This window comes from Conger conger, chromosome 3, assembly GCF_963514075.1.
Source record: "Conger conger chromosome 3, fConCon1.1, whole genome shotgun sequence".
Lineage (NCBI taxonomy): Eukaryota > Metazoa > Chordata > Actinopteri > Anguilliformes > Congridae > Conger > Conger conger.
The window spans coordinates 54,232,719-54,296,022 of NC_083762.1; the positions used below are offsets into that span (position 1 = coordinate 54,232,719).

The 63,304-nt window shown below is 39.7% G+C and overlaps 2 protein-coding genes across 4 annotated transcripts; one reads left to right on the plus strand and one right to left on the minus strand.

Moving 5' to 3' along the window:
- The first annotated feature begins 12,190 nt into the window (after positions 1 to 12,190).
- On the plus strand, positions 12,191 to 41,780 carry ube3a (ubiquitin protein ligase E3A). 3 transcript variants are annotated; one of them, XM_061234850.1, is made up of 11 exons: positions 12,191 to 12,492; positions 16,029 to 16,073; positions 26,465 to 26,778; positions 28,185 to 29,404; positions 31,383 to 31,527; positions 32,048 to 32,253; positions 35,215 to 35,379; positions 35,783 to 35,938; positions 36,040 to 36,113; positions 36,598 to 36,741; positions 39,762 to 41,780. In XM_061234850.1, the coding sequence occupies exons 1-11, from the start codon at positions 12,398 to 12,400 to the stop codon at positions 39,880 to 39,882; spliced, it is 2,685 nt and encodes an 894-aa protein (XP_061090834.1). In that variant the 5' UTR covers positions 12,191 to 12,397; the 3' UTR covers positions 39,883 to 41,780. The 3 variants fall into 3 exon arrangements, with proteins under 3 accessions (XP_061090834.1, XP_061090835.1, XP_061090836.1); XM_061234851.1 differs by having other exon boundaries at positions 12,191 to 12,474; XM_061234852.1 differs by lacking the exon at positions 12,191 to 12,492 and adding an exon at positions 14,354 to 14,453.
- A 5,724-nt stretch (positions 41,781 to 47,504) lies between these two features.
- Positions 47,505 to 58,840, minus strand: cnga3a (cyclic nucleotide gated channel subunit alpha 3a). Its single transcript, XM_061234854.1, has 8 exons — positions 58,752 to 58,840; positions 56,442 to 56,540; positions 53,606 to 53,773; positions 52,945 to 53,004; positions 51,755 to 51,946; positions 51,343 to 51,444; positions 49,446 to 49,552; positions 47,505 to 48,895 (listed from the first exon to the last, which is right to left on the minus strand). The coding sequence occupies exons 1-8, from the start codon at positions 58,838 to 58,840 to the stop codon at positions 47,505 to 47,507; spliced, it is 2,208 nt and encodes a 735-aa protein (XP_061090838.1).
- Between the last annotated feature and the right edge of the window lie 4,464 nt (positions 58,841 to 63,304).

Genomic DNA, 63,304 nt, shown 5'->3' on the forward strand with positions numbered 1-63,304 from the left:
TGAAATTAATTTCTAAAAGCAATATAAATATTAAAAGTATATAAGTATATTAAGTATATTTAAAGCATGTTGTGTGAATGCTTTATATGTACTGTAATTAAGCATAAAGTATGCAGACAATATGCTTTAAGTATATTTAAATGTATTGTCTGCATATTTTAGATATAATTAAGCATACAGACAATGAGCTTAAAACATATTTTAAGATTATTTAAGGCTTAGTGTCTGCATACTTTATATGCAAATATAATCTTAAGTTTATTTTAAATGTATTTTAACATGAAGTGCCAAATAAATATACTTAAATGTACTTTATCACAAGTTAATGGTGTCTTTGTGCCGGATAACTGTAAAATGTGGAACAGATCTTTTTGCTTCAGTCTACTTTATCCAGCTCAGTAACTCATTAACCCTGCTTTGTGGAACAGGCCCATGAACTATCAAATCTCAGTGTTACCAAAGCCTTACTGAAAAACGTTACAGCTTTTTTCACTGAGAAGCTCTCGTTGTTGCATTTGCACCTGATCACAGTTGACATCTGCAACTGTAGCCCCCGGGTACTCTCATTACGTTATCTGTATAGAAAAAACATTAAAGGGCGTTAGAGGAAAATGGGTGAAATAACCAACTCCACTTCCCTACAGAAATAGACTGGTGACTAACTACGCTTACATAAAAATGTAGAAATGGTGAATAAAGGGAATAATGGCCAAATTCGTTTTTTCACCAGTGAGGATACTCAGCACCTGGTGATGTCTATGGGTCATAGACTTCAACCAGCCATTGCATACATGACTATTTTAATTTACACTAATACACTAAAACACTAATAATACTGGGGCGGCCTGTAGCATAGTGGTTAAGGTGACTGGGACTGGGACACGCAAAGTCAGTGGTTCTAATCCAATAAGATTGGGCCGTTGGGCCCTTGAGCAAGGCCCTTAACCCTCATTGCTCCAGGGGAGGATTGTTTCCTGCTTAGTCTGTATGTCGCTCTGGATAAGAGTGTCTGCCAAATGCCAATAATATATAATACTAATAAGTCCCAGAAATTATGGCGCTCAGAAATGGGGAGAATATGCATAATATATACCCTTAATAATAAAAGCTGAATATGCAGTGTAACCGCATATGAATTACAAATGAAAAATTGTGGAGTACAGATTGAGCCAATTCAAAAGGCATAGGCCTTTGACATGGTGCTCACTGTATGAATTCAAATGAATTTATCTGAGGTTGATTCATGATAGAATTTTTTCTAGGGGAATAGTTTTCACTGCTACAGAGGTGCACATAATTATAAGGCCTGGTACATCAACTTTATAAATCTGGATTTATTTAATCCTACCCTCATGTAATATAGGTTATATTCCAAACCTCTCATCCTATGTTTAGAAAATACACAATTCACTGCAATGACCCACCTTGCTGGATATAAGGCATAGACTATGTCCAGTGTTAATTCAACAGTAACAGAGTGCATATGGTCTGGACAGTGTTGACTTAATATTCAACATTGTACTGTAAGTATGTCACAGAACATAATAGCTGCATCTAAAATGCATTACATTTATTTGAGGTCAAGTTCTGTCCAACAGGCCTAACTTGGCAACTCGCAAAAAAGATTTTAAGGAGACTGCAAAGACTTTATACCACTTTTAGCCAATACGTACCAACAATAGCATTGAGCTTCAAGGGGTCAAGCTGATCCTTGGGGGTGCCACTCTGGGAGCACTTCTCTGTCAGGCTGAAGGATACCAGCACTTCCTTCCCAAAGACAAGAACTGCCAGTTCCTGGGCAAAGATGGACATCCGTTTCCGTATACCGTTTTGGAACATTAACGTTGGCCAGGGAGATCTGTCAACAAATGGAAGTTTAAAGCAACAAAAGTCAGCCATTAGTAAAACCTTATTGTGACAGTTCTAGCTGTGTGTCTGTCTGTCTGGTTCTGTCTGGTCCTGTCCGGTCCTGTTTGGTTCTCTGGATGATCAGTTTTGACCCCCAGTTTTAGGGATGGATCAGGAACTGATCCAAAATGGAAGAAAGGAACAAATGCCCATGGTCCAAAGTACCCCCTTCATCTATGAGACAAGGTGTTATGTGTCATGGCTTGGGCATGTATGGCTGCTTATGGAACAGGCTGACTTGTCTTTATTGATGATGTAATGGAGGAGGGAAGCAGTAGGATTGCCAGCTCCTTGTCCTGCAGCAAGACAATGCCCAAACCCCAAACACACTGCCTGTACAACCAAAACATTAATCAGTGGGGAAAAAGTGGAAGGTTTTTTACTGACCAAGTCAGTCACTTGATTTAAACCCAATCGAGCATGCAATTCACTTGCTGAAGGGGAGACTGTAGACAGAAAACTCCTTAAAGACAGATCAACTGATGGCAGCTGCAGAGAAGGCCTGGAAAGGCATTTTGAAAGAAGATACCAAATGATTGTTGATGTCAATGGGTAGACTTGATGCAGTTATTGCATTTAAGGGCTCTGCTATTTTCATAGCTGAAAATGGGGGACTCACAAATAAGTATTTTGTCACATTTCATGTTTGTCATGTCATGTTTCATGTTTAGTCATTGTCTTAGTTATGTTTTTATCATGTCACGTATTATGTTAGTCTAGTCTCGCCATGTTGTTATGCTTTATATCTTAAGTTTCATGTCATGTTATGCTTCATGTTTAGTTGTTGTTAAGATTTTTTGTTAGTCTTGTCATGTCACATTATGTAGTTTATTCATGTCACAGTTGCAAACTTATGTCATGATTTATGTTTGTTTCATGTTATGTGGTTCCATTCATTGTTTAGCATACACTTTTTTATGTCTTTCTGCAAACCTTGCATTCCTGCTTTCTCTCTCTCCCTTTCTGTCACTCGCACCCTAATTGTTTCTATTTCCCTTGTCTTCTTACTAATTTACTAACTTTAGATCAGAATTGGGTAATACTAACATTCTAACCATGTGTTCATGTTACCTTACGTTTCTTGTGCATGTAATTTACTAATTTACTAACTCTTGGGTAGGATAGGTTTATTACTAACGATGACTAATTACCTCGACATGGGGGCGACATGGCTCAGGCAGTAAGAGCAGTCGTCTGGCAGTCGGAGGGTTGCCGGTTCGATCCCCGCCCGGGCTGTGTCGAAGTGTCCCTGAGCAAGACACCTAACCCCCAAATTCTCCTGATGAACTGGTCGGCGCCTTACATGGCAGCCAATCACTGTTGGTGTATGAGTGTGTGTACGAATGGGTGAATGAGAAACATCAATTGTACAGCGCTTTGGATAAAGGCACTATATAAATTCCAACCATTTACCATTTACCTTGTTAACTTGTCAATACTCCACACCTGATTTCCATTCTCATGCTGCTTTCAAGCTAATTGTCTACACCTGTCTACACCTGCATATAAAGCTCAGTTTCATGTCATGTCTTTGTGAAATTGTTGCCTCCTGTTTGTCAGTGCACCGCTTTAGCGGTTTTGTCAAGCCATTGTCTACCCGTTACGATCCACGCCTGTTTATTGACCAAAGATTATTGACTTCTGTTTTGTTTACCATTGCCTGCCTGTACCACGACTTTGCCTGCTGTATTTGTTGGCATTCGGCCTTGACTCTTGCACCGTCATCGACCCTGAGCCTGCCTACCATCCGCCTGGACTTCTGCCCCGCTGACACCTTTCTTGGCTAGGGCTATAGTTTTGTTGATTTCCACTGGGATTCAGCCAGACTGCTGTATCCCAGCTGCATCCCAGATATACCCACGGCAACAAAGCAGAACATCGTTTTCACATCTCAAAGCCAAAACAACAACACTCACTGCAAGATAAGTCATTGCTGACTGTGGTGCTGACAATAGTATTGAAGCAAAACAAAAAAAAAAAAAAAAAAAAACTAAAAACAAACCTAAAACAAAAAAAAATCCATCGCTACCAGTAATAACTGATGTTATGAGCAAAAGGTACATTTATACAGGTGTCCTTTAAAGTTGTATCCATTTTTAGTAAGAGTTTAGTTGACATTAAATCCCATGTAATATTCTCAACCTAAAAATGCACCCATAAACCTTGTTGCCCTGGGTAAAGTTTGTGTCGACAATGTAGAATTTGGTAAAATAGACAAACAGATAGTAGCTATTAGGGGGGAACCAAGTACTTGTATTAGACGAGTACCCGTAACGATTTTTTCAGATCCAGAGTGTTGTGCGAGTAATTGGATCATTATCCTTGATCAGAAAATTGACCTGCTTTATTTATTTATGTTTTGGCTACAGTAGCTGTACATCAGTGACAAACGTGTAACATAAAGTTAACACAAACACAAACATATTTTGCCGTGAACATTTGCTGTCTTGAACGCACCTCTGGTAGAAACTATAGTCACTGGGTGTTTCTGAACAGACCTTATCAGGTGTATGTTCTGGGTTGCTACCGATACATGTATGACATTGACACGCCCCAAACATGTCAAAGCATGAATGCCGGCACTTTGTATGGAGTGAGCTTTCTACCTGGGTCAGACTTACTGCATTCTCCGGGCGGGGTTGTTAAAGAAATCAATCGTACTTGTAAGTACAGTGTTTTAATGATCATGTCAATGAATACATTTTTAGTAGTTGTAGTAGTAGTTGAATTGAAGTAAGCCTGTTTATTGTAACCATAGGTGGTGGTTGGTAGCCTAGCCGGCTACTTTAGGCTGACTGTACTGTGGGTGACGGATAGGCGTCGCACAATAGCAAGGTATGGGGCAGTTCTGAAACGTACCGATAATCCATGCGAGCCCAGCGTATTGAATGAGGTGTATTGCCTCTGTCACAGATTGCTGTGAGAGTTAGTGGTCTGGAGATCTGGAAACAGAGTATGGTCGCTGGTCACACAATTGTTTGTGATTTGCAGTATGTTATTTGAGTGATTTTTATCTGCATTACTTTATTTATTTAACAAACTGTTACGGACGGGACCCAGTTTTGACGGGTGTGTGTGAAGTGTTCCTTGGTTTGAAGTCTTGGATTCTTCTCATTATGCATGCTGGGGTTCTGTCCCATGCTTCAGAATTACGTGAAGGGATATAGGTTATTTTCAGTCCAAGGCAAGGAGTTGAGAGGATGAGCAGGAGGAGCGTGGTGTGCATCCGTAACAGAAGTGACAGGGCCGTCCAGTTGATTTGAATTTGTGACTATGGTTGTGTGTTTGAGGTTGATTGAAGTGGGGCTCAGCTGTATCAGCTTAATAGAAGAACAGTCACGGCATCAGTTGTCGTAGAGTAAAAACAAGCACACCGATCTGCATGGTGTCTTGTCCATTTTATTCTGGTAGAACACATTGCATTCGTCACATGCACTTAAGTATGACGGTCATCACAGCTCTTGCATACACACCGCATGGCTGCAACAGTTGAAATGCAGTGAATGCTAGCTGCTTCTGTACCTACATACATAGTGAATAACTTGCCGTGAGTTCTACCAATACAAGCGAGACAATATACATACGCAATACATTTATCACAAAAACGTTAACCAGCATTTTAAACAAATGCCAACTCTGTTAACTAGTGACTGTCCCATGTGCTCATATGGGCGCCATTAGCGGGCTAGCAGCTATGGCCGTATGCACTTGACCATACACAACATGTGATCCTAAAATGCACATTTTATTACATTCCACTAACTATCCAACCATCACTATGACTGTGTGGAACACACTGGTACACAATTACACATCATTAATACACCACTGGTCATTATTATTAACAGTAACATACAATTTTAATACACAGGAGCGTATATACTTGTTTGATTCTGTTCCATAGTAAAAGGGAGGTTTGTAAGCCTGCATTGCCAATTAAAGCTGATGGACCAAACCACATAATGAAGTAAATGGGGGGGGGGGGGGGGGGGGGGGATCTATTGGCAGGTTTTTTAGTCTTGTACTGTAACTTGAAGAAAGCTTGAACATAAAATGATACACTCTTTGTAAAAGAATAATAAAACCATTTCCCGCATAAAAGTATACATTTTACACCAATACTTGACAGGGAATAAAAATAATATCCCCCTACTATGGTAACTATAGCTCCTCCTTATACACTGAATACAGGATAGCAATTGGAATAACACGTTTTAATATTACCATTGTTGCACAGGGACTAAGTAGACCCTCCTCCTAATTGTGTTCAGGGTTATGACCGTTACCACTGCTCAGAATACAAAAATGGTCTGGTCTTGGCAAAGCCATCAATTCAATGATCATGATCTTAATTTTTGCATTACTTCTTGTGAGTCTGTCTGTCTCATGGCCTCTTTAACTCACAAAGCTAGCAGACATAATGAAATCAAGAATTAACAGTTAAGTGATGTTATCCACATCTTTCCTGTCACATTTACATGGTGTCATGATGTTTCCTGCTTTTGAATTTTGAGCCGTTTTGTGTAGCCTATTAATTTGACTCACTACGGCAATGTGTAGCAGTTGCTATCAACCAGTGCCAAGTTACATGCATTAGCATTCCATTAGAAAGCCAGTATAGTGTATTCCATTGTCAATGTCAGTATTCCATTTAGTGTTCAGAAAAGACTAAAACCTCAATCATCCACGATCTTGCAAATTAGGAACTAAAAATTGGTTTGGGAAAATAACTTTGAAATCTAGCCATGGGAGAGACATTGCACAAAATGGTTTCTTGATGTGATGAAGGTCTGTGACCAGAATGTTCATTGTTCACCTTGAATTCCAAACATTTTTGTGTTTATAATGAATCTGTATTTTTGCTAAAGCCTCTCTCTGCAGGTCTACATTATTCTATTTCTAATTGCCAAGAGTGAATATGTGGCCTGACAACATTTTGTCAGCAGAGCATTGAAGTTGCATGGAAAGGACCAGTGTAACCATAACCTCTGTGATATTGTAACTTTATCTGACCAGAAATACCCAGTGTGTGAGAAGTTTCTCAGCAAGCCACATTCTGTTCTCAGGAGTGACTCCTGGGAGCCCGCAGTTTGCTGCCTCCAGCCAGATGTCTCCTTTAATTTCTGGCTCAGTTAGTTCATCACCCATGAGCTGATGGGAGAAAACATTGGAAAATGCAGCTTCAATTATCCAAATTTGACTTCAGTCTGAAACAAGTCATAAGGGGTTAAGTCATGTGTATCACACATGTATAGCACACAATGCCTGGATAATCAGATCTGTGCAAGCTGAAACAAATGGTCAATTGAAATGAACACAAACCAGTTTTATCATTGCTCTGACTGTGTCCAAGTTCAGGACAGTCTTGAGGGCAAACAGCCCTCACTATACCTGCAGATGACAGGGATGATGGCAAGGCTGAGGCCACAGAGCCGAGGTCCTTCATTGAGAAGGCAGTGACCCATGATGCAGCCTGCCACAAGCTATAGGCCACTGTCAGAAAAGGTCTTTGATGGTGATGGAAATAAGTGGTCCCTCTCTCCTTCAAGAAGAGTGGTCTTCCCACCCATGCAAGTAAGCAAAAAGGCTGCAACTGCAAAAGCTTGTAGAAACTATTTCTTAAATATTTCTTATTACAGTTCAGTCAGGACACTCATGTCTTCAGTTAACCATTTATTTCAAAGAAATGGTATTACATTATTTTGCAGTTAGAAGCTCTGCTCTTTAGGGTGTCTCCAGCCCAAGGGTTAAGCAATACACATGATATCCTTATACTATAAATGGCAGGGAGCTCTAAACATAGACATGTCCCCCACAGGGAAACATACAGAATCAGGCAGAGATTCTGGTGGCAGGTACAAAATATTCTCACCATATGTCCTATTAGTCTAGTGGAGATGTGATAGGAGCAGAAAATGGCTGTTGAATGTCTTGGAGCGGCCCTAATGCTTTGCTATGCCCAAACTGCATTGCACCATATCTATAAAAATGATTATTGGTACTAGAAATAAGTTACAGAATGCAGAGCTCTGCAAAGGAGATGAGGTTCAGCCTGCATGCAATACTATGCATATACTGCATAGTATTAAAAACACTGAAGTTTTTCACAAAGGACCTTCCTCAGAATGTGAAATGCAAAAAAAGGCTTCTTACCTCCATATAAAAACACATCCAGAGGTGCAGCCCACTCCTGTTTCTGTCCCCCTCTTCAGTGCTACACAGATGCATCATTCATGTGCTGAGCCCTGTTAGGGTTTGTAAATCTACAAGGAACAGAAAAGAAATATGAGCATGGACATCATACACTATCCCTTCAATGGCAGCTACTTTTACCAGCAGTCCACTCTTCATCAACATTGTCCATTTCAATTACATCCATCTGGGTGCGGGTCTGGGACCTGGTCTGTGGTCATGGCTGTGGCTCAACAATGTCTACTCTAGATGATGGAACAAGCACAAATATGGCGGAAGTGCTGTGCAAACTGGGCAATTTTCCAGGGTGCCAGACCACTAAGGGGCGCTGCAACATTTGCAAAAATTAAGATAATTGAATAATCGATGGCTTTGTCCAGGCCAGGAAATGTTATGAACATTTTCATACTCTGAGCAGTGGTAACAGTCATCACAACGAGAAATTGAAAGTCTAGTGGTGCTGAATATACAGGTGCATCTCAAAAACTGAATATTGTGGAAAAGTTTTTTTTTTTCTCCCCATAATTTAAAGGTACATTAGATTAGATTTTTGTGTTAAAACATTGTTAAAAGACCTTCCTATCATTGAAAAAGGCTCACTGACATGTTGACTCACCCTCTGCCTGTGTTTATAGTCCTTAAATTCGGGTTTCAAAGTGTACATTTGTAGGGCCGTCAAATGTATCAAAACATTGTACAGCTGTACAGCAATCAAAGCTCATTGGTTGAAAAATGGTTCCAACTGCCACAGCCAATGGCATTCTGGGGGCTTATTCTGATTGTTTGTGTCACTGCCCAAATTGCACTCCAGACAAGCAATCACTGAAACTCTTCTTTGTACTATTGCTTAGTATCCAAGCAAAGACTACATATCTTGTTATAAAACAATACCAGTTTGTTAACTATCAATGGCTAATTTGCTTGTTATAGCAAACTGGTATTTTCTAATTAGATAAGCAATAGTATAGAGAATTTCAGTGATCGCTGTCTGGAGTGCAATTTGGGCAGCTATACGTTCCTTGGTCTCTTTACCTGTAAACCTTTTCTCTCAAACTGTAAGTTGCAGTTGCATCGTTTGTGGTAGATTATCATATCTTAGTAATATAGCCAGCTAGTTACACAGCCAAATAACTTGCTTGCTCAGAATATAGTTGGTTAGCTAAAGTGAAAACTATAAATAGTGTTGTGTAGCAGACCAAAGTCAAGATCTGAAAAAGGCACATCTTTGGCAAACATTTTGTCACTAGAACACCACGAACAGACGGCAGGCTCTGTTGCATTTGTCACTGTCAGCTTCCCAAAACAGTGCACGAGAACACTGAACTGTATAATAACGATTTATATTTAGCGTTATATTCATAGACTGTGGGAAGCATAAACAGTGTTGTGGTTTGAGGTTGTCTGTTGTTCCAATTCCTCTCTTGACCGTCCGAAATGACCTATTATACCTTTAATTCAAAAAGTGAAACTTTCATGTATTCTAGATTCATTACACATTAAGTGAAATATTTCAAGCCTTTTTTTGTTGATTACGTTTTACAGCTCATGAAAATCCAGTATCTGAAAATATTAGAATATGACATAAGACCAATCAAAAAAAGGATTTATAATACAGAAATGTCGACCTGAAAAGGGCTACCCGTCTGGTAGTGAAATGGACTAAAATCTTAAGTAAACAATGGCCATTCTATCGATGTTTCTCCAAGTTAGCATGTTTTTGGAAACAATGTCAATTCTTCCCAAAAGTAACTATCTATTCAACATGATCCCTACCCAACCGCCCTCTAAGTGGTTTAAAACTTTGGACTCACTCTACTGGAAAAACAAAAAACCAAGAATAAAACTTGCTATCCTACAGAAACCAAAATCAACAGGTGGTCTAGAGGCACACAATTTCCACCAGTATCACTTAGCAACTCAGCTTACATACCTAGCACTGTACACCTCTCCATCAAACTTGGCTAGAACAAACAGAATGTAAACAGTTATTAATCAGTGACCTACCCCTTCTTAGCAAATCTATTTCAAAGCATAGCTGCTTCAAAAACCCAGCCATTGTCAACACTTTAAGAGCATGGTGGAAATCAAATCATATGATTAATTCACTCCACATTTACTCCATGCACACTAACTCCAATATGGCACAACCAGGATTTCTTCATTAATAACCATCCAATTAATGGCAAAAACATGGAGAGATAAGGACATCACCCACCTTAATCATCTCTTTTCAAACAACACAATACTTTCCTTTCAACAGTTGATGCTTAAATATAGGCAAATACCAATATCTGCAGTACATCCAAATAAAGAGCTCCATCAAAACCAAAAATTGAACTGATAAATAATCCCCTGTGTCCATCTCCACTAATAACTAACGTTGTTAAAATAGCAAATAATCCCAAACAACTCTCAAAACTCTATAAAGTCCTATCTACATCAGATTCTACGTAACATTACCAATAGAAAAATGGAAAAAATTTCAATTTCAACCCTGACAGCAACTTCTGGTCTGCCAATCCACCTTCAAATTCACCTTCAAAATATGAATCTACAATTTATCAAATACAAAGTATTACATCATACACATATCACAAAATGCATGGAATGGGATTTACTAATCTGGGTAGATTAGTCCACTAAATTATCACAATTTATGGCTGGCAATATATAATTTACCCCATCCGCATGCCTGCTTGGTGACCTGTGAGATCTCACCATAACAAGCAGTGAACCTATACTCATAGTCCTAAAAATCACCAAAAAAACTTTACGCAAGAAATCAAGAAACCAACTCTCTTTTATTTGAATAAAAATATAAATGTAGGCCCACCTTGTGTTAGGTGTTTTGTTTTGTGTGTTTCTGTGTTGTTCTTTTGTGTTATGTGTTTTAGTTTCTTAATTTGCTGGCTTATTGGCTGCTCTTTTCTTTACATAATTTTTTTCTTTTTTCTTTACATCACACATTTTACATTAATTGTGAATAATATGAAACTAACATAACTTAAACAGTGAATTACACTCAGTATTACAAATGCAAATTTGACAATAATAAACAATCAATACAAACCCTCCAAAAAAGAAAATGGATTAAAAGGTCCCGAAGGGACATAAAGATTTTAAAAAAGGGGTCCATTCGCTCTGGTGGGGGGTGGACTATATAGCGAATTCTGGACTAAATTCAATTTTTAATGGATATCCTCCATACACTAATCAATTTAGTCGAGGCCTAAACTTAATCTATGTCTGTGAAACTTTTTTACATTTATTTATTCATTTGTTTATTTATTTTTAACAAAGGAATACAGTTAGAATTCAATATACAGGGGATAGTATACAAACAGAACAAACCAGGGATATATCCAAGTAGACAAAAATATTATAAAGTATTCACATATTAAGTGTTTTGATAGCCTTTTTGTTAGTCCAATTAGAAAGTAGTTTGACATATTGTTCAACATCTTTCAAGAAAACATCAAAGTAAGGTTTTTTGTTACTAAATTTACATTACTGAATGAAAGATTTTGCGAGAATCAATATCAAATGTATAAAAAACATTTGTCTTCTTTTCTTGAGTTATTGAAAAAAAACAAACACCACATTTTCCCAAAATAAATGAAATTATTTCAAGATATTATCAAAGACAAATCTGCAATGGTCTTTCTTGGTGCGATAACAATGCCAACATAGGTCTAAAACTGTTTCCAGATATTCATCACAAAAAGAGAAGTTTGTGTTTATGCCTCTTTCAATTTTCTGCATGTAGCAATTGGCGGTGTGGTATTTAAGAATACATTTGAAGGACACCTCCTAAACCCTATTCACAATTAGGTATTTATGGGGAAGCATCCAGACTTTCTTCCACTATAATCATTCACAAACCGATTCCAATATGCGGTGACATACGGAATAGAGACAACATCTCTCTGAAAAAGGGCACGTAGAGCTATGTCTGTGAAACTGTCCATAAATGTGCAACAAACCTTTTTCAGTGAGAGTGAGGGGATCACAGTGGGGATGGGATGTCGTTGGTTTTGAACCAAGCAATAACAACACCACTGCATGATGGGATAGGTACGCTTTGGCATTGCAACCCTATTGAAACCAAGATGGCTGAGATTATTTTATGTAGAACGGAGAGTGACACGATACACAAATGAAACATAAATAATTTAAACAAGAAAACTAAGAAATAGACCGTATCTACAGCAGTAATAGCTTTTGGTGAAAGACTTCGGAGGGACGTGCGTACCCGGACATAAACACAGACACGAACAACTGAGAGAGAAAGTCTCGTATGAATTCCGACGAGAAGCAGGACTGTGAGTGTGCGCCACCACAGGCCGAAGCTACCCCTGCAAGAGAACACGACAGGTCGGTAAGGTTGCTGGGGTGAGTAGCGGGGATCTTGGGGAACAACCGAGGCATGAAGAAGTCAAACTATAACAGCACACGTTCAAATTGGATTAGCTATCTAGCTGTATGAAGTTGAGGGTATAGCATGTAGTTAATTTGTAGTATTAATGCTAGCTAGCACAATCGTGTAGTGCATTTTGCCGCAATGCCATAGCTGGTTAGCAAGCTAACCTGAAATGTCGTTGGCTACCATTTCCTTCTATACATTTAGTTAGGTAGCCAAGTAGCTAGGCCTGAAAAGTGGAATTTCATGTGTAGCAAGCGAACCACGTAAGTAGCTAAAGTAACTAGCTAGCAGTGATTATAGCTACGTATCAACAGTGGCCTCAAACAATGTCTTCTGTCAAGAAATCACAGCAGTAAAGCTAACTTAGCCAGCTGGCTAGAGCTAACATGCACTGTCATTACCCTGTTTGGCCTGACTGTCAGTGTCAAAACGTAGCATAGCAAGCTAACTTGCTCGTTAGCTGGCTCGCTAATGTTTCCAGTTTCCCTTTTTAATTAGCTCGCACGCTAGATATCCTAGACAGTCTATGGCTTGGTTTGTTTGTTGATAGGCTAGCTAACGTTCCAATGGCTATTTTTTATTTTTTGTTAAACAAGTAATGGTAGCGTAATATTTCCATTGATACATGTAACATAGCTGGCTAGGTAGATAACTTTGACTCGAGGAACTTGCTGATCAACTAACTTAAGTATACCTAAATTTAGCTAGGTAATTGGCTTCTGGAGCATCCAAGCACAGTTTGCCATAATACAAGTAGCTAACTAACGTTACATTCTTAAAAAATGTCTCATAACGTTTTAATGTTGTTTTGCAGTATAGTTGCCAAACGTTACCTCTTAAATGTAAAAAATCGGACCGGTATAGCGGCTACTGCGTTAACTACAATAACTATTCTAGATGTTGTAGTTAGCCAGCTTCTATTGTTGGTGTTATTTTGTGTCTTTATATTGGAGTTGTTGTGATTGGCAGGCATAAATGCACGAGTAAGTAGCTACAGCAGCTTTAAATTGCAGTATAAATATTGGTATGTTGTAGTAGTGACTGTTAGCTACTTGGTTTATAATGTATAATGTAGCTATAACTAATTGTTGATTGTTGTCTCCCACTTGAGTTTATTCGCTATGTAGTGTTGCGCCTGCAATGCGAGAGGGGTGACCTGGGGTTAGGTGTACACCTCCCGATTGCTGGTGTTTGCAGTGGTTTAATGGACTACGTGCTCAGGCTGGTGATGAGGTTTACTCTGTGTAATGCTTTACAGATTGAGGTTTCTTTTCGTGAAATGAACAACGTTGCAAGTGTAATTCCTGGTACAGGCGGTGGTGATAGAAAAGTATCCATTTACATTACATTACATTACATTATTGGCATTTGGCAGACGCTCTTATCCAGAGCGACGTACAACAAAGTGCATACCCATAACCAGGGATAAGTTCGCTGAAAGACATTTGTTAGACTTAAGCCATTAACTTAGCAAATTGACAAGTATGTGAAAAAATGCTGCAAAAAATAAATACAGTTATTGATGTAAACTCTATTTTCCTATATGTGTAGTATGCTTTATTAATGATTCTGTGGAATCAAAAACCAGAATTTTTCAAATATCAAATATTTATGTAAAAAAAAACAAAAAACAGGTTTCACAATTATTGGCATCCCTTGTTTAATACTTTATGCATATACCCCTGGAAAGATGACAGCCGTGAGCCTTTCCTACAATTTGCGATGAGGTTAGAGAACACATTTGGAGGGATTCTTACCTTTCCTTCATTCAGAACTTTTCAGAATTATTGATATCCAGCACTTATGGACCCCCCTCTTCAATTCAACCAGATTCTCTGCCATGTCCTGGTACTTTGCTGAATTCATTACTTAAACAGTGGCCATCAGCGTCAAAGATATCGCCATCAGTGACCCATCTTCATATTTGACAGTAGGTATGAGGTGCTTCTCCCTGTATGCATTCCTCATTTGCCGCCAAACATGTCGATGGTGCATATGGCCAATATTTTGTTTGCATCTGACAGTAGCACTCTCTTCCAATCATAATAGCAATAACATTTGTCAAATGGCAGATGCTTGGTTTTGTTTATTGTGCTCAGTACTGGCTGTCTTCATGCCACCCTTACAATCAGTTTGTTGGCATTGGGTTTGGGGATGATGAAAACAGGAAAAAACTGAAATCTCTCATATATTATCAAGAATTCAGACCCTTTGCTTTGGCACTTCAAGTTGTGGTTAGGTGCATCCTGTTTGCTTTTATTATCTTTGAGATGTGTCTAGAACTTGATTGGAGTCCGCCTGTGGCAAATTTAATTGATTGGACAAAGTTTTGGAAAGGTACACACCTGTGTATATAAAGTCCCACAATTCACACTGCATGTCAGGACAAAAACCAGGCCATGAAGTCCAAGGAATTCACAAGCAATAAAATTGTGGCGAGGCAAAGATAAGTCTGGAATCGCCAGGACTCTTCTTAGAGTTGGCCGTCTGGCCAAACTGAGTAACCGGGCAAGAAGGGCCCTGGTCAGGGAGGTCACTCTAACAGAGTCTCAGAAGTCCTCTGCAGAGATCAGAGAACCTGCTGCAATGACAACCACTTCATCAGTCAGGCCTTTATGTTAGAGTGGCTAGACAGAAGCCACTCTTGAGTAAAAGGCACATGTCAGCCTGCTTGGAGCATTTTAAGGAGCATGAAGAAAAATATTCTCTGGTTTCATGAGACAAAAATGGATCTCTTCAAGCAGAACTCCAAGTACTATGTCTCGCAGACACCAGGCACTGCGCATCACCTGGCTAATACCATCCCTATGGTGAAGCATGGTGGTGACAGCATTGTGCTATGGGGATGATTCTCAGCAGCAAGGACAGAGAGACTGGTCAGAATTGAGGGAATGATGAACGCAGCCAGTTTTTGAAGAAAACTTGCTCCAGAGTGCACAAAACCTCAGACTGGGGCCAAGGTTCAATTTTCAGCACGACAATTACCCGAAGCCAAGACAACATTAGTGTGGCTTTGGGACAAGTCTGACTGTCCTTAAGTGGCCCAGCAAAGCCCAGACTTAAACCTCATAGAACAACTATGGAGGGACCAGAAGATGATAGTTCACAGACCCTTCCCATCCAATCTGACAGAGCTTGATAGGATCTGCCAGGAAGAATGGAAAACTGCCCAAATCCAGGTGTGCAAAGCTTGTAGAGACTTACCCAAGAAGACACAAAGTACACACTGTAATTGCTGTGAATTCAACAAAGTACTGAATTTAGGTTCTGAATACTTATATTAATGAGAGATTTCAGTCTTTCTTTTTTAGTAAATGTGCAAAATAGCATTTACTATTATGGGTTATCGAGTGTAGATTGATGGGCAAAAATCAATTTGATCAATTTACAGCACAGTAAAATGTGCAAAAAGTGAAGGGGTCTATACTTTCTGAAGCGACTGTATGCTAATTCTTTTCCATTTACATGAAATTCTCATCTCTTGCCTTTCCTCACCCGGTTTCAGGTCACTAGAGGAATCTGACAGAGAAAACTCTGAAGCAAGCCGAATGTAAGTACTGGAATTTAGATCTTGTCTGCATAACGCATGCTGGTTATTTTATTATCTTATTTTGTTATCTGCTTTCTGATAACATACTTTCACTGTAAATGCCATCTGCTGTATTTTCCAGTAGGTGTTCAGTTCATCTGTGACCAAGCAGTACATCGACACACTGATGAAAATATGATGATTCAAATCTGTATACTGTAAGCTTTCGTACCTAGGCCAAACTGGTTGAATCCTATTTATAATGCTTATGATGAATAATACTATGTGGCTTACATTGTCAAAAGTTTGGCTGCGGTGTATGCTAAAAGCAACTGACATGGAAAAATATTGTGCAATACACACATCCAAATACGACTCCCATTTATACAATATAATATGGTCATTGAAAGAAATCATTAAACCTCTCAGGTAAACAGTGAAATCCGGTTGCTCTTTAAGAAGTTTCTATTTTATATTAGATGACCTGTAGAATCATAGTTCAGTAGTGAGGTACATTTGTATGCTCACAGTTCTCGTAAGTAAGCTTATATATATTATATGTATTTAGCTGAATTTGGCTGAGCTGGTTCTGGCCATTTATATGTTTATTTAAAGTATACTTTACCCCCTTACAACAATGTGTCAGAAATGGCAATAACATGCTATAAAGAGCAAAATTTGCATATTCATGTCCCAGGGCTTTTAATTGGCTAGGTCAACTAATGCGTTAGTTTAGTGTAATATGCTATATCGTAAATCATTTATTTAGAAAGATTATTATTATTATATATTTTTTTTAATGGACTATAATCCTTTTATCCTGTAAATCAATGGAACAACCCTGCATTCTGTTATGACATGAAGTAGTGGAGCTCACGGATAACTGCTTTAATTATGAACACATACATACACATTGCACTTAAATGGCCATTTGGTTTGGTTTATCTCATCTGTTGAAGGCACTCAGAGCGCCAGACTGCAGTATTCACCAAAAATAAGGATAACGGTATCATATGTCTTAATGCTCAATCTGATCATGGCTCTGCCACATCTCTAAAATTTTGGCTAAGTTACCGTCTCCTATTTGACCCTGATGAAGACACTGTGTGTGTTGAATAAAAGCTGTGCTCCAGACTGATTCCTTCATCTCCGTTTACCGCCCTGTTTCTGAGAAGCACCGGATCAGCATGTTAGTTGGCAGGTGTGTGGTGATCTTCTGCCTGACTATATTGTGTTATGTTCAAGGAAAAAAAAAAACTGAAAGAACACCTGTCAGATCAAGAGATTGGCTTCAACGATTCCTCTTGTGCAAGTTTGAAAACCCCTAGTCTTAATTTTATGGCCATCGTACAAGATAGAGGAGGCATTGACTGCATTAGCTGTAGGATACATTGTTTGCATATTGTTGTAAGGTTTGAGCCTTAATTTCCTCAAGCAGAAAATTTGTGAATGATGAACTAATTGGCACTGATGCTGTTTGCTTGGGATGTTGTTGTTGAACTGTGGTGTAGTAAATGGGATGGTACCCAATGGAGGATGTAAATAAACTGATGTCTGTGGGGAGTAGCTTTGAAATTCTGCCCATTCTGTCTTCATTGTTCATGGTTTATAATTATCAAGCTTGGATCTTTCAGCCCGTTGCAGATGGTATGCAATAAAATGCATGAAAATGGATTTGCAAGAGCTGCTTGCTATATAAACTGCTGGCACTAAGCCGACCAAATGAGGAGAACTCTCGATGCCCTAGTATATAAATGGGGTATATGGAGAATTACAATCTGTCTACAAAAGAACACAATTATTGTTGTGGTATCGCCTTGCCCTATGTTGTTTTTCTTTCCCTGTCTTCTCTGTGTGTGTGTGTGTGTGTGTGTGTGTGTGTGTGTGTGTGTGTGTGTGTGTGTGTGAGTGTGTGAGTGTGTGAGTGTGTGAGTGAGTGAGTGAGTGAGTGAGTGATTTTAATAAAATATTTATGAAGGTATTCTAACCAATGGCAAGATGCAGTCTGTGCCCAAAACACTGGAGTCTTTACTAATGGTTTAAGGACTCTGCTTTGACAACGTTGCAGCCATTGTCATTGGCAATGCATAACTGCTGTTCCTTGTCTAGTTTCCTTGGTTTTAGGCTGTCTTTCAGGCCTTGCACAATTGTGTCATCAGTGTGGTCGTCTGATGCATAGCTTGTCAGTAAGCACATACTTTTAAGCTCCCAGTCTTTGACATATTGCGCAGTGTCATGGACCTTATTTCTGTTCGGTGTAGATCGGCATCATGCCCTTTGCAGTTTGAAAAGCCACTGCCATCGTTATTTCTATCCACTTGGTGCTCGTCCTGTCATAGGAGACACGGCAAAACATTGACTCAGTTAGTGGCGTTTGTTTCAGTGGGCAATGCTTTGGTGGGGGAGAAGGGCTTGCTGCTACCTTGAGTTCGACGCACTCATCATACTCCATTACACACTTTAGATGGAAAAATAGTTTGGTGTGTTGCCAGTCTTTATTGCAACTTCACTCCAGCAAAGTTTACACACAGAAGTGATTTGCCCAGTGTCCATTTGCCTGAAACTGAACCACTTCCTAACAGCGGAAGTCACATTACTTTTTTATTGGACTACTTTGATAGCGCTTGCATTTGTGCACGGCCCTCGCTCCATCATGCTGACTACTGAGAATCACAGGGAAACCCACACAGTGGGGGGTCACACCTAAAGGCATATGGAGAGAAAATGGTAATGCAGTCAGAGCCTGGGGAGAGATATTTCAATGAGCTGGGAAGGAAAACTTGATTAAATTTTTTTCAAATCGCTCTTCAAGAAAATATCAATTGAATCGACATGTATCGGCCAGCACTAGTTTGCATGAATACACTGCGGTCTGTCTGACTGGTGTGGGTTCATGTTCAGTTATACAGTACTGTGCAAAAGGTTTTGGCAGGAGTGAAAAGTAAGAATGCTTTCAAAAATAGAAACGTTAATAGTTTATTTGTATCAATTAACAAAATGCATGAACATAAGAAGTGAATGAACAGAAGAAAAATCTAAATCAAGTCAATATTTGGTGTGACCACCCTTTGCCTTCAAAACAGCATACATTTTTCTAGGTATACTTGCACACAGTTTTTTAAGGAACTTGGCAGGTAGGTTGTTCCAAACATCTTGGAGAACTAGCCACAGTTCTTCTGTGGATTTAGGCAGCCTCAAATGCTTCTGTCTCTTCATGTAATCCCAGACAGACTCGATGATGTTGAGATCAGGGCTCTGTGGGGGCCATACCATCACTTCCAGGACTCCTTGTTCTTCTTTACACTGAAGATAGTTCTTAAAGACACTCGCTGTATGTTTGGGGTTGTTGTCCTGCTGCAGAATACATTTGGGGCCAATCAGATGCCTCCCTGATGGTATTGCATGACGGGTACGTATCTGCCTGTACTTCTCAGCATTGAGGAAACCATTAATTCTTACCAAATCCCCAACTCCATTTGCAGAAATGCAGCCCCAAACTTGCAAGGAACCTCCACCATGCTTCACTGTTGTCTTTTTATAACTTTTGCACTTACTGTACATCTTCAATCAATTTTTTTCAGTTAAAATGAAATTGGTATGTTTGGCCTTCTTATGAGTGAAATAGTGTTATACGCAGTAATGGTCTTATGGCTTCATCTTCCCTTAAAAGTTTGAATAATTTCACTTTCTTCTGTTGACAGTGTTATACATCTGTCTAAAGCATCATCAGCCTTGTCTGATGGATAAGCATAAATAAATATTTGAAACTTTTCTTGAGCTCTTGGAGGACCGTTAATGCATTGAATTCAAATATTTTTTTCTGAAAGTGTAATGATATTAAGTGCTGAAAACAGAGCATAATCCATTTCTTTTGAAAAAATCAGCATGAAATGATCTTGTGTGCTTTCAGTATGATGATGTTTGAGCAACTCACACATTGGTGAGTAGTGCTTGTGCAGTTGTTAGTGGGCTCTACATACTTTGTGTCAGGATGGCACGTTGATCTCGTCTGAGTGAATATTTCTGAGGAAGACAGTTTACACAAAAGAGGGCATTTTCAGTGATGTGACCCCATTTTATATTGGTGAGCATGTAAATACATTCTCAAAATATTGTATTATTATTAATTTTGCTTATACATATGGAACTAGCCTGCATTTCACATGCAATAATAAATTGCATGTGAAATGGTGGAATGTGTTTGATTGTTGATGGGGGTTTGGTATTTGATGACAACTTCATCAATGGACCTCAATTAATATGTACGAGATGGTATTATTGTGATTATTATACTTATTTTTTATGATCTTCTCGACCTGTTGCTGTCTGAGGATAGCTGCAAGGAGAGGGGGTTTTGGACTGAGAGGTAGGGGTGGATGACAGGTGGGGGGAGGTGCAAACAGGATAAGGTTTAGTAAGCAAAATGCTGTACATTCCACTTCATAAGACCCATAATCTTATTTAGTTTCTATGCGTCCATTTGGAGTCTCCGAACTTTTTTGTAAAATTCCTAGAGATAGATTAGAAAAAACAATGCAGAATGCAAATTTTTTGTGATATTGTCCTCAAATTTGGATTTGTCCAGTGTTGTGACTTGGCTCCATTGTGTGTCAAAGCGCAACAGCCACATCACAGTAACCTGTTTCCAGTCAAAAACAGAAAATCTTTTCCATGAGGAAAAAAAAGCTTCCACTTTCACTGTTCGAGCTCCTGTAATTTAGCTTTAGTAATTCTGGGTTACCTTTCAGAAGGGACCAGGATTATGCATGTACTCAAAAAGGTTCAACCATTTTATTTTGGGTATGTCATTTTTAAGCTTGTGTCAAGAAAAGGGGCGATACTTAAATGAAAGTCAGCATGAAAGTATACATATAGGGCTGTCATGATCATGACATTTTAGTTGACAATTAATTGTCATACAAATAATTGCGATTAAGGATTTAATTGTCTTTTTTTTTTCATTTTATTCCTTAGAGGATAAGCCTACTAAGAAGAGACGTTTTTTCATTTGTAAACAAAATAGCATTTTACATTATTGCTTAGTAAATTGCTTTGTAATTTACTGCTGTGTAAACAAAACAAAAAAAAGACATCAATAATCATAACTTAAATTAATAACTTAAATGTACAAAGCCTACTACTGAAAAATACAAAGAAATGATTGAAAATGACAGGTAACAATAATCAACATAAACAGTGTACTATGGCCAAAACAGGATATGGCCTGAAACAAAATACACAACCACAGCCAATCCTCCTGCACAGAGATTGGTTTATTTATAATTTATTTTGCTTGTTTTAAAACTATCATGTAGGCGTACATAACACAATGAAAAAGTGATTCAAGGCAGTTGATTAATGTAGAAGGACACTTGATTTAATTTTCAAAAGTTAATATGCATGCAACGGTGAAACACAAAGCATGTTTCCATTCAAGATTTTTATGCACATTATCTAATTAGAAAAGCTGGATGGAATTGGCAAAATTTAACAAAACTTCCACAATATCGCTAAAATGGTTTTAGACTCATCTGAGGTGTTACATGACAGATCCACTGTTTGGTGCAATTTCATTGTACAATAATTATAAAATGAAGAATATATAAATTATTAATTATTTAATTATTTTATAAGCTTGGTTTTTAAACATTGGCTACTGAAACTACGCAGCAAAATGACTCTAAATTATCTCCAGCATAACTTTCCCCAGAGCTGTCGAACTGCTGCAACCGTAGGGGAGTTTCAGATACTGTAATCTAACAATTATGTAAAATAATCGTGGTCAGCTCAAATAATCACGATCAGATCTGTTGTTGGCAAATCTTTTTTGCTATAGGTGAACATTTACTAATTCCTTGTCCTGTGATCTAATCAGTGAAACTCTCAGGGAGTGAAAAATGCGAGCCATAAGGTAGCTGGTTGACTTAAGGCCATTTTACACAGCATTCAGCTGCGGCATGGCTGCTGCACAATACGTTAATTAGAATGGTAGTGGATTGTGTGTATTTATACTAGATGCGGGTGCAGCACGTTGCCTGCTGCAGCAGGCTTCCAGCACGCAGCAAAAATAGACCAGAGGTGACCAGAGGTCTATTTTTGCTGCGTGCTGCAGGCCTGCTGTAGCACACAGTGAAGTGTTTAAACACATGCATTTGCTTTAAAATGCTGTGTACACATAATTTCCTTTTTTTTTTTTTTTTATATTTTATCATTGTATGACTGTGTGTGTTTCCCTAGATCCCTCCAATGGTTATTAAGCAGCTTAAAAGATGTTTTTTTTTCGTCGTGGTATTTTTTCTGGCCGAAAATGAAAATGAAAAAGTTCTGAACTTTGAAAATGTACCTTTCTGGTCTTATTTTGTGGAGGGGCTGGTTGAATTTGAAAATATAAAACTGGTGTACTTATGCACTGCATACAATCACATCCCTATGTCGGTGTAAAATGCTGTGCAGCTTGCTGTGTAGGGGTGCAACAAATAATTGATGTAGTCGACTAAAATTGTCGATTAGTTGGTGATGTCAGGGTGTTTTTCATGCTGACTCGGAATGCTCTGACTTGTAGCCATTACTGCTTACTGGAGTGAAGTGAGCAAGAGCGTGATGGCAACGCCTTCACAACCAAAAACAACCCTGAAGTGGTTTATTTCCTTAGAACTGGGGTGGTTTATTCCGCTTATGCCACGGCTACTAACCAAATATATAATTCTGCGCTTTTAAATTCCCATTTTATTATTTTGTGCAAAGAGTATTACAGTTATATGTGTGCACATCCGCAGAATATAGTGAGACCCTTGCTAATTTAGCTAATATTAATTAGCGATGTGTTTAGCGATCACTACCTGCACAGTCTGGATAAATCATTAAATATCACAGTTTTAAAATGTTGCCCATTAGATTGAAAGAAATGTAGCTGCAAGGTAACCGTACACATCTACTTACACTGCTACAACTTTTAACCCCTTGTCACTACCTAGAGTTTAGCTGATGTTAACCATGCAGTGTCCATCTTAGTTCATGTTAATTTACCTAATGTTAACATTAATGTTAGCGAAACTGTCACTGTTGTAGACTACCTATGTATGTGGAAACTATGACTAGACCACATCATATTCATTTGTTGACACCAAACCGTTTCTATAGCGACATGGAAAAAAACTGATTGAAAAGGGATACGCGAGGCCAGACATTTTTTGTTCTCGTTGTGGTGGGCGAGAATTTCCTTAAAGGGAAAACATTATCCAGTCATCGTGCTTGGTCTCATCAAGACAGGCGTTTTGACAGACCGACCACTTTTTACTGGACTGTGCGGCAGGTTATCTGAAATAATAATTATAGTATCCATACCTGCTAAAAAGACCAAAGGTTTTGGAGAATCTGGCAGAAACAACAAATATGTTGTGGCTGCTGGATAACATTGACCAAATTGATGCTGTTATGTCAAGTTGTGAATGGAATCTTCAGTAGTGTAGAATGAGCTTGCATATAAATTTTGAATGGCGATAAGGCCACTTTCTCTGCCACTACTAGACGTGGATTATTACCGTGCATTTACTGGGAAATGCCAGCCAATCAGAAAGAGTATTTAACCAAGCCGTGGTATAATAACAATCCTGTTCACCCAAAAAAAGAATATTGGAATTTTTATTTATCTTTTATATCAGCAGGAAAGTTAAAATACCTGTTTCATTTTTTTTTTTTTTTTTTTTTTTACCTGCCTAAGTATTCATCAATAATTGATAGATTATTTGACTATCAAAATTGTTGTTAGTTGCAGCCCTATTGCTGTGCTGACGTATTGCATATGTACCACTGTTGTGCTGCATGTGCATGCAGTGTAAAATAGGAGTTATTGGCCCTCACAGCTCCAACAACGCCTCTTAGCTGTGATAAAATTTCTGTATACCTCTATATTCTATATGCCTGTTGTGAGTTATTGCTTAAATATATAGTTATCAATTTACAATAACAGTACTATTATCGGAAACGTAGTTGCTGATTACACAGTATCATGATTTTTGAGCAAGTTCTGTGTGTTAGCTTATCGTCAGTTTATCGTGGGGCAAAGTTGTCATGTGACAACTTGCTCCCAAGTCATGGAGACAACTTGCCCCAAACTGACATGCTAATTTTGGCTGTATCTCAGGGCCATCTTAATAAAGAACTACATTTTTATTCTACTCAGAACATCTTTACATTTTTAAGTATGAATGTTCAAAATGATATTTTTGTATTATTACAGAAAATGTGAATGTATTTTTTTTTTTTTTACTTTTGAAGGTAGAAAATAAGGAAACTATCCTCACTTCAGATTAGTATGACTATTTTTGACGTAATTCTCTTGTTTTGGAGAATAACAGTGTGACCACTTACCCATGTGCTCTTCCCAAATAGCTTGCCTTTGCTGACAAATGCAATATTCTGTGTAAGTTATTTTAGTCACGTCTTAAAAACATTAAGAAAATTCTAAATGTTATGACATTTCCAGAGGGACTATATTGGCAACTGAGATTCTAAATATGGAACAAATCTGTTTTCCAAAGTAAGCCATTACATTTGAGAATATTCCTATGTTGAGTTAAGTTCCATACAATGAACACGCAGTAATGAAGCATCCTTTGCACAGTCAATGCCCCATACTTCAAATTGAAAGTAAAATGCTTTTAAAGGCCCTCACACATCAGCTTTCTTTTCCTGGTTTTAGTATCTAAAATGCCAACAAAATGCTCCCAAAGAGCTGTGAAGGTTTTCTGAAAAGTCCCCCACCTTCTGCTGTCAGCTCTCGGTGTTAACATTTAGCTATATCATCAGATAATTATGCATGATGTTGGGGACAAAGACCAATTTCTTTTTAATGTGCCTCGGCCACAATTTGAGATTCTTAAAAATCATGTGGTTAAAGTGCACATTGCCAGATTTTAAGAACGGGCATTTTTATACATCTTGGTTTCACCCATTAGAAATTACAGCAGTGTTCATACGTAGTACTCCCATTTCAGGGCACCATAATGTTTGGGATGTTGTGTAAATGAAAGTAGTCATGTTTAGTATTTTTTTGCATATCCTTTCCATGCAATGACGGCTCGAAGTTTGTGATTTGTGGACCTCACCAGTTGCTGGGTGTCTTCTCTGGTGACGCTGGTGTACTGAGCAACAGACATCAAACAGGTTGACTAAGGAAAACAACAGCAGCTGATAACAGAAACATTATGAAAGCTGTGAAGAAAAACCCCATCAATCAGTGACATCACAAACAATCTCCACAGTGCAGGGTTGAAGGTATCTCAATCAGCCGTTCAAAGAAGACTTAGAGGCTGGACTACAAGATGCAAACCACTCATCAGTAGTAAGAATCTGCAAAGAAGTACAGAGATGAGCCACAAACATTTTATTGACTGGGGCCAAGAATAACTTCTACCAAAGTGATGGAAAGGCCGAAGTGTGGAGAAAGAAGGGATCTGCTTATAATCCAAAACAGACAAGCTCATCTGTGAAGCATGGTGGAGAAAGTGTCATGGTTTGGGCTTACATGGCTGCTTCTAGAGTGGGCTCACTAATCTTTATTGATAATGTAACTCATGACCGTAGCAGCAGGATGAATAATGAAGTCTACAAAAACATTATTTCTGCCAAATGCATCCAAACTAATTGGGAGGAACTTCATCATGCAGCAAGACAATGTCCCAAAGTGCACTGCCAACACAACAAAGGACTTCATTAGAGACAAAAAGTGGAAGGTTTTAGACTGACCGAGTCAATCACCAGACCTGAACCCAAATGCATTTCATCTCCTGAAAGGAGATTGAAGGGAAAATCCCCCGACAAATAACAACTGAAAGAGGCTGCCGTAAAACCCTGTTATAGCATCACAAAAGAAGAATGCAACAGTTTGGTGATGTCAATGGGTTGCAGGCTTGATGCAGTTATTGCAAGCAAGGGATATGCTACCAAATATTAATTATTTACTTAAACTCTCTGTTCAAATACTTTTGCTCACCAAAAAATTGGATGGTCTGATACCAAAGGTGCTATGTTCTAAGTAGAACTACTAGAATCTAGATGTAAAAACCAGGAAATACGAGCTGAAATTCTGAACTTGTATCTCAACCCCAAATGTATTAAGTGTATTGCAAAAACAAAGGAATAGGGCTTACTGTTCCAATACCTTTGGAGGGGACTGTATGTGTACTGATCCTTGTTTGTTTATGGATGTGTATGTACGTACATTATCTGGTCTAGCAGTGTCGCTCATCTGCTCTATATTACTGTTTGTTCATTTAGCTTGTGGGGAAGCTTTCATTTTTTTTGTTTTTCCTCACTCTGAATAAGAGTGTATGAAAATGAATGTAATGTAATGCTGTTGGGACTGACCATCCGTAGCTTAGTCCTAATCAATGTTTACTTATTTGGCATAGGAAGCGAGCGGCTGCAAAGCATCTGATAGAGCGCTACTACCACCAATTAACGGAGGGCTGCGGAAATGAGGCCTGCACCAACGAGTTCTGTGCTTCCTGTCCCGGCTTCTGTCGCATGGACAACAACGCGGCCGCCGTGAAGGCCCTGGAGCTGTACAAAATTAACGCGAAACTGTGCGACCCTCACCCTTCCAAAAAAGGAACCACGTCCGCCTACCTGGAGAACAGTGCCAAGGGACCTCGCCACAAGTCAGCCTGCAGCGACAGGAAGATGAACCACAGAGATCTGCACCCAATTAAGGATGACTTGAAAGGTGAGGCCCCAACCGTTGACCCTTGACACTTGACTCACTTCTGCTTCTGGCCAGCTTGACAGTGACTAAAGTCTTGGAAACCTATGGGATTTGCTGCTTTTTGCAAGCAACAATGAGCACCAGCAAGCCTTGGTGCTCTCCAGGACCAGGGTTAACCACCCATGGTCTAATGTGTTATATACTCACTCTCCTCAATAGGTGCCTTTCCACAGGCCAGTAAGATCAACTTGAAAGCTTGCGCAAGTTTGAAGCTGACGCTTCATGCCAAAGACTCTTGTCTGCTTGTCATGACTGTGGTAAAAAAGCATTGGCGTGTGCCTGGACAAGTTGTTAAAAATTAGATGAATGCCTTTGTTGAGAGAGAGAGAGAGAGAGAGATGTATATAAGGCTTTAAAATTTCTAAACTTGTGTTTTATGGAAAAGCAGCGTCAACTGACCTCGAAGCCTCTTGTGATTTGTTGTATTATTGTGCCCTTGGAGTTCACTCTGTTCTATTCTCTTTTATTTCAGAGTGCATATAAGCTATTTCTTAACCTGAAGGAGCCACAGCTTCACAGTGAAATAGCCTCCTACTGCTTTTCACTCTTCCGCTCTAGTAGATAAGAATACATATGCCTCTTACTGCAGTGAAGTGTGTTAGTCATAACCCATTCTAATGATGCAAGCTCACATCCATGCTCTTCTGGCCTCTCAACTAATGGAAAACAAATGGGCGTGCAATCTACCTGTGAACAGGCACTAGAAATTGGGAGGTCTATAGTGAAAGAAATGATTGCGGCTCCTGCACTTCGTTTATTTGACACCGTTTGCCATTATTTACAATTTCTTCACTTTTAACTATTGTGAAAGGTCTGTTATTAAAATCTTAATTCTCATGAATGAATGAGAATAATTCTTAATTCTCATGAATGAGGTGATCTCTTGGAGATTAATTAATCTTTTGTGAGGAAGTAGTAATATAGCCTCACTTATTTCCCTCTTTTCCATTATTCCACAAGCGAACCATTTTCGTCTCCTTTCCATCCCCAAATATTAGTAACCTGTTAATGAGTAAGGTTAGGTTATTATTGGTTAGGAATTACTTGAAGTTGAATGTTTTTCTACCAGTGTAACATAGGGTCAGGTTCTTAACCTTATTGTGGTATGAGCCTGGAAAGATGACTCTGATGTGACTGCTGGGGATGCCCATTGCTGGTACACATCGTGATCCTCCCAGTTGGAGGTGGCCATTCAAGCCAGAAAGTGATTTGATGGTGTACTGATAATTACTCAGGTCATGGTGAATTACTACTTCTACCTCTGTCCATTCTTGAGCAGAAACTGGTTTCCTTGTTGGAACAATGAGCTCATTGGCTAACACTACTGCAGCACCAATTATTTGCTCATTGTTGCCCCCGTCTCACAGATTTGAATTATCTGACGGAGGAGAAGGTGTACGAGATCCTGGACATCTGCAGAGAAAAGGATGACTACTCCCCGCTGATCCGTGTGATTGGCAGGATCTTCTCCAGTGCGGAGGGCCTGGTGCAGAGCTTCCGCAAGGCCAAACATCATACAAAGGAGGAGCTCAAGTCCCTCCAGGCCAAAGATGAGGACAAGGATGAGGATGAGAAGGAGAAGGCCGCCTGTTCCGCCTCAGCCATGGCTGGGACACTAGAAGGTGCCTCTGAAGGTGACAGCAGTGCACAAAAGCTTGGGCCCGATGAGGTTTCGGTGGACATCGGCGCTGTGAGGCGGGTCTACAACAGATTGCTGGCCAATGAGAAGATTGAAGCAGCCTTTCTCAATGCGCTGGTTTACCTGTCACCCAACGTAGAATGCGACCTGACCTACCACAACGTGTACTCGCGGGACCCCAACTACCTGAACCTTTTCATCATTGTGATGGAGAACAGCAACCTTCACAGTCCCGAGTATCTGGAGATTGCACTGCCACTCTTCTGCAAGGCGATGAGCAAGCTGCCCCTGCCAGCTCAGGCCAAGCTGGCACGGCTCTGGTCACGGTACGGCGCCGAGCAGATCCGGCGCATGGTAGAGACCTTCCAGCAGCTCATCACCTACAAGGTGATCAGCAACGAGTTCAACAGCCGCAACCTGGTCAATGACGATGACGCTGTTGCCGCTGCTACCAAGTGCTTGAAAATCGTCTACTATGCAAATGTCTTGGGCGGGGACCTTGACATGGGACACAACGAGGAAGAGGACGACGAGCCTGTACCGGAGTCAAGTGACCTCCAGGAGCTGCTGGGAGAGGAGCGACGGAACAAGAAGGGCCCTCGGGTGGACCCGCTGGAGACGGAGCTGGGCGTTAAGACCACCGACTGCCGGCGGCCCCTAATCCCCTTCGAGGAGTTTGTCAACGAGCCACTCAATGACGTGTTAGAGATGGACAAGGATTACACCTTTTTCAAGGTGGAGACTGAGAACAAGTTCTCCTTCATGACCTGTCCCTTCATCCTGAACGCTGTCACCAAGAACCTGGGCCTGTACTATGACAACAGGATCCGAATGTACAGCGAGAGGCGCATCACGGTCCTCTACAGTCTGGTTCAGGGCCAGCAGCTCAACCCTTACCTGCGGCTCAAGGTGCGCAGGGACCACATCATTGATGACGCCCTTGTCAGGGTGAGTCCTGCAACGGCAGCCTCCAACACAAACTCACCGTAAAGCAAATGCTCTGTGGCTCTGATGTATCATGTCACGTTGTAAATGGAAAGTTTATACATAAGGGAACAAGCAATGGGTCCCAAGTCCAGATGTGCAGTTTGTGGCATATTTGGCCTTTTATAAGAAACATTTCTGGATAATTTCCCATTATTTTGCATATAGGAATGTGATCCTACCTTCATTTAGTCTGACATTGAACTGACGTGAAAATAAAATTCATGTCAGGACATTTCTTGTACATGGAGAATTGGATGTTGCAAGCAACCAGCCGATAGCCTATCATTGAAATATCAATATTTTTTTCAGACTATGCTAGACTTTAGTATGAACTGTGAGGCCACAACCACTGGGTTTTTTTCATTTTCCCAATTTATTTGTGTGGCAGTTATTGCACAAGTCAGTTAAACAAAGACGTAAATGCACAACGCACGTTAGAGCTCCATGTAGAGGACATTACTTAATGCTTTTAGAAGAAAAACAAATGCTCAGTGCTACAGACCTATCCTGGAACATTTTCTCACTCATTCGTATGTACTGTTAACTGTACGATTTTCTCAAATACAGTGCCCTCCATAATAACTTGGGACAAGTTGTTTATTTGCCTCTGTACTCCACAATTTTAGATTTGTAATCACATGGTTAAATTGCACATTTGCAGAACTTACAGCAATGCTTTTACATGGTCTCCCTGTGTCAGTGCACCACAATGTTTGGGACTCAGCAATGTTATTTAAATGAAAGTAGTCAGGTTTAGTATTTTCTTCCTTTGAATGCAATGACTGCTTGAAGGGCTAGTCCCCTTACGTTTTCTCTTCAGCATATGAAAGGCATGTTCAATTAGGTTCCGATTGGGTAATTGAGTTGGCCACTCAAAAATGTAATTCTTTTTAGAACGATTTTCAAAACACCAGAAAGCCACTGTGTGGCTTACCGCACAGAAAAGGATTAATAGCCAAATTTGGACTTTCATTGCATTGCCAAGAAAAGTACAGCTAACGGCATTTGCCTATGAAAGTAATTAACACCGCTTCTGCAACGTGATGTTTAAAAGTGAAACCAAAGGATTATGATCAAGTACGTAGTCTGGTTAGTTAGTCTAGCTAGTCAGTCTATTTTTCATGGTTATGGATTATAATGTAGTCGACATGGGTTTTCATAAGATTAATTCATCTTATTTTTCCATTCGCTTCTGGTTATTCTTGACTGACTTCACTGAATGCCAACCCACCGCCGCCATGTTCCAAATCTTTTTAAATTGTGCAGTGGGTGGAGACTGGGAAAAAGCTGGGGTTTCATTCCCTTTAAACGGTTAATCAATTAAATTAGGCATTTAACGAAACATGAAAATACTGAAATGCCCATCCCTACTACATGGTGAAGCAAAAAAAGTATAAAAGTACCCTTTATTAAAATCTGAGTGTGCACTTTAATGGCATTATAATTATGTGATTCCAAACCTAAAATTGTGGTTTGTCCCAAACATTATGGAGGGCACTGTATGTTAAAACTGGTAATGACAACCTCATGATTGATGTCATGATGTTATAGAATTAGGCTATATTATTTGTTCCTGAGGATGCAATGTAGGGTATTTTTAGTTTTCTCCGTGCAACCCAAGGTTGCTTTTGATTGTTATTTCGTAAATGTCATCGGCTGAAATGACTAATGATATTTTTGTCATCTTTATGCTATGGATGTCAATGGCATAGCACTTTTTCAGCACTCTTTCCAGAGATAATTTTTTATTTTACTTTCCAGAGGTCCAGAGTTTTATTTAATTGTTTTTTTTAATGCTACTTTGACTGTTTTGATTGCCAGTGCTGACACAGCTGATTTAGGAGGACCAACAGGCTTACCGTTAAGTCTATTGGATAGTATTGGATTACATTTCCGGAATGTACTGGTCTTAATCCATGTTGTTGTTTCTCTGCTTTAGCTTGAGATGATTGCCATGGAGAATCCTGCAGACTTGAAGAAACAGCTCTACGTGGAGTTCGAGGGAGAGCAAGGCGTAGACGAAGGAGGAGTTTCCAAAGAGTTCTTTCAGCTTGTAGTCGAAGAGATATTCAACCCAGATATTGGTGAGAAATTGTGGAATTCCAGTTGCTTTCCTTTTAACCTAGAGCCTAGCCTATCCTAAATGATAGCGCAGTTGCTAATCACTCTAATTAATTTTTTTGTAACATTGTTGATAGATGGGAATATATTTGTTTTTAGATGACAGGACACCATAGCTATTTTATTATAATGATTTTGAGTATTCGTGTCAGGAACATAGTTTGTGCCCACCGACCATCCATACACACACCTTTCTTTATAATGTATAGCTCTTGGGTTAATACATAGCTCTTGAATTGTAAATAAAATAATTAGATGCAACATTTGTTTCCACATTAAATCATTGATAATCTCATTTAATTCTTGTTTGCACTTAAAAATATTTTCATTTCTTATTTCCACATTCATTTGGAAACACATCGGAAATAAATCTATTTAATTATGTTTTTTGGGGGGTTTTTTGGCACCATTGTATTGAACAATTTAGTTTAATGGTGTGAACTGTTTTGTAGCTGTTTTGATGTCTGCTTCTGTCTCCTGTAGGAATGTTTGCATACGACGAAAGTACAAAACTGTTCTGGTTTAACCCATCCTCATTTGAGACGGAGGGCCAGTTCACACTAATTGGCATTGTCCTGGGCTTGGCCATTTACAACAACTGCATCTTGGATGTACATTTCCCCATGGGAGTCTACCGCAAGCTGATGGGCAAGAAAGGAACCTTCCGGGACCTGGCAGATTCTCATCCGGTATTTCTTCAGTCTCCAATTGTTATTTGCTTATTTTTTTAAAGAGGTGACCAGAAGGTATATTGCTGGACTGTGGTATTAGAGGTTGAAGGTGCTCTTTTGATTGGGTCCACTCAGTTGATTAATCTTGAACATTCTTGAAAAATATCACCGAGATATTGTTGGAGCAGAACAATATCTTTGGCAGAATAGTACAAGAATTACAATCTGATATTGTTTTGATCGGTGGAGGAGTTTTAAAGAAGAGAAGAACACGGACTGAAGCAGATGTAAGTTAATGTTAGCACATTTAACTTTTAGGCTACCGAAAAAACTAGTCTAGCTTGTAGAAGCGGATCTATTGGGCTTCCTTTTGAGTTAGGTAGATAGCTAAGATTGATCTGCATGTTGTTGCTTATAGGATGCATGTGCGAATCCAATACTTTTGTAGAGAACCAAGTTTAATTCCTGAAATGAAATTTGAAAGCATGTGCAAGTTCAATTGGCTATGTCCAAACTAATTTTCGGTATGTGTGTATGGCAAGTTGATGTTTTATGCTTATTTCTGGCTATTTTCTTGGTGATGATGATATAAAAGAGAAACATGCTTTTGTTGTGTAGGCTACAGCTTTAGCCACAATAATTCATAACCCTGAAGTCCTCGTTATACTCATCACACTATTCATTCATACTTCATCACACACAAGACTAATATACACTCAGTGATCACTTTATTAGGTAGACCTGTACACCAGTTTGTTAGCGCAAATATTGAATCAGCCAATCATGTGGCAGCAACTAAATGCATTAAAGCATGCAGACGTGGTCAAGGGGTTCAGTTGTTTTTCAGACCAAATGTCAGAATGGGGAAGAAATGTGATCTAAGTGACTGACCGTGGAATGATTGTTGGTGCCAGTCAGGTTGGTTTGAGTATCTCAGAACCTGCTGATCTCCTGGGATTTTCACACACAACAGTCTCTAGAGACTGCAGAGAATGGTGTGAAAAACGAAATACATCCAGTGAGCAGCAGTTCTGCAGGCAGAAACCCGTTACTAATAAGAGAGGTCAGAGGAGAGGGGCCAGGCTGGTCGAAGCTGACAGGAATTTGACAATAATGCAAATAACTACACATTACAACAGTGGTATGCTGAAGAGCATCTCTGAGCGCACAACAAGTGGATAGGCTACAGCAGCAGAAGACTTGAAAAATAAGTCTAATTACCTAATGAAATGCTCACTGAGTGTATATGATACAGATATTAGATTTCCCTATGGGTACATACAGTCCCTTCAAAAAGTATTGGAACAGCAAGGTCAATCATTTTGTTTTTGTTATACACTGAAGACAATTGAGTTTGAGGTAAAAAAATGTACATGAGATGACCGATCTGAATTTCAGCTTTTATTTCCTTTAGATTTGTTAAACAACTTAGAAGATATAACTTTTTGTATCATACCATTTTCTAGGTGAGCAAAAGTATTGGAACGTATGACTGACAGGTGTTTTGTTGCCGAGATGTGGCCTGTTAGATTGATTAGTTAAACAATAAATAGTTCCGAATGTCTACTCTTCCTTTTAGCCATGGGTTTTGCCCGTGAAAACAGCATTTGAAAACCAACATTAAGACCAGCGGGAGAAAAGCAAGCCATTTTGAAGCTTAGAAAAGATCGGAAATTGATCAGAGCCATTGCACAAGCATTGGGCATAGCTTGTACAACAACTTTGAATGCCCTGAAAAGAAAAGAAACCACTGACATACTGAGCAACAGACATTGAACAGGTTGATCAAGGAAAACAGCAGCAGTTCATGACAGCCATTGTGAGCGCTGTGAAGAAAACCCCCAAAATATCAGTCGGTGACATCACAATCTCCACAGGGCAGAAGTGAAGGTATCTCAATGAACCGTTCGAAGAAGACTTAGAGTGCAGCAATATAGAGGCTATACCACAAGATTCAACCACCCATCAGTAGTAAGAATCGGAAAGTGAGATTACAATAGAAGTACAGAGATGAGCCACAAACGTTCTGGAAGTTTTATCGACTGATGAGACCAAGATTAACTACCAAAGTGATGGAAAGGCCAAATTGTGGAGAAGAAACGGATGTGCTCAGGGTCCAAAACATACAAGCTCATAGGTGAAGCATGGTGGAGGACATGCTATGGCTTGGTCTTGCACTGCTGCTTCTGGAGTGGGCTCACTACTCTCTATTGATAATTGATAATTCAACTCATGAACTAATTGGGAGGAACTTCATCATGCAGCAAGACAATGACCCAAAACACACTGCCAACACAACAAAGAATTTCATTAGGGAGAAAAAGTGGAAGGTTTTAGACTGGTCAAGTCAATCACAGATCTTAACCCCATTTAACCTCCTAGAGAGGAGATTGAGGGGGACAAATCCCCCGAAACAAACTGAAACAACTGAAAGAAGCTGCAGTAAAAGCCTGGAAAAGCATCACAAAAGAAGATTGAAACAGTTTGGTGATGTCAATGGGTCGCAGGCTTGTTGCAGTTGTTACAAGCAAGGGATATACTACCAAATATTAAGTGTTATTTACTGTCATTTACTTAAACTCTCTGTTCCAATACTTTTGCTCACCTAAAAATTGGGTAATCTGATACCAAAGGTGCTATGTTTGAAGTAGTTTACACGTCAGGGTGTACATACCAGGAAACAAAAGCTGAAATTCTAAAATCTTAAGTCTCGTGTTCATCTTTTTATCTCAACCCCAAATGTATTCAGTGTATTGCAAAAACAAAGGAATTGGCCTTGTTGTTCCAATACTTTCGGAGGGGGACTGTATGCTGCAATTTCTTTTCTGTTAAACTGAAACTGTGCTTCAATTTAAACTGCAACTGTGAAGTACTAAATTATCTGCATTACACTTTTCCTCTGCTGATGGTTTTGTAATGGGGTCCTGTGCTGAGTTCCATGTTGATATAGGACGTGTGGTTCCTCTCTGGGCACGGCAGGTCCAGCACCAGAGCCTGAAAGAGCTCCTGGAGTATGAGGGCAGCGTGGAGGAGGACATGATGATCACCTTTCAGATATCACAGACCGACATCTTCGGGAACCCCCTCATGTACGACCTGAAGGAGAACGGAGACAAGTTCCCTGTCACCAACGAGAACAGGAAGGCGAGTGACCGACCGCAAAAATGGAGAACGTTTGGCTAAGTTCATTCCAGTGCATGGAGCTGATCTATTTGTGCGTCCCATGTGCCTGTGCTTGGTAATTGTACATACAGCCTGCCTTTAAATTTTGAAGGAAAGACCATTTGACCTCAGTGCATATGATCAGTGCAATTTATCTGCTGATCTGAAGTATATATCTTTAAGTATTTGAAGTTAGTGTGATCTGGCCATTGTACAAGGACGTCATCATATACGAGAGAAAATCTGTGCCAAAATCAAAGCATGAGCCCTATGTTGTATGATCATGTACAGATAAGACACTGTGGCTCTCCAGGTTGTCGTATATAAAAATGTTATTATTTCTGTTCAACAAAGGTGACATCTCTTCTCTTTCTGTCATTCACAGGATTTTGTGTCTCAGTATGCGGATTACATACTGAACAAAAGCATAGAAAAGCAGTTTAAAGCATTCAGAAGAGGTTTTCACATGGTCACAAATGAGTCGCCTTTAAAGTATTTATTCCGGCCTGAGGAAATTGAGCTGCTCATCTGCGGAAGCAGAGTAAGGCTGGAACACCCCCACCCCTCCATACACACACACACACACACACAAAGACAAATACCAACCTTTAAATGCTTTTCTGTGCTCTACTCCAAACACAGAACCTCGATTTTCAAGCGCTTGAAGAAACAACAGAATATGACGGGGGCTACAACCGAGAGTCTCGCATCATTAAGTAAGGAAATATTTCACGTTAGAGTAGTGCCCTCAGGCACTACTTTAACACTTCCATTTGATGTCAAGCCTCTGACAAGGGCCTCTGACAAGGGCCTCTGACAAGGGCCTCTGACAAGGGCCTCTGACAAGGGCCTCTGACAAGGGCCTCTGACAAGGGCCTCTGACAAGGGCCTCTGACAAGGGCCTCTGACAAGGGCCTCTGACAAGGGCCTCTCTCTTTAAATAAAAATGAAAGTAAAACAAATTACAATAATTACCATTGCCTCATCATGTAAAATGGGTGACATTTGTTTTTGCAGCCTCACAATGACAACTGGTATATGTAAATAAATAGGCTACCCATAGATTTGATACATACATTTTCTGTTTTTAGTTTTCATTATTTTGAACATCCAATTTAAGATACTTGCCCAACTATGGAAACATGTACTGATAATATAGAATGAAGTGTACAACAAGGTTCTGTCTGTGTACTTCCCCAGGGATTTCTGGGAAACGGTGCACTCCTTCCCAGAGGAACAAAAGAGGCTGTTCCTTCAGTTCACCACTGGCACGGACCGGGCCCCCGTGGGAGGCCTGGGAAAGCTGAAGATGATCATTGCCAAGAATGGCCCCGACACGGACAGGTGACACACGGGTCAGGGCGGGGGTCGAGCGGCAGCTCCTAAAACTCAGGGTGTCTCACAAAGCTAAAGTCCCAGAGCTGATGTGTTTAAACCCTTCCATAAATTCAGGAAAAATTTTTTTGGGGTGGGCAATATTTTATTTAGTCTCCTGCTCGATTTTAGCCATGATACAGCTTTCCTGAAAAACTATTCCAGGTGTGATTTCCCTACCAGCTAACATGTTAACCAGTGTTGCATTCTGTAATGACATGTCAATCAGTGGTGACTTAATTTTGTCACTATATTAAAGCAGTAATGGAGCAATAAAACCACATGAATCCATAAACCCATCCTGCCTTGCATTAATGGTTCAGGCTCGTGGTGGCTGTGTAATAGTGTGGGGGATGTTTTCTTGCTATACGTTAGGCCCCTGTATACAAATGGAGGATTATTTAATTGTGCATCCCTTCATGGCCACGGTCTCCCTGTCTTCTGATCGCTAATTCAAGCAATAACGTGCCATGTCACGAAGTACACGTCATCTCAAGCTGGTTCCATGAACATGTCTGAGTTTGGTGTACTCCAATGGCCTGCAGAGTCACCAGATCTTAATCCAATTGGGATTTGGTTGAACGAGACATTCCCAGCATGAATGTGCAGCTGACAAATCTTCAGCTATAAATATTTATGCATTTTCCCATATACAGTACAAACTCAGAAAAGCAAAATAGTCTGGTCAACCTTCCATGAATGGAATAATATATGAAATGACTACTGAAAACCGCAAACAAGTAACAACTGAAATTATGTGAAAATTAGACAAAGGGCTGAGCTTCACGGCTGTTGCTAAAGAGTAACCTACAAAAAAGGACAAAGAATTTTGTTGAGTGGAAGTGAGAAGCAGGTAAATCATTGTACGTATAGCAAATATTGCTTCATACTGATGGCTAGGGCCCAATACAAGCGGCAACTTTCGCTTACCATTGGTGTCACCTGGGACAAGTGCGCTGAAAGATCCTCGAGGGAAGTACAGATTCAGTTGCTAAGAATACAACAAGCAGTAACAGTAGCTGTCTGGACAAATTCCAAAGAGGTTATTCGTTTTTTATGACTCCAAATAAACTGAACTGAAGTAAATAGGCTCATTTCATTTAATAATATTAGGTGTATTTCAACGTCACTTTTAGAGTTTCCGTGTTCCAAACGACCTTCTTTCCCGATGTGTTTAGTTGTCTGAGGTTCTACTGTATTCTAGTATTGCTGTATTATTTCCGACCATAATAGAGAAATAGCATTTCATACAATAAATTGTACATGTGTTTCTGAACATACAGATTTTCATTAATCAGAAAATGGAAATAATTGAAATACAGTGGCTTCAGAAAGTATTCAGACCACTTCACGTTATTGTGTTGTAGATAAAAAAAACTTTAAAAATGTATTTCAGATTTTTCCCTTTTTCTCCCAATTTGGTTGCCAGTTGTACCCTATCCATACCAATCACCAATGTTATCTAGGATACACTGTATACATACGACCAGGTCCCCCGGCAGCATGAATGGATCGAATAATCTGAAGTGTGATTATTCCAGGCCACAGCCTCTCCAACCACAGCTGTGACTCTGAGGCGATCTGTTGTTGTATGCAGCGATCCTCCTCCTGCTGAGTCCTCCCCTCCCTCGGAGCGGCGGGCCAATTATGCCGCTTCAATTATGCCGCTTCAATTATGCCGGCCAAACTCAGCCTTTTGTCAGGACTGGGAATGTGCAACTGTAACAAACTGAACTGCAACAGTAGGTTTAATTTTAAATGGATAAATTGTCATTTTTGCCCAAAACTCTGTTAAGGCCCGGACACACCAAACCGATGGTCGGCCATCGGACATCGGTGGCGCCCTGTCGGCCGAGTCTTTCCGGTGTGTCCCGCACGCCGACACTCCGTCAGCGTGTTTTGGAGGGCGCCTGGAGCCGTCGATGAGAGAGAGAGCTCTGTGATTGGCTGTCCTGCTAGCGAATCAGTGCATGAGAAGAGAAACGGAAGCGACGAAAGCAAGCCATTCCAAAGTTACTATCACTACCAGACATAATTTTCGATTAGTATTACTAAATAGCGAGAGAACAAGGAAATTGCTGCAAACTGTTTGTTGTGAGCGAGACAATAGCTGCTTCTAGGTCCAACGCAATGCAAACGCATTCCCCGGTCTTCCGGTTTCCATTTTTTGAAAGACAAATACAGACTACCGCCACCTGCTGGTGTGGAGAGTTATTACCTCTCACGCAGGCGCAGAACATACGTGCGACTCGGCCGTCGGCGGACCGCGGTGTGTTCGGCACAGCCAACATTAACGACGCGTATCGACGCGAGGCGATCTTTGTCGGCGCTCCGCGGCCGACCGTCGGTTTGGTGTGTCCGGGCCTTTAGTGACTGTTGGGTTCTTGGTCAGCTCCTGGAAACATACAAAGTTTTAGAAATGGTTTCATACTGTTGGCCTAATCTATGCCCCGCCACAATTGTATGAAGGTCTACAGAGTTCCTTGGACTTCATGGCTTGGTTTTTGACATGCAGTGTGAATTGTGGACCTTATATACATATAGGTGTGTGCCTTTCTAAACAGGTGGACTCCAATCAAGTTCTAGACCCATCTAAATATAATAATAAAACGGATAAAAGATAATCAGGATGCACCTGACCACAATTTAGAGGGCCACCTTAAAGGCTCTGACTACTTGACAGATTTAAGTTTTTGATTTTTACTAAATTTGCCAAAATTTCGAAGAACAAGTTTTTACTTTGAAATATGAAATTATGATTTATTGTGTATTGTGTTGATAGCCAAAAATAGCTCTTTTATCCATTTACAACACAAAGTGTGCAAAAAGGGGGAATACTTTCTGAAGCCACTGTGTTCACTCATATTGTGAAGTGTTACAATATCTTAATAATGTTTTGTTTCAGTACATTGAAATGCATTTCCGTAAGTGGTACTGTGAGTCTGTGATTGGCTGGAACAGCCTTCCCCTTTGCTCCTCCCCTCCACCAGGCTCCCCACTTCTCACACCTGCTTCAACGTCCTTCTGCTTCCCGAGTACTGTAGCAAGGAGAAGCTGAGGGAGAGACTGCTGAAGGCCATAACGTACGCGAAGGGCTTTGGCATGCTGTGACTCCCCTCCCCCCCGGAGAGGAGAAGAGAGGAGCGGGAAGGCGGGACGAGGCAGAGAACTAATAACCCCCCCTGTCCCAAAAAAAAGAAACGTAATCGCAAAATAAGGAAAGGGAGGGAGACGGGGGCGAGAAGCCGAAACGGGGCTGTACGTCGGAGAGCCATGGTTGGGCTGTCTGTGTCCTGGCTCGCACCCTGAGGCCACAGGGATGGGAACAGGAGAGAAACCACATGTGATCTTTATTTTTTATTTCCCACCCACTGTCCCCCTAGATGTATGAATGTGTGGCATACCCCCAATCCCCCCCACCCTTCTCATATGTACAGAATTCTTTCGTTGCTATTTATTGTAAGGGTAAAATCTGTTATTTTTTCGTTGGCTTGACTGGAGTTTAACTTCTTTGTGAGTGTCTGTGTGTGTGTGTGGGAGGGGAGGGGCATATAAAAAGTGGGAAAAGAACATTTGGTAAAAAAAAAAAAAAAAAAATTTTTTTTAAAACAGAATAGAAAAAAAAAAAAACAACTTAAGTCTCCCGCTCTGTTACTTTCTGGTCTGTTAAGCCTACCCTGAAGCCCCATTGGTTATTTGGGACCGGGTGTCTCCTGGTCCCGGGCCTTGCTGTAACCACTGCTGTTCTTATGTAACGGGGCTCCCACAGGTGTGCTGTCCAGGGAGTAGCAACAGAAGGAGTACTGCAGAATGTTCTGGAACCTCAGCCTTGAAAATGTAGACTTTCTGAGCAAAGCACAAAAGAGATGCCCCCCCTCTTCCCAAACCCATGTAACTGTCAGACCCAACCCCCAACTGTCAGTCTAGTACCTTTACTCGGAATGGCCACATGCTAGAAGGAACCAATTATAAAATGTGAATTTATATTCCTGCCCATAAAATGCATCCAGCAACCCTTAAAATGGTTTGCCACTAGATCATTTCCTGTGTGAAAGTGCACTTAAAAATTTTCAGAATGTCGGCACGTTTTATCAACTTCTCCTTTTTTTCTTTTTTTTTTAAGCATCAATCAGATGTCTTCCCAGATAGCTGTTTTACGACAATGTTTGGTTAAATGTTTGGGATGATTACTGAAGAAACATGTTCACTCTTGAGTCCAGGGAGCTGTTTTTACTGTGTGTAATTCATAATTTGTAATGCCATTTTGGACAACGTGTGCTGCTAAATTTTTTGGCTGCATCTAGAACCAAGGCATTATGTGCTCCAAAAAAAGAAAACTGGTCTTAAAAAGCTTTGGTCCATTCTTATTTCACATTAAAACATTAGTCTCTTCCTTATCTCGACACCACAAAAAATATTTTTCTTCATTCAGGCTTTCAGCTGGATTTTGTTTTCTTGTACTTCTTGTACTGTAGGATCCTTGAGACATTGGTCATTCAAAGTCAAATTGTGAACATGTTATTACAGTACCGAAGTGAACTGTTGTTTTTAATACTTCAGTAGCGAGTAATTCCCAGCACAGTATCCCTGACCTAGATAACGTACAGTACAATGTGTCTGAGGAAGGTGCGGGGGGCTGATGGGTTCACACAATACCTCTATACCAATGTTCTTCTGACCATGCATATTCAGAAACCTTCCCCCGGCCATTCAGCAGGAAAACCTTTTTTTTTTTGGTATTGTCTGGTTTCCATCATTTTATTTCAATTTCCTGTGGTTTGTACTACTGCCGATGACGCACAGCCAGGAAGAGGCATCTCGGCTGCGGAGCTTGGAAAAAAAGCAAAAATGTGACGTTTAAATAAAGATCAGAAGGGAAAGCAGTTGGTTATTTGTAGGTTTATTTGGACAAAGATGTTCTCTGAAAAAAATGTCATTGAACGATGACAAAGTTAACGTGGTGTTTAAACATAATGCTAAATAAAAGTGACTGCTTTTTTCATCACGTCCTTTGGGAAGAGTAAATTGTGATTTCTTACGAGTTCTCCTGAGGCGTGACATCCAGGAAGACCAGCCGAGCAGAGGTGGTGGTGAGACACCTCAGACCCAGACACACAGCTTTTAAACTCCCTCAATATGCTACAAGACTGGATATGACTCACAACCTTTAATCAGCGATGAGGGAGTGTGATGCTGACCCTCACTTGTGTGTTTATTGGGAATCAGCATTTTCCATTTTGATCCGATTCCTCTTTTGAAATTAGCTTGAGAAGCCTTGAAGATTATTGTTAACCCTAGTAAAAACAAGGATCTGGTTGTCCTGGGTGCCCGGACAAGCAATTTGTCCACTTCTGTTTTAGGGTATTTATTTATTATAAATAAATACATTCTGTCCTTTGGAAAGATAGCCAAGATGCAAGTACTGCATAACTCCACATTTGCAGGACAGGAAATGGACAGGAAATGTTTCTAGTCTTATCATGACAAGTGAAGCTGTGGAAAACTTACTTATGCAATCAAACAAATTACAGTTTTTTGTTTTTTTGGGACAATTGGTACATTTCACAATGTTGTGCTTTGCGTTTCATAATTTTTTGTCATGCAATAGTTGTCCGCTAGTAGCCATTTACAAGTAATTTAGTGTAGAATTTGGATCCAAACAAAACTTGGTTTAATGAACAAAAGGTTGTGAACAGTATTACTAAAAGTAGCATTTCAGTTATGCTGATAGTTCTTGAAATAATCTGATATGTAGCCGTCAATGCCATCTGTTGGAACTCTACTCACTGTATGCATACACCCTTTTGTTTTCAACTCGTCTGTTTTCCTGATGACATTGATTTGAGTCCCAAGGAAGAAGTAAAAAATAAATAATTCAGTACAGAGTCCTGCGACTCTGGCAGACCTGACACATATTGACAGAATAACTCCACCTGTTCATCCACATATTTAACCACATTGCTGGCAGAATTCCATTTATACTGGTCATGAGTACTGTAGTAGACCTCACCTAGGGTCCATGGGCTTTCACTTGATCAGGGAAGTCAGTCAGCTCATGAGTGTTGAGCAGGTATGTCCCCTCATTCTCCCCGAAGTGGAATGGGAAGCAGCCGGCTGTTGTTCTGCGACATCGCCTCTGCCACAGAGATATTAATCACCTGAATTTTGTCTTTTGATAATAACCATGACCCTGTACAGAGTGGATATGGTTATGGTAGAAAAAGCCTTCAGGATGGAGTATATCTTTTAGCAATGGTAATCCCACATGAAAAAATAACACCTGTTCTTTAACCAAAAAAAAACAAAAACCTCCCAAGGATTTAATTTTTGGAATTTGGATTTGGATCCAAGATGTTTATTGTGTTTTTGAAAGAAATGCCAGAAGGACAGCTCCCATTTATCCATTCCAGTGCACGCACAATCGTGGTGATTCTTACCTTTATATTGTTCTTCTGCTTTTCTTCTTTGCCCCACTTCCTGCCTTGTGCATATGAAATTTGGGCCTTTTTGACTCATTTTGCAGCTGCAGTGCAACTCAAAGCCAGACCTAGACGCTTGCAGCCCCTGGTTTGGAGAAAAAACGGTGAAGCCTTTGTAGAGAAGAACACCTTTCCACTTGTTGAGCATGGAGGTGTTAGTATCAAAAATATCAAATATCAAACATTTCTAGAGGCTAATGTAGAGTTGTCCTTGTACACAAAAAAGATGGTGGTGTCCACTGGAGCATTCACTACCAGCACCTGAACAGCATTATTTGTAAAGATGCTTACCTACTTCCAAAAATAGAGGAGTGTCTGATGTCTCAACCCTGGCTCTCCAGTGTGGCTATTAGCAGATTGCCATGGATCATAAGGATGATGACAAGACAGCTTTTATCACAAGGTATAGCCTTTACGAATATACGCTCATACCACTTGGGTTAGTAAATGTGGCCAGCATCTTCCAGAGAGCCATGGATCTGGTTCTCTGTGGCCTGCAGTGGAAGACACTGCTCATCTACTTGGATGACATTATTATCCTGGGAATGACGGTTGACGAGAGCCACCAGCGCCTTGCTGATGTCTTCAAATGTCTTCACAGCTATGGTCTTAAGGTTAAACCTAAGAAATACCAGCTGTTAAAAGAGGAGGTCATCTTCTTAGGGCATGTTGTCAGCGGGGAGAGAATAAGTCCCAATCCTACCCTGATCAAAGACTTGCAGGACTCAGGAATTGCAAGCATTTCTCGGGCTTTCTTGCAATTATTACCGCAAATTTGTCCTGGGATTTGCAGAGGGTGCTAACCCACTTACTCTCTCCTAAAGAAAACAACCAAATTCCAGTGGGAGAAGTCACAGCAACAGGCTTTCATGCCACTCAAAGACAAACTGACTGCTGCTCCAGTCCTAGGATATCCAGCATCAGGAGCCATAGAAAGGGCCCTGTGCAGTTACTGCATGCTGCAGCCTTGTGCTGTATAAAATTCTGCCAGGATCCAGTTGCACAGCCTGAACATCAGCACCCAGCTGATGTGACACAGTCACTTCCTACTGACAACAGCAGTGACGATGGTTCAGATGGCCTGGAAATGGAACCCCCAATGCAGCAGAGGGTCAAAGGTAAGAGTTGGCCAGCAGCACGCCGAGTGAGAAGAAACCCCAGGCCAATCAATGCCCTGAAGAAAACTCTGAAAACTCTGAACTGCTTTCCCCTCTTGGCCAATCAGTATGTGACAAGCCCTTTCTTTTGGGCTTAAGAGAGGCAGTGACCTGCACACCTGATTGCTTTTCTGATCCTACCTTCTTCCAGTGAGACATCATGACAGAAAAACCATTAGTGGTTTATGCTGACATTTGAGAATACTTAAATTAAATTTCTAGGCATTTTTTGCATTACTGTTTTGCCTGTATCAGGGCCTTGGGCCTATCATTGCGAAGCCCTGCTGGTTTTGGTTTTGTTTGAGTTCATGTAGTGTTTAAGTTCCAGAACCCCATATTCATATTTTGTTTTTATTTATTATTTGGGATTCAAAGGGAGAAAGGGCAAATATTTCAGTTTATATTATTGAAGAGGGGTGGCACGGATGGTGCAGTGGGTAGCACTGCGGCATCACAGCAAGGAGGTCCTGGGTTCGAATCCCGGTCGGTCTCTGTGTGGAGTTTGCATGTTGTCCCTGTGTTCGCGTAAGTTTCCTCCGGGCACTCCGGTTTCCTCCCACAGTCCAAAAACTGGAGAATCTAAATTGCCCATGGGTAGGAGTGTGTGAGTGAATGGTGTGTGTGCCCTGTAATGAACTGCTGACCTGTCCAGGGTGTATTCCTGCCTTTTGCCCAATGTATGCTGGGATACATTGACCCTGTTCAGAATAAGCAGGTTAATATAATGGATGGATGGAAGGATGGAAGGATGGACGGATTATTGAAGAGCCATTTATTATTATTATTATTATTATTATTATTATTATTATTTGGGTATCAGTACTGCCACAACATTCCAAAGCATTTTTGCAGCTTTTAGTTTTGTAGGGTTCTTTAATGTTTTATGGTCTGTTTAGAATAGATATTGTTTTGTGGATAAATGGATAAGGGTCATTGTGCCTGTTAATAATCACTGGAGAAAACTATTTATATCTGCATGACCCACATGCCCTTCCTTGGATCTATCCTGAATCTCTCCTTTCAGTGGGATCAAGATTATCATGATTTTCAGTGTCAAAACTATCCTAATCTCCACCTTCAAATTTTGAAATGTTCAAAAACAACATGGGATCTATATTCTAGGTTGGATTGCATAACAAGATCCTCATTCCAAATTTTAGGATCACGATTACAACTTCTCGTTTTGAAATGCCAAATTCCAAGATTTAATCTTATCCAATTACTGTAATCCAATCCAAAAATGTTATCAAATACTGGGCCCTGGAGGTCTAAAATGTGGTACAAGGATAACATCAGGATCAACCTTTAAAGGGGTCACATCAACACCATAAACTGGGAAGACTGCAAAAGAAGTGGCAGCATATCAAGGAGTGACTCTCCACCAAGGTGGCCCAACCTCTGTCCACCTCCAACACTACACACTCATGCATTCATTCAGGGGCAGCCTGTACCCTTGTGGCTAAGGAACATGACTTGAGACCTGTAAGGTTGGTGGTTCACAATAAGATCCTCACAGCTGTCGGACAATTGAGCAAGGCCCTTAAACCCACATTGCTCCAGGTGGGATTCTCCCCTGCTTCGTCTAATCAACTGTAAGTCACTTTGGATAAAAGCATCAGTTAAATAACAAATGATTTATTTATTAAAAATTAAAAGGCCCCCCAGGAAGACTACCATACTCAACTCAGTTCAGCAATAAGGGGTTTGGTAGCTAATTCATCTTCAACTATTAGACTATTGGATCGTCACAAAAACAGCCAGATACACTGTTTTTCAGTGTTTAATTAGTACATTTATTTAGAATTTTCAGCATGGTTGAAGCTTGCAGAAATCAAATTACACTGCAGACATTTAAATACATGCAAATAGGAATACTAACTGTTAGGCTGGCCTTCAGCAAAACACTCCACGTTGGTGAGTATGCTTGTAGTACTTGGTCAGCATTAGTACAGTCATCAGACTGATAATTACTGTAGTCTATTCCAATCCAATATCAGAGATATGGCTTCTCTATTTATGTATTTCAAATATTATTGGATAAAATAGTATAGCCTTTATGTGTTCCATAGGGTTTGTCAGATATTAAAGCCCAGTAAGAAAATATTTATTTTTAAGAGTTTGAGACAACAACAGAGCCTTCCCATTGGTATTGGGTGTATCCATGTTAAAAGCCAATAGGAAAGCTCTTTTGTTTGAGTGTGCTTAGTTGTTTTCGGTTCAGTGAAAATGTTCTTCCATTGAAGATAACTGTTTTTTTCTGACAATGTGTCATATTATTTAAAATGTATTTTAATGTATTGTTTATGGGTAAGCAATTATTGATATCTAGACTTAACTTTGTTGTACACAATTGTAGAGATTAGCCTTTCAAAAACAAAACATTCTTATTTTAAATGCATACATAGTAAAGATCATGTTTAAGGATCTTAAAAAAACCCCATTTATTTTGTTGACAGGGTATCCCAACCTTAAAAACAAGTGATCAAATGAGATAAAAAATATTCCCACCTTCAACAGTATTTGTAAAAATATCCAGTAATTTACAAGAAAACAGTAGTATGTAAGCAGATTCATTTGTACACTCTGTATAGCAGTTGCGCCTTTACTTACTTAAATACTTAGGTCATAAGTAGTATACACCTCACCAGAGCAGAGAGGGAGATTATGGCCAAATTAATTCCACACACTGTCATGGTTTCCATCAGACAAAGTCTTCTGCCTTCTTAGTCATACTGCTTCCAAAATAGAGCACATCTCCTAGTTATTTACAAGGTATTACAAGTTATTGCTTGTCATTAAAAAAAACTGTGGTTTTGGTGGTTTAGTGATCTGCCAGCTAATATTGTGACTGCTCAGGCCATTTTCTTCTTTGCTCTGCTTATTTTCACCCAAAAATGTATTTACACCATCAAGGAAAAAGATACATTTCACAACTGAGGCCATCTTACTGAATAATATATGGACATGTCTTGCATATAAATTTAAAAGTATCAATCTAAATTTAGCAGTGTAATTCACAAAAAAACAAGGAAAACAAAAACATTCCAACAGCCTCAGTATATAAAATGCAAACAGTGGGTAACACTGCTCCTTAAAGCTATTTGTCCTTTTTGACTTCCACCACTTCAGAAAGATCTTCCTCACGCAGGGACTTGACCCTGGCCTCCATGTTGCTGATGCGCTGCTTGATTTTGCACTGGCTGGAGGTGTACTCTGCCATCATCCGCGCAAACTTGGTCTGTATAACGTCCAGGTTGGAGTCTAGTCGGACAATCTTCTCCTCTAGATCTTTGGGGTCGGCACCAGCATTAGCTATGGCCTCGTCAATCAGGTTGTCCTTCATCAGGATGGCCTTTCCTTTCTCCTCCAGGGCCTTCTTGGCATCCGGATACTCAGTTAGGGCCTCCATCAGGTCGTCCTTAGAGAGGGCGAAGAGGTCAGAATAGCCCACGCTTCGGATGTTGGCTGTCCTTCTGTTTCCGGCTTTGCTCCCCTTGATTCCCAGGATGCTGATCTCACCAAAGTAGGCGCCATCGCTGAGCACCACGAACTGCGTGATCCCATCATCCGCCACCACAGCTAGCTTTCCTTCTTTGATGATGTACATCTCCCGCCCGATGTCACCCTTCTTGCAGATGTAGTCACCTGGGCTGAAGACCTGGGGCTGCAGTTTGAGCACCAGCTCGATCAAGAGCCCCGCTTCGCAGTCCTGGAAGATCCGCACCTTCTTCAGGGTGTCCAGATGGACATTGATGGCGATCTCAGCCCTCAGCTTGTCCGGCAGGTTCTTCAGCACTTCTCTCTCATCACAGGTTTTCTTGTTCGTCCAAAGGTAGTCGAACCACTTGATGACCCTGGCCTCCAGTTCTTTGGAGACCTTCCGGAACTGCATGTACTGCTTGATGGAGTCAATCTTGGCCTGGAACTCAGCACGGGAGGCGTTCATATTGGAGATCATGGCACCAACGTTACCGACGATGGTGGCGAAAATCAGGACACCGATGAGGAAGTCACAAACCACAAAGAGGTACTCCACATCCTTTACAGGTGGGGGGGTCTCTCCAATGGTGGTGAGGGTAAGTGTGGACCAGTAGAGGCAGTAGATGTACTTCCTAACCAAGCGACCATATTCAGGGTGGCTGATATTTGGGTACACCCAGGTGTCCGTGCCAAACCCGATGGTTTTGGAGATGGCGAAGAAAATGCAGGCATTCCAGTGAATGATGACAAGAATATACAGGACGAGGTTGCTGATTCGGAAAATGTTGGGGTAGTTTGTCCTGGTTTCCGTTCGGTCAAAGAACTCAAAAAGTCGCGGGATTCTGAAGAGGCGGTTGAACCTCAGCTCAGGGTTGTTGAACCCAACTTGCAGCATCAAAATATCTGTAGGAAACAGCGAGAACATGTCGAACTTGAACTGCGGTGTCTTTCTGTAGTTATCTCTCAACTTCTTTGGGTCCTTTACAAGCAAACCTTGCTCCAGAAAACCTGTAAAACAAAGGACAGATTTCATGTTATATTTTGTATGTATAAGGCATGTATCACAATAACATCTCTTCTTTCTACCATCCACTATAAACAAATGCTCATTGCTATAGCCTGACAAAGAATTTGATGTAGACCTAAGGTGAATTGTCTGTTGGGTGAAACTTTCCATTCCATTTAAAAATAAAATAAAATATTGACATTGTGAAAACACATGATGGAGTCAGAGCCAAGTGACACCTGCATGTAGTTGCATTTACATTTTTAAGGAATAAAAGTAGGGCTGGTCAAAAATCTTGCAATGATCATTCATTTTCTATGCTCCCACTTTGAAATATTGCAAACATGTATTTCTATTGTGTTTCTATTCAATCTATATGTTAATGACTGACTTGTGTCTTCATTGTTAAATTGTTTAACTGTTCAGCACACCAGGAAAGCTTAAGTTCTGCAAACCAGTACAATTTTATTAGCTTATTGATCGATCAGATTGGTTGTTTGATCAATTTATGTAATTGGCTATTAAGCTGCACAAAAAAAACATTATTCTTACCCGTTCTTGCTCTCACAAATGTGTCCATTAGGTAGATCGCATCTGAGGAATAATCTAGACAGATCCATAATGTAGTGAAACTGTTCTGGAGCTCATTAAAGCAGGCCCTGTGGGGATAACAGCCAGGCAGACAAAACGCACAGAATTAGCAGTATAAACAGTACTGTAGAGTCTCCTTTCTGAAAAATGAGTCAACTTTATACTGATCATTAATCATCTCCAGTTGGAAATGGTTATGTCTTTAAGTGAGAAAATGCATTTGAAAATGAACCCTAGGGAAAGCATTCACCTTAATGCACCTGTACGAAATGTACACCAAAACAGTGGCCCTGATTAATAAAAACCATGGTTCGTCCATCGAAAATCCCTTGGTTATATTTACTCGGCGTAAAACGGCGTAAGCTGCCGAAAATAAACCTGCTGTTCTAATAAATCAGGCCACTGTCTTGTTGGGTGGTTTATCATAGTACACCAAGTGTGCAACAATGTCGGCACCCCTGGTCAAAAAGCATTTTACAATAAATATCTAAGTGAACAGAAGCAAACCTGACCGCTAAATGGCACAGTTCTTAGAAGCAAGATTACTTTTTATTTACATTTTTTACAGTTTCAAAATAAAAAAAGGCCCTGTGCAAAAGTTTGGGAACCCTGTCAGTACTTCATAACTCCTCCTCAAATGTTTACCCATTCTTCCTGGCAGAACACCTTTAGCTCATCCAAGATATTCTTTGGCCTCCTTGCATGTACGGCATGTTTGAGATCTCTCCACAGATTTTCAATAATATTCAAGTCGGGACATTCCAAGGCCATTCCAGCCCCCAGCTGATGTACTTCTTCTCTACAAAGGCTTCACTCTTTTTTCTCCAAAGATTCACCACCTTCTTTGGTGGTGGCCAAAAAGTTTATTTTTGGTTTCGTCAGTCCAAAGCACATTGTTCTAAAAGGCTGCAGGCTTCTCAATGTTTTCTTTTGTATACTTCAGATGCGTTGTGTTGAGGGTGTTCTTTCTGACAAGTCTGCCATGTAGGTCTTTGTCATTTAAAGTATGTTGTATTCTTGTGCTGTGAACAGCTTGACGAGTGTTTGCTACTCTTTTTTACAGCTCTTTTGCAGCGATGTGCGGGTTTTTCTGAGAATTTCTCACCAGGTCTCAGGCCATTCTATCTGAAATCCTTCTTGGTCTTCCAGATCTTGCCTTGACTTAAATTGTTCCATTAATCTTCTATTTTCTAATAATGTTTCTGACAGTGGTAGTTTGAAACATTGAGAGAGTTTTTGAAGCCTTCTCCTTCTTGGTGGAAATAAACCATCTTCATTCTGAAATCCTTGAACAACTGTTTGGAGGAGCCCATGGTTGTTAATACCAGACAGAACAGTCACTGCAGTTGGATGCTTTAGAAGGCATGGAGTTAAAAAGTTCAGCCCTGGAATTATACTCACCTTAATCATTGAAGGCCTAGTGAGTAAATCACCTGGGTCTGGGCCTTAGTAATCATCTTTTTAAAAAGTAACAAAGAATAAACCAAAAGGGTTCCCAAAATTTTGCACAGGGCCATTTTCCCATAAACATTTTTAATAAAAAGCAATCTTGTTTTAAAATTTGCAGCAAGGTCTCATGTTTAACTATGTACCATTTAGAGTTCGTACTCTGTACCATTTCGATCACATACAGATTCATTATAACAGACATTTAAGCCAGGGGTGCCCAAAATTTAGCACCCCACTGTATATACAATCTGAGGCCAGAGGCTTTTGGTTAGATGAGCAATTGTTTCCAGTCAAATGCTTCCATGGGTTATAGACACATCATCTTTCAAAATAGTTTCATATTTGGACTAATATTGGACAAAGAAAATATGAAATACAGAAGAGGCCAGACATGTAGTGTGCTACTGACCTTGTTATGAGCATCATAAGATTATACATTGCAGGTATAGAGATGACTGAGAGCCATCGGTAGTACAGATCAGTCGCTGGGTCCATGATCCACACCTCCTTCCTGAAGAAATGATACCAAATTTTGTTTCATGGGTGATTTTCCTTCAATTTTCCCTCCCATCCCTTACAGAAATGGAATATACTGCAATAAATTGTAAATATGTGGTATTTTCAGTATATTCTATCTCTATAAGGGAGTGTTTGTTGCAACAAAATATATATTATTTGGTCATTCAAAATGTTGTGAGCCCTATCTGTAAGGTGGTCAAAACAGTAATGTGAAATTTATACTATAAATTCCAGTGGTGCCATTTTGAAGGTTCTATTTTGTCTAAAATCTCCAGTCTACCCCCAGGCTACTGTGTACTTACGGTGGCTCCTCTTTCTTTTTGTCATCTTTTTTATCATCCTTTTTGTCATCTTTCTTGTCATCTTTTTTTTCATCCTTTTTGTCATCTTTCTTCTCATCCTTTTTTTCATCCTTCTTTTCATCCTTCTTGTCCCCATCTTTTTTCTCCTCTTTCTTTTCATCCTTTTTTTCTTCTTTCTTGTCCTCTTTTTTGCTAAAGACAACGTTGCCATTTTCACATTGTTTGGGCTATGATGGCAGTGAATTAATAGCTAGCTCTACAGCACTAAAACTAGTCTAATAGTTTCTAATGTCGCTCTAATGCAGGGACCAGCAACTCGCAGTCCTTGAGCTTCGAAACAGCTTTTCCCTTTCCTCCTGTTACCTGGTATGTTACCAGTCTGACCAATCGGTATCACTAATTACCCAGGAGAAAAGAATACTTGGGCTGGAGTTGGATTTGAGGGCCGGAGTTGATGATCCCTGCTCTAATGGGATTCTGGTATAATGTTCACTCATCTATTACCTATTTATTACCTTCAAATCAAACTAAGAGACATTTGACACTATTTTCCCTGTTTATATTTGGTGCAAAGTCCGCATAGTACTTTCTATGCGCTGTACGGTTTGCAGGAAGCCAGGAAGGGGCAAAGTAGTAGTAGCATACATTGATCATCAATGGCAAAACTTCTGTGACTCACTGGCTGTATTCTACAGTCTGTGCAGGATCAGTCAAGAAAATGTAACTGTAACTTGTTTCAGACAATTTGCAGAAATATGGATTTCATTTCTATACCACTGCTATAGTCATAAATTATTCTATTTTCTTCTTTTGTGTGTGTGATTGTGTGTATGTGTGTGTGTGTGTGTGTGTGTGTGTGTGTGTTGCATGCCACAGAGTGGCAAAGGCAGCTCAGTAAATGTATTTTCACTATGTGGAGGTCAGTGGTTTCTATGGCATGTTTTGGAGATCAAAGTAAACAGCTAGCTGGAACTAACTAATTCTAATTCTTGAAATGATCACAATCTTAACTTATTGGGGGTTTATAATTTATTTTACATGACAAAAAGAACCTCTCTAATATGCACAAAATGAAAGTCTCATCATTGACCATAATCTGCCTATTATGGAATAGGACTGAAAAGCAACTAGTTTACTAGTTCTACTGAGAATTCTAGAGGTTCTACCAAAACTACAGCAGACAGACTTACTCGTCTGTATTGTTACAGTTGTTGACGTTGAGAGGTGCCAGTGGCCACTGACTGATCAAACTTGAAATACAATGTAACAAGATGTGTTATTTAATGTATTGATGCTTTTCCCATGTCATAATTTGATTGTAGTACATGGTATTATTAATACAGTACACCCATCCACTATCTATACCCGCTTATTCCTGGTCAGGGTCGCAAGGGGTGCTGGAGGACCATGCATTGGACAAAAGGCTGATAAAGTAGTTTGAAAATTAAAAAGATGTTTTTCAACTTGGAAATATCTTCTTGAGGATCTTCAAAATAAGCATACCAATGTTAATATCTATATCATCTGTACTATCAAATACATTTTTTAATGCCCAAAGTCCTTATAATCCTGCTCGTCCTTTCACAGTGTCATTGCTAGTGGGTTTAAGGAATCTGACTAAACACAGTCCAGCTTAGGAGTACGAGCAGGGTTTGTGCAATTCTAGATTTAGTCACACAGATCTGAGATCAGTACTGGATTATGTGTCATAATGAGATCACAACGAGGGCACCACCTGCAATCACCCATTCTAACTGAGATCAGTGGAAGGTTCAGTAAAATCACCACGTGTGTGCCTGCCATACTCACCCTGTCTAACTGGTCTGAGATCAGTGGTAGGTTGTGACTTACTTCCTCTTGCGTGGGTGAATGGGGTTCCCTAGTGAGGATGGGGCACAGCTGGATGACTCTTTGAGCTCCGGGACCCGGAAACGCTCCATGAAGGAGTCAGGCCTCTCAGCCTCCTGGTGCCATCTGCCTGAGGCCCAGCTCCTCAGCATGAACACCACATGGGAGACCCTGGAGACCACGGTATCCCAGGTCATATTAGCATTAGCACATTAGCCTTAATACTTAAATACTTAAATACATAAATTAAATGTACTGAAATATAATATTGTGACCTGGGGAATTATTAGGTTCTATCTGTGTCTTGAGTGGTTTTGAGATACTGAGCTTTTTTAAAATGTCAGAACCTTATCATTCTATAGGTCTGTTTATGAATATTATGTAAAATGCATATGGGTGACATAATGTGCAATGGCATATGTTGCAGTATTCGGACAGTGGTACAATTTCTGTTCTTTTCGCTCTACTGAATGGATTTGAAGTGGGTGGGATGATCTCTGTAGGAACTACAGCTCCTTTTATACGCAGTCCTCCTATTTCAGGGCGCCACATTTTGGACAAAAGGTTTCACAGGTGATTCTGATTAGTCAGTTGTAATCAATTGCTTCCTTGAGGGCTTTCAGTATCTAGTCTTCATTCTAGGCTTTTTGATTGCCTTTGGCATCTGTTATTGGTGTTTGTCAACATTAGGACCAGAGTTGTTCCAATGAAAGTCAATAAGGCTGAGAAATAAGAAAAACAGTCAGAGACAGGCCAAACAATAGGCTTACCAAAGTAAACATTAAGAAGAAAATGTGAATGGGTGAGCTCAGTAGTTGCAAAGGGACTAGTAGGCCAAGGTAGACCTCTACAGTTGTTGATAAAATAATTCTTGCCATAATTAATAAAAATGCCCAAACCCCTGCCCAAAAGATCAGAAATGCTTTTCAGGATGCAGGCGTGGGTGTGTAGAAGACACAATTCAAAAAGATCTACACAGGCTACACTACAAGGTGCAAACCACTGCCACTTGGCCTTGTGGACAGATGAGGCCAATATTGACTTTTATGCAGGGCTGGATCCTCGGATAGGCCAACAAGGCCCAGGCCTAGGGCTCAAACTTTGTGGGAGGTCCAAAAATTGGGGCAGAAAAATCCCTTTAAAAAAACATAAAAAATGTTCCATAATTTGCGTCACATTTGCACACCAAATAAAAAGGCTGTAATCAAACAGGAATTAATCATTTGTATTGGTCATGCAAATAATTCACGCAATGGTATCATCCAATCCAAGGTGGAAATATCATGGAAAAAAAGCCAGACCCAAACATTTTAGTGCATCAGAACATATTTACAGGAAACTGCAAGGGAACTGTAGGGAGAACACTTTTTCATAATGATAGAATAGTGAGCTGCAAGATAGTGTCATTTATTTAATCTCAGTATACTGCTTCATCTGTTACATCTGTAAGGACTTGCCAAGAATGCTAGTAGCCTTATATCACAATATAATGACTGGAAAAATGTTACATGTCACCTACGGGAACACAACTTTTCCCCCATATCATATCATGTGTATGGTTGCACGTCCAGATTAAAACAGTAGAACTGATTGTTGTCTAGGTAGCCAAGAAGAATCAAAGAATATTGTACAAACATTCTATCCATCAAACAATGGCAATTACTTCGACTGTTTATAATTTTTGTTTTTTTAGGGGGGGGCACAAAACAGAGTCAGGGCCTAGGGTCCTTGAGCAACATGATCTGGCCCTGCTTGTATCAGGGTGATGGCATGAGCGAGTGTGGAGGCCAAAAAGAACCAAAGCACCCCATCTGTGAAACATGGTGGTTGGAGTGTTATTGTTTGATCATGTATGACTGCCACTGGTGCTGGCTCACTTGCCTTCATTGATGATGTAACTGTTGATAACAGCAGTAGAATGAATTCTGAAGTGTACAGAAGCATCTCATCTTATCTCCCAATTCATTGGATGGTGCTTCATTCTACAGCAAGGCAATGGTTCCAAATATACACCAGTGCTTTCTTTCTTCTTAATGATGTTCCAAACTGTTTATATTGGCAAGAGTATTTTTTTTGGCCGAACCTTTTAAAAAAAAAATTATTTCTCGTCATAATGGCTTACTTGACTTTCATTGGCACAACTCTGGTCCCCATGTTGACAAATGCCAATAAAAATGCGAAGGCAAATCTCCAAAGGCACAGAATTAGGGTGCTGAAAGATACTGAAAGCTAACTTATATCTGCACTAAGGAAGCAACTAACTAACACACCTGATTAATCATAAACCCTGTGATTCAATTTGTAGCAAATGTTATGGGGGCCCTAAAATGGGGGGCTATGTATAAAAAGGGATGTCATTCCTAAATGGATCATCCAATATTGATGTAAACACCCACAAATGAATGGTGACAGTTTGCCACATATTTAACCTGATATTCATTGTGTAATTTCAAATCTAATGTGCTGGAGTACAGAACCAAAATAACAGAGCTTGTACCAACTGTCTAAATACACAAATGCACGGTACATTCTGTTTATATTTATCAGACACAATCATACCAATGAGAACAAAGTAGTAAATTGTATATTTCTATATATTATTCAATACATACAATATCCTGAGTATATTGTACCTTTCATATAACAGTTTGTGCTTTGCATATAGGTTCCCGTTATGTCTTCATATCATGAGTATATTTTTAGTATAAACCAAGAATTCCAATATATGAGAAAGAATATTTGTGTTGCATAAATGAGACCCTGAATAGTGGCTTGTGTGCAAATCTGGGATTCAGGAGGCATTTAAATGATCTTGCAGGGCAAAGGGACGGTTAGTTACCTGGTCATGCCCCCAGGCCTTGTGAATGAACTGCTTTTGGTGTCCAAGGATGTGGCCTTCTGGGGCTCAGATGAAGTGTCCTCACACAAAGAGTGCACCCTTTGAACCGAAAATAGAGAGGGTGTATTTTTTATACATATATTTTCTTAGCAGACCCCATTATCCAGAACGTTACACTTTAACATTCTATACAAGCTGGATATGTATTGAAGGAGGTCAAAGTAAGTACATTGCTCAAGGGTCATTTGTTTTAATTGTCCTTTTTTATTGGATTTGAATTATTACATTATCCCAGCATAAGAGGCATACTTTAAATCTGGTGAAAAAATAGATAATACTGACAGAAAGGATTCCAGGAACTTCTGAAGATCTACAGTCTTTTTTATAATAAGTTATAAGACCCTGAAGATTGAGGGGATCTTTGAGCTTTTCTCCCAAGTGATAATGAGAAACTCTATTAACACACTTCCCTTTATCCCACAGAGATGTTTTTCATGTACAGCACCAGTGATCAATAAAACAACCTCATCTCTCACATTGTCCTTAAAAAGGACAAAATGCATCTCCTTTCAGGGCTTTCAGGCTTCTTTGTGCTCGTTGAAGTGGACTGCTTCAGAACATTCAGTCATTCATTTCACATGGCAACAGGTTAAGGGATTCAATCGAACACAATGACTTGAATCAAATTAGTTTCTTCTTCCAAATAATCCACATGTCTCCTAGACCCTATACCCACAAAGCTATTGAAGGAGCATCTGCCTGTTCATTACATTTACATGAATTAATTATTCACTCTTATCAGGTTATGTCCCCATATTGTATCTTTTAAGATGGAGAAATCAACTCAAGAAACCAAATCTGGATCCCACTGTCCTAGCCAATTATAGACCCTTTTTTATCAAAGATCCTTCAGAAATGTGTAGCTCATCACCTTTCTTCTTTCCTACATGCCAACAAGGTATATGACAAGTTTCAGTCTGGGTTCAGGAAGCACCATAGAACTGAAACAGCCCTCGCTGGTTGAACAATTTCTTTCTCTCCCTGGATTGTGAATGTATCTCTATTCTTGTCTTATTTGACCTAAGTGCTGCCTTTGATACTATAGACCACCACATTCTCCTCTGTAGGCTGGAAAAATCAGTTAGCATTACTGGACAAGCTCGTTTGTGGTTTAAATCGTATCCTTCTGACAGATCTCATTTTGTTATGGTAAGTCCTCTGAGCATTCCAGGGTACAGTTTGGAGTACTCCAATTATCGGTTTTGGGTCCTTTGCTCTTTTCTCTTTAAATGCTCCCTCTCGGGAACATCATAAAAATATATGGTGTTAAATACCATTGCTATGCAGGTGATACACAACTTTAAATATCTATTAAGCCAGCTGAAGCTGTCCAGCTATAGCCAAATTGGAGGCCTGTCTTAGAGATGTTAAGGCTTGGATGACCCAAAATTTTATCATTGAATTCAGTTAAGACTCATATACTGATAATAGGTCCCTATGGACAACATAAAAGTCCTGAAGGGCAACATAAAAACAATTAAAAACTCTAATTTAAACAAACAAAGTGGTTTAAGTGACTTAATAATGGTTCAATGGTACAATGTCGTTTGAACGACTTAATTTATTTGTTGAAAATTATGGAAAATTCCATCCATGTGAGATTTAAGTGAAAATGCCAAGCCATTGTTGTTGCACTTTTTGCTTTTTTTTCAGTGAAAATACATGGAATGCACAATAAATAACCAATGTATAAACCATTCATGGAGCTTGCAGAGAAACATACAGCATATTTACAACACAACACTGGCTAGGCATTTTCATTTAAAGCTCACATGGGTGGAATTTTCCATAATTTTCAACAGATAAAGTCACTCAAACAACATAAATTGTTTGAACAACTTAATAATTGTTTTTAACAAAAAATAAAGAAATCTTGAAAATTGAACCACCCAATGTTTTTTTTTGTTTTTTTTCTATGTTGCCCTTCAGGGATTCCGTAGGTCCCAAATCACTTAGAGATTAATTCCTGCAGTTTTCTTTGAAATTAGGTTTCTGTGAAATGATGGTTTCTCTGTTTCTGCCAAAGCTGCTGTTTGCAGTCTCAAAGAAAACTGAACTGCATACAGTATGCCCTGAATGTAGGGGTAAGTGTTCAATTATCTAACAAAGTTTACTGTATGTGGAATGCTGTATAACCTATATAGGTTGTAATAGGGACCATGTGTGCTCTGTTAGTATCATAGTGAATTTTACACTTGAATGTTGAATTATGAATCCATGTTTAAGGACACAGACATTTATGTCTCTAACCTGTTGCCGCCATGCTCCATCTGCTCCAGGTCATCTTCATACGGCCTTTGGCGGGTGGGGTAGGATTGCTGTGTGCAGATTTTTGCCATACTGACCTGTCTTTCTCTTAGACTCTGCTGGCCAGATGCATCTAGCTGCCAACTCACAGCTGTGGATCAGAGAAATGTTTCTGTATGTTTGCCTCATATATACAAACACACACACACACACACACACACACACAGCACACACATTCACATACATAATGTAAAATCCACATACATGCACATGTACACACACGCTCACACGAAATGCACACACACAAAGTATATTACCTGTGCTCAGGTAAAATACCTTGTCAAAAATAAATAACTAAGGATTCAAACCCTATGCACTCAATATTTACAGGAAGGTTCAAGGCAGGTCAGAGACGGATTATGAGTCAGTTGTTGTTTACACAGATTTATGTCTGAACAGATGTACTTTATTTTTATGTTTATGTTTTTGAAGTCAGTCAGTCTCAACAAATATTCTAACAAAGAACAGACACAAAAGACTTGTTTCTGATGTGCTTTCCAAACCCACATTTCACTGTGACAATCATGTTTATTTCTTAAACTGAAGAGGACACATATTTTCTTGCTGAGAGTTATAAAATGGTCAGGTACTATGCGTAATATCAGAATGTTTCCAAAGGTTGAAACGGTAACATAGGTTTCATTAAAAAAATATCAAAGTACCAAGTAGAAAACTTGCATTCCATTCAAAATTCAAGGGAAGTCCATTGAGAAAATAGTTTTTTAAATTTTTTTCATTTTCTCAATGCATCTATTGATATACAACTGTACATGTGTATGTATGTATGTATGTTTGTAGGCCAACAGGTCATAGTGATTGACATCCTGTAGATCAGGGGTTCCCAATCATGTGGCATGGAGTGCCGCGTGTATGCAGGTTTTAATTCCTACCAATCACTACACCAGCTGATTTCACTTAACACACCTTCAACCAGAAAGGCAGAAACTATTTAGTGAAACTTTTATCTAGTGCCTATGCATGATTAATTGATGATTTAACTAATTATTCGTTGCTATTGCATCCAGCTGTACATTTCATTAACAACATGTGAATGTACTGGCCTGTTCATAAAGAAAGCGCATTTAAATGTTTCTTTTCACTTTGTACTTGAGAACTAATGATGGTCCTTTGACGAAACATTTCGGTTTAAGTCTTCTGCTGCTGTAGCCTATCCACTGAGAGGCTTGATGCGTTGTGTGTTCAGAGATGCGCTCCTGCATACCACTATTGTAATGTACGGTTATTCGCGTTACTGTCACCTTCCTGTCTGCTTCGACCAGTGTGAAATGGAGCCACAGCCAAAACACTGGACAAATCCCCTTTATCCCCTTTATCCCCCTAGACATTATCACCAGTTTTCCAAAAAGGACATTTGGAGACTCCAGAAGGACACATGAAAACGAAATTATATTATGGGTCTCATGTTGTGTAAATGTTATTAGCTAAAATTCTTCTCTACTGCAATAGCATACCACTAGCAGGTTCTAGGCTGAGCTGAAGTTATACTGTATTTTTAGCCCACAGGAGGGGATCACGCTTTTACTGTGCAACTGGATTACCAATACTGGTCAGAAAACCTGGTACTTGTGCTGATCGTGTTCCAGAGAGCCCATACAAAACGTAGATAATAGTGTTCCTATGTACAAGTACTTTTGTAGAAGTAAGCAATGGCAAAAAGGACAACAATGATAATTCCTTCAGAGAAAGTAAACCATGGACATTCTATCGACGTTTCTCCAAGTTAGAACATTTTTAGAATAGCATTATTATGCATTTGGTTCGCTGGACCTTTGCCGTGAAAAGGCAAAGGTCCAAGACACTGACATTACCTTATTTTGTGTAGTATATGGTTTTCCAAAATGCAGAGAAGGCAGGTTCCCCCACACTTGTTTTGCCACCCACATGCTACAAAATAAGAAACTGTTGTCGCTAAAGCAATGGCATGTTAAAATAGGTTATACAGATGGAACTGTGGGTTTAAGGCTTTCAAACGGTATATCCTGTTACCTAAGTGATTGAAAATGTCACCCTGAATAAAAAAAAACCCCACATCGGCCAAGCCCTGGGCAGGTGAAAATTAAGGGGTTAATTGAACTGTTCAAGTAAACAATTTGATTCAGAAGATTATTTTATTTAATTCCTTGTTTATTTATTTGTTTTTATTTATTGATTCATTTCATTGATTGATTGTACATGGTTCATGATAAATATAAATAACTATATTACCCTGTAAACAATTCTACCATACAGAGATTATATTTTTTTCAAAAAAGTATTATCTGGCCTCTGGTGTTTATAATGAATGGTGTTTTGGGTAACTGTAGCATGAGCAGGCCAAAGTAATGAGATTACTGTGGCACACCTTCATATGTTATATAAAGTATAAATTGCCCTGGAAGGATGCTTATTCAGCATCTAAACGAGTGGAAATCTGCAAACCTGTGCAGACATTAAAATCAATGTACTACAATCCCATTTTAAAAACATCATTTGAAAAAGTTATTTGCACAATATTACTCTGTAGTATTTACATCCTGTTTAATGTCACATGTATGGGGCCTTATTGTAGCAGAACTATTTTTGTGAGTGGAGAGCAGTGTAACTGTATCTCAATCCGTGTGTGTACTGAGATTTGTGAATGCATACAGGAATCTGTAAATGTGTATTCAGAGTCTGTGTGTGCGTAATCATATTTGTAAGAAAATCTTTAAAAAAAAACTCAAAATCTGTATTGAGATTTGCAAATGTATTGAGATTTGTAAATGTGTAAGCAAATCTGTAAATGCGTACATAGATATTAATGGGAGAAAAGTGTAAGTATTTTGCTCCAAGAGCTGGAAATACAGACAAGTCATCAGTCACAACTTAGACGGGCCTCTCAATTCTGCAAATGTGTGTGGCGATTTGAAAATTTGTGTGGAGATGTCTGTGTGCCTCAGTAGCTATATAGCCTGCATACCACCAGTTGGCGGTAGCACCCAGTGATTTTAAGTGTGACATTGCAGGGCTGGGTAGATGCAAGGCAGACTACGATGAAATCTAGATTGCTTGCGGTAAGTACATGTTCAGGTAAAAAAAAAAATATATATTATCTGTGACAGTTATCTGTGAACAAGTTGTGTTTGCTCTGCTTCTGCGTCACCGAGCAATCTCTTACACCAAGCGGCCCTGGCAAGCTAACTTGAACAATTAACCTAGCTGAAAATGTTTTTGCTACATTATGTAGGTAGCTAGGAGTCACAGGAGGGTATCAAGCTGGAAGCCAACAAATCAGAGACAGATGCAGCTTAAACTCACAGTATAACGTGTCACCGCCACTTAACTTGAAGGCAGTATTGTCACAGGGGCTGCAGCCCAGGGCCACTGCCAAAGGGGCCTCCCCACGAGTTGTCCTCAATCGTTTTTTCATCAATCAATGCGTCGAATGTTAATTGCAGTACAACAAATACATGTTAATGTAGTTTTACATATAAAACTAGGTTTAATAAAATGAACAAAACCTTACGCAAAATATATTTGCGTGCCCTCATCCACCCCACTGCGCTGTTTCATTCGCATAGGCCTAACTAACTAAAGCAAACGCTTTAGATTGGCCTTTTATGCAAGTCGTAGTTTTCAGTTATTCACATTGTTATTATCACATTGTAAGCTAACGTACATTCACAGTATACTTAAAACTATTTTAGAAATGTCGTCTAACATCAGAAAACACGGAAGAAAAAAGAAGAGGAAAATCAGAAAAGAAGAATTACCATCTTACTTTAAAGCACGGGAAGAGCCATGCACAAGTACAGAAGATAAGATATTGAACCTAAATGCTAACATTACATTAGTGTCATCAACTAATATGATGTCTAAATTATTCAACGGCTGCCTACAGCCTGTACCAGCTATTCTATCTGGTGATTTGTTATGGGCTTTTAGTGGATGTATTTGGACTGCCTTAACTGGGTTTTTTTTCTTTGTTATGTATGGCTCTCCAACAATTGGTATGAAATAAAGATTTATTATAACCTTATGATTAACGGAGTAATGTATTAATGTAGTCAGAGGTTGGCCTTTCTCACTTTGCAAAACGAAAGCACGAGTGCACGTCAATCTCATCATATACATTAAACGGGGTCATTCATCGCGGAGAATGGGCTGCTATCTTAGCCTATAGCTATTGCGCTGAATTTCGCTTGTATAATAATTGTGTGCTGACTGTGATATGTGGTATAGTAGCATATAAGGCGGCACCCAACAGGTGTATTTTTGCTGTGAAGGACGCAAATTGATTGATTGATAGCAACGCCGACTGCCAAATCGCAATGCAATTTGAAAAGCTCATGCTCAAAATCGTTCGAGTGTGTCACTGTCTTGGGGCCAAACATTTGTCAGCCCAGGGCCTCCAAACCCCTTAATGCGGGCCTGTATATTGTAGCCTATATTTTTACATCACTGAGCATCAAGTAGATTAATTCTAGTGATGTGACAATACACTGAAATATTTCGGC

What these genes read in the sequence shown, in the direction of transcription:
- ube3a (XM_061234850.1), top strand. Translation starts at nt 12,398, where the DNA reads ATGAATTCCGACGAGAAGCAGGACTGTGAGTGTGCGCCACCACAGGCC. An exon ending in ACCTGGCAGATTCTCATCCG is followed by an intron (nt 32,254 to 35,214) that starts GTATTTCTTCAG and finishes TGGGCACGGCAG; the next exon opens with GTCCAGCACCAGAGCCTGAA. An exon ending in CGAGAGTCTCGCATCATTAA is followed by an intron (nt 36,114 to 36,597) that starts GTAAGGAAATAT and finishes GTACTTCCCCAG; the next exon opens with GGATTTCTGGGAAACGGTGC.
- cnga3a (XM_061234854.1), bottom strand. Translation starts at nt 58,840, where the DNA reads ATGGCAAAAATCTGCACACAGCAATCCTACCCCACCCGCCAAAGGCCG. An exon ending in AGGCCTGGGGGCATGACCAG is followed by an intron (nt 53,774 to 56,441) that starts GTAACTAACCGT and finishes CGTGGTCTCCAG; the next exon opens with GGTCTCCCATGTGGTGTTCA. An exon ending in ATTTGTGAGAGCAAGAACGG is followed by an intron (nt 48,896 to 49,445) that starts GTAAGAATAATG and finishes TTTGTTTTACAG; the next exon opens with GTTTTCTGGAGCAAGGTTTG.